The following is a 72,089-nucleotide window of genomic DNA, read 5'->3' as shown; positions in this document are numbered from 1 at the left end:
ATAATAGAAATGATGGCAAAAATAGTCACAGGCACAAAGCAGATATTTAATTGCATGTTCTAAAGAGTTGCTGCTGCTCTCAGTAGAATTGAAATTGCCATTCATTAAGACATCAAAAAAAGTCCACAGTTACAAAAAAAGAAACATCCAAAATAACTAAAATCACAGCCAAATGCAGTAATATCCAGTTTATCATCAAAGCGGTAGTAGTTCAATCTACTCAAAAAGTGTGAATAAACTTTGTCAGCTCCTGCACTCATGATGGAAATCAGGGATAAAAATCTTATTTAAATCAGAAAATGAAGCATATTGACTAGTTTAACTGTCTTGAAAGATTAAGACCCTGAAGTAGCTTCCAGGCTTAAACAGAGAAGCATTGCTATGTACCAACAGTGATCTCTTTGCAAAGAATAAAGAATTTGTAAAGAAAAAAGGAGACAAACGTCTGGTCATTTCCAGTGGCCATGCTGAAGCAGAATAACACCTTCCCATTCATTTTTAGGGATGAATTTGCATTAACCTTCCCTTTCGTCCTCAGTGCTCTGTGATATTTAGATGCTCTCTTCTAAAGTTACATGAAAAAGGACTCAAATGAATAAAAATCTGTTTAGATCTTAAACCTTTCTGCCCACAGCTAGTGGAGTGAGACAGCCAAGTCAGTTTATTCTGATAAACCTATGATGTTCTGATAGATATTAGCAAATTGAATTAACAAGAAAAAAGCAGCTTTAACCTAGGACTTATTCAGCCATTAAACTAGAAAAGAAGAGTAATTCAGATAATTTCACTCTGAAATTGAGCTATTTTAATAGAACACTTTCATGCTTTACAGGGTACTGGTACATACAAAAAGTAGACTAAAAAATAAATGTGTGTAACTTGTCCTGGTAATGAGAACAACTCACAAATTACTGCCATAACTGCAAGTATAGATTTAGCTGTCTAAAATTTGCAGTGGGATTATGTTAATTTAGCAACAACCACTTACAAAACCCATTTTCTGGAATGCTTTTCTCCAGACAGAAGTTTTATTTAATTCATCAATGCTGAGCACGTCAAACTTGAAGACCTTTATCACCTATGCAGAATTCCATAAATGACCTCGAAAACAATGTTGGTTTTACTGCTAATGTAATTTCTACAAATATCTTATAACTTGTTCACAAGGAATAAGACAGTAGTTGAAAAACTATGGAAAACTGCCAAAAATGTTTTATTCCTTTCATAATTTGAAGCATGACATTCTTATTAATAAGAAAAAATTACAGTAGGGAAAAATATCTATCTATTAACTTCAGATCACAGCAGACAACATGTAAATATCAAGTCTTGTTCAGAAGAGTGATAGTAATAAAATTATAAGTAGTTTATGATCACAATTTGCAATTTGGATCAGATACAATAATCTTTTTTGTAGAATACACAGTTTACAATGCAATGCTACCTTTCAGAGAGCAAGACTCTATTCTATCCCTCGTCTTTCTTCAATTAATTGCAAAATTCAATGTGTCTGGCCTTTTCCCTTCTACAGCTGTGCGCTCCCACTTGCAGGAGTGGTTAATTTGAAAAGGCATTTATGTTTAGTGTTTAACACAATTTTATGAACTGAGGACATGGGACTTAGGTAATGACTTACTATGAGATTTACAGAGATCTTCCAGTGAGAAGACCTTTTTTTGTCTGAGCTTGAAGTATAACAAATTTCACCTAACTTTTTTATTAGATCTATAAAATAGATTTATTTTTTATTAGATAAGAGGTGATCCTGAAATGATAACATTTCTGTTATATTCAAAGTTACCTACGTACAAATATGCATTAAAAAAAAAGTCTTACTTTTTTATTTTGTGTACAGGTGTATGTTAAATTCAAAGTTGCCTGTATCACATAGTCTTGAAAGACCATGTAACATGGAGTAGCTGTGCTAATAATCTTTGAATAAAAAGTGCCCTTCTGTTTTTTCAAAATGGTTTACTTTTTCCTGTAAAAACCAAGCAAAATCTATAAAACATCACATTGCAAGAGTTTGGATGTGACACCTTGAAAAAATATATTCTGTGTCATAGGTTCACAGAATGCAAGGCCAGAAAATTTAATTTCAAACATCTAGTCTGTCTGCATAAAGACCTAGGTTGAATTAAATGAACTTCAAAATAACTTGAAAGCTTACAGTTTATTATGGGTAAACTGTTTCTAATATTTTTAGAGATAGCAAATCCCAAAAGATGCCCACAACTTCTTATTAAAGCCACTTTAAAAATAAAGAGTAAAAACATGCTGACTAGTTTGTTTTATGTGGATATTAATATTTACAAAATACAGACACATATTAAACAAGTATTTCTCTCCCATACTGATGATGGAAAAGAGTATAAAGAGAAGGTTGGTAAAATTATGAAGAAATCTTTTAAGAGAATTCAAGGTTGCTGCCTCAGTTAACAATTTTTCTATTGTATCACTAATTTCAGATTTTGAGAAGATTTAGCTACCAAACTTAGCTCATATTTTCTTACTGAGAATAATAATTGCAAAAACTTATTTTTTTCATATAAAAATAGTCATATTCTTGTTATGTGAACAATTAATAAGTTCTGATTTAAGAGAAAAATGAACAAACTTTTGTAGATTTGTAAGAGAATAGGAATGGGAGCGACTGAGATTGAAGTAATATGTTTTGTAATGAAAAAATACATGAGTTCAAAAAAAACAACAGCCTTGGCTTGGTCATAATTTCATTGTTGTAAGGAGAACTGGTGATGGGGTCTTCAGCCTGCAGAGATATGACAGGATTCAGTGGTAAACATAAAAACAACAGCAGTGCAGCATAATGTTAAAGGAAATCATATCATTTCTAAAGTGTCATATTTCATCTTGCAACACTAAAAATGTTAAAATTAAGTCTGGGTGCTTTCTCTAGAAAACATAGGTCAGTTCATAATATTTCTTCTTTATGCCAGATTTAATTTCATGAGCAGCACAATTTTGGCCTCTTGCATTTGTCTTCATTCAACTGGGATTCAATGGTAAAAAAAAACCCCAAAAATAATGACTGCCAATTATGAATATTTTAATATTAAGGAAAGGAAAATAGAACTCAGAAACACAACTAAAAGAGGAGTACACCAGCAATTATTTACTTTCTTTAAATTATAAAATTAAAAAAAACCCAAAACAAAACCAAAAAACAGACACGACTCTGTTTTGCTTGTTGCTTTACCTCTAGACAAGGCTCTCACCTCATGTTGTGGTCAACCCTGGTAGGCAGCTAAAGCACGGCACAACCACTTGCTTATTCCCCCTCCAGTGGGACTGGGAGAGAGTTGGAAGGGGAAAAGCTAGAAAACTCATGGTCTGAGGTAAAGACAGTCTAATAGGGAAAGCAAAATCACATGTTGCAATTATTTGGGAAGAAAAATGCAGTTAGTCCAAACTGGTCCTCTTCCTCCCTCTTTTCCCCAGCTGTTCTTGCTGAGCATTACGCAGGAGACGTGGGATAGTTGGGGTCAGCTGCCCCAGCTGTGTCCCCTCATGACTCCTTGTGCATCCCAGACTATCACTGGTGGCATAGTGTTAGAAATAGAAAAGATTTTGACTGTATAAACCCTGCTCTGCAACAGCTGAAAAATCCCAGTGTTGGCAACACTCTTTTAGTCCCAAATCCAAAACACAACACCATACAAGCTACCAAGCAGAAAATTAACTCTATCCCAGCACAAGCCAGCACATCTTATTTCTGCAAGCTGTACATAACTTTTCAGTCTATTCCTGATAATTATGAATATTCACAAATGGGAAAGATATTAATTGACAAGATTGTCATTGTAAGTTACTTTCATCATTTTGATAAACATTTCCCTAACTTTTCTAAATTAGAAATAAGCAAGCCAATTCTCAAAAGAATTATTGTCATGGGAGTGAAAAATGCATGAGACGTGAATTTAATTTCACTTCTTTTATTTTGACTTGACTTCTACATCTTTTCCAAAAATAACCAGTCTAAATGACTTCATGTTTAAGTAAAGAAGCTGTTAGTCCTTCACCATATAAAATCATCTAAGTAGCCCATTCAAAATCCTTGGGAGAAAAGTCTTTTTAAGTAGCCTCTTACAACTCCCTCTCATTTCTTTTGATTGTCTCTGTAAAATCAAATGGTGGAGGTATTCTGACCTGAAAACTTGCTGTACAGATTCAGACTGGTGACACGGGGAGGAAGGAGATAATTGTTCTTAGCTTCTGCTTTCTTGGAGTAACAAGACTGCTCTTGGAACAGTGGTCTTGGGTTGAGAAGAAAGTAAGAGAAATAACCTGGATCACCTCCAAAAGCTTTTAAAAATATCCTTTAAATAAATGGGAGAGGGAGGACACTCTCATTCATTGTTTTCTGGATCCATAATGAGCTGTTGTTGTTCTCTGTTTGGCCTCGTTTCTTCCTGAGATTTTTTATTACATGTTTTAGCTGATGAATAGCCAATCTGCTACTTTGTATGCAGCACATGATAGGTATAGTACTAATATCATAGGTAGATAGTATCACAGATATAAAAAGAGACAAAATGTTTGTTCAAATAAATCCAAACACTCCATTACATATAAAACTTCTCAGCTCTTAATTTTTTTGTTAAAACTCTACTGTTAAAAGTAACTTTCTTTTGAATAGTTTTTTGGTCATGTCATTTTATTGAGAATAATTACATTGCTTCTCAGCATTCTTGAGGGTAGAGGCCATTGACTATTCAATAGATACATAAAAGAAATTTCTTAACTATTGTCAGAAAATGAATTACTCTGTTAGTATATGGGGGCTTTATGCTTATAGGGCTTTTTTTCTAGCTGGCAGCCTAAGTGGTCTTGTTTTATTGTACATAAAAGGTTTCATTACTCAACAATACGAGTTATTATAACCTATCATTTCATGAAGTTTGTCATCTCAATTATCTGAGGAACAAGAAACATGTGCTCTGTTTGGAAGGAGATGTTATTTGTAAGTATTGTTAGTGCCAAAAAAATTCACCATTGAAAGTGCAGTGATGATATTTCTCTCTACCATAAATATCTACACAGGACAGAAATCATAATAATGCACAGAATTCAGTGACTCAAAATATTTCACTTAAATTAGCAAATATGTTAGTGTTTTTAAAAAGAAGAAAGATTTTTTTGGAAAAGTTCTAATTTTTATTTTTTTTACAAAGAGGGCTACAATCATTTGTTCATATCTCTGTGCATTTATGAATAATCACAAGTATAATCTTGTAAATTTTGAGTACCTTTTTTAAGAAACAAATTTTTTATATGTTTAAGATGTGTCTCAGAAGGACAATCTGCTTTTCAAGGAGATATTCTTACTCTCCACTTAGTTATTAAACAAAAGTTTAATAGTTATGAAATCTGCTATGCACTGTATAATTTTTTCACAGATTCATAAAAACCACAAATACTACAAATAAATGTTTTGGGTTTTTTAAATAGCTTGAATTAGATGAGAGAGACTTAAAGCCAGACATTATAATATCTGCTTTATTGTCAGTGATAATATTGCCACTGATTAAGCAGGCTTTTTCTTCAGTTAAAAAGTATACAGATTTATTGAAAAATATTTTTAAATGAGACAGCTTATTTATAAAAATATATATAAAATAAAATAGATAACAAAATGTGTGTGAATGGATTTCTATATACTTTAGTCTTGGATATAAATCACAGAGAGCATTATTTAATGTTTTGTAATAGCCTAATGTTTAAAGAGAGAAGCCTAACAGTCCAATTCAAAAAAATGATGAATTAATATTGAAGCTCTTCTCCCTTCATCTACTTGCCAAGTTTTACCATGTGATATTTATAGGCAGGTTTCATTTCTTCAGACCTTCTGAAGAAATTTCTTCATTTCTTCTTTTAATGGCAGTTTTCATTCTTATTTTCTCATGACTTATTCTTCTTGTCAATTGTGCTACACTTGCTGTGATCTGAAACAGCTTTGTACTAAACAGGAAAAGGTAATTATTTTCTCCTTCTTTAATTTGGTAATTCTGAATGAGATATAAAAGTACTGCACAGCTCTCAATGCTTTTTGTTCTTTGAAAATATTTGTTTGGGTTCTAACAAGAATATTTTTTCCTTGTTTGAAAAGAAAGAGCACATGAAATTTACTTAAGAGACTGAGATTGTAATAATCATATTTATTCTAAGTGTTCTTCAAAAGTTAGAATATTTACTACAGAAATTAATTTCTATAAATATTACTTGTATAAGCAAGAAAATTTCCATTTGGATATATACAAAGAAGGATGAATGATATTTTAAAGAAAAAAAGTGGTCCTAAGAACTTTTATTGTACAATGAAATTTGTGGTTACATTTCTAGGTACATTGACAACACTGGCTGATTACAATATTATAACTCAAGATTAGTTAGCATTTCTTAGACAATTACAAAAGAAAGTGAAAAGGAACTCTGATTTCCTCTGTAAAACTCTCATTTTCAGTTATAGAAATGTTTTCAGAGTTAAGTTCAATGTCATACAAAAATTCTGATGCCAAATATTTTGCAATTGTCAGCAGCATGATCTCAGTTCAAGTTAACAATTAAAATAAGCTTAGCTTTAAGGATACAAATAATCTTTTAAAGCCATATAATTTCAGCTCCTATGGGATAGTTCACATGATGAAAGCTCTGCATACAGTTATATATATTCCTGAGAGAATACAATTAAGAAAAGCAGCTTATTGTGCTTTTTGGAGACGGTATATATAGACTATTATGTTATACAGGAGTGTAACATATTTATAATTTATTTTACAAATTAGAACTGAAAAATTTCATCCTACACTTTTCATCCCATGTCATGAATGGGAGGTCATGCTCTCTTCAGAACTGCCTTATGTTTTGTTGATCACTAAGAATTTCTCAAATATCATTCAGCTAGAGAATAACAGAACTTAATGAACTTAGTTAAATGTATCTTTTTTTCCTTATATCTCACTTATTCAAGCTTTTTTAGATTGAAAGAGACATTAATTAATAAAACTTAAGAAAAACTTATAAGAGATAAACACAGTTTTCCCTTTCTTCCACAAAACTGTTATTAAAGAAACATTCACAATTAAGTTACCTGGAATATTTGAAGTTAAGGCTGTATTTGTATACCTTGTATATACACACCAGTATAATAGACAGGTGCTTGAGTGGCTGCCTGAGAAGCAAAACTATGACTTGCATGGGAAGACAATTTTGTTTAGAGGAAAAGTCTGTGGATTTCAGCAGTTTTGCCTTCTAGAGGGAGAATTAAATTATTCACTGAGCTCTCTAGGGGCTGCTGAGCTGGGATTACTGAAGTTAAAAAAAACAGAGTACAGTGTTGCTGTTGCTTGTCTCTTGAATAGACTTACAGATGCAAAATTTAGGTGTAGAAGTAAATTGCTTAAAAGATTATTGCTTCTCTGCTTCCACATTTTCCACTGGTTAATGTCAAAAATAATACTAACGTAGCAGAACATTTTTGTTCGGTGGCTTCCATCTATAACATATATTCCATTTCTCCTAGCTTTTTCAGTCATATTTTTTGCAAAATAAGAAGAGGACCAGAAAATATAAATTTCTTGTTTCAGTCACTAGTTCCAAACTGCCCCCTTTTAGGGCCAACGCTGTTCAATATTTCCATCAAGGACTCAGACACAGGACTTGAAGGTAGACTGGGTAAGTTTGCCAATGAAATTAAACTGGGAAGAGCTGATGGCTCTCTCAAAGGCAAGAGAGACCCTGCAGAGAGACCTCGGCAAATTGGTCAGCTGGGTAATCAGCAGCTCCATGAAGTTCAACAAGAGCAAGTGTTGGATTCTGTTTCCTACCCAAAAAGCAGTTGGCACGAGAATAGACTCCCCAGGGAAGGGGTCATGGCACCAAGCCTGCCAAATATTCAAGAAACATTTGGACAATGTTCTAAGGGAAATGGGATTCTTGGGGGAATCCTGTGCAGAGCCAGGAGTTTGTTTTAATAATCCTTGTGGGAGTCTTTCATCTCAGGATATGCTATGACTGTATGCTTCTGTATTTTACATGAGCTTACAATCCCATTTGTAAAATACAGAAAGTTTTAAAAACATGAAAACCCTGGAAGAGAAAAGCCTGAAAGTATTGTTCAGAGTCAATGGAGGTGTGAGACTCAGGCAATCATTCTAATTTGTGCTTACCCAGTCTGAATGCAGTGGGCATATTTCACTTCCCTGTCATGCTTTGATCCACTGTTGCTAGGGAGAGAGGATACGGTGCTAAAATGATTTTATGTACTAAAATTGATTTAAATTACAACAGTCATTCTCACAATAATCCTTTTAATTGCTCTTAGGAATTATGAAATTAATTAAGAAATATCTTGTGGCATCCTCTCAATTTAAAAAATAAAATATTGGTTTAACTCATTGAATGATTACTACCTTGTGAAAAGTAATCATCTTAGCATTTTATTTCTATGAAGGAAAAAAAAAAATATCAAAAAGGAAATGAAAGTTGAATGTGCCTGATAAAGAAAGATTCCTCTTTTGAATCCATTTCACCATCTTGGTGCCTACCTTATCAGCTAAACCAGATGAGATTAGTGGTGTCTTGAGTCCCATTAAGAGGAAGAAAGCCTTTGTTTTTTACTTGGTAACACTCAATTTCCTGTCATTTTCTCTCTTTCTAAGCCTTTGTGTTCAACTTAAACTGCTGGGAAAATACATTAACCTTTAAAGGGAAGTGGCAAAATAATCTATTATATGAAATATAAAAACATTTCCTTCAAGCTATAGTATTTATTTTCTTTCTGTACTCATTAAGTGTTTATGCAGTGTTTACAGTTGCACACTCTTAGCCAGATTTAATTAGGTGACAAAGGACATAGAAATATATTAAGAGATCCCTGCCACAGCCAAAGATCAGGAATCAGATGGTGACAGGAATTGCAAGGGTGGCATTAAACTTATATCTGCATTTCCCAGCTCTTGGTTCTTTGAATTCTGGAGTTCTTTCTCTGTAACATTTTAGAGTATTCTCAGTCTAATTGCTAATCACACTGCTTGTCAATGGCTACAAGGTGAGAAAGGGTAGAAAACTCTTGCTCCTGCTCTCATTTCTTTACACCTTCTGTAGCAATAATACAATGACAAGGTAGAAATCATTATTTTTTGTTCAAAGCACTGGAAAAGCCCTTATTCTGGGACTGGTATTTTCATATCAAATAATTCCAGTAGGGTTTGACCAGATGTGTGACACAAAATCTGTTATTCTATACCTAGAATCTAGACAACTGCTTGTTTTGTTCCAAACCATACATTTTACTCATCTGCAATTCTGGTATTGAAGACAATGCATTCTGCATTTATATCAAATGCTTCTCTTTAATGAATAGAAATGAACAAAGAAAAAATTACATTAAAAACACAAAAGTAGAGACAGCTGGGGTGGGGGAGAAATTCAGGCTGTTCAATGTAGGCAAGATTCTGAATAAGGGTCATGAATACTACTTAAGCAATGGGCCATTAGGGCAGCGTGGTTATCATGAAATAATCTCACCCCTGGAGAGATAACCATGGACCAGATGCAGCCATGTGCTTCTAAGCACCCAGGGGTGTAGTTATCATGATAATCACACCTGCTGATTTTGCTTTATTGCCACTATAAAATTTCCTGTATTTCGTCTCAGTACAAACACAACACAGTGTTTAAGTATATTTTTCTGACCACAGAAAATTGCCAATTAATGCAAGAAGAGTTAAGTAATTTAAGCTGCAATGCTGCTGCAATGCCATATTATGTGGTGGAGAGAGTAGTAAGTAATTGTTGTAGGGTAAGCTTGAAGGAAATAGATCTTTGTTTCAGAGCAGAAAGGGTACGTTATCAGATGTTTAAGATATTTGAGAGACAAGACCCTATGTTCCCATGCAAGAGGACAAAGCCAGAGCTCCTGTCTTTTCTTCCCCACTTGCCAAATATTTGACCTCTTAATGCTAAAATAGATACAAAGGATTCAGTACCTGTAGCAAAAAGCTTTAGGTAACTTTTTTTCCCCCAAAAACCAGGCTTCATCAAACCCCTTTGGTACCTATCTCCTGAGAAATCCCAAAGATTTGAATTCATAGTGTATGCATCAAAGACCCCACTTTCTTTTGTCTGGAGACAATAGTTGGGATGGCTGTTGGCAAAATATTCACAGTCCCCTCAGGGAGACGAGCTGTCAAGTAATAATAAGGCAGCAAAGAGCATCAGGGAACAGGGTCTGGGCTTCTGTGGAAATACCTCTGAATCTGTCTTGTTTTAGAGGCTAGGGGCTCTATCTAAAGAGTATATGGTCCTGTCTCTTCACTGAAGCAGAGTTACCTGACACAAAAGCATACATTAGGAAAAAAGCTAAACAGATGGAGTTTCATCTTCACAGCTTTAACCAAATGAAAGGAAAGGAGGGGCTTTGTTTTCTTTCCATAATTAAATCTGATTCTCTTTGAAGTAAATTTCTGTTGTCTGGAAGAGGCCTACATAAAAAAAAAGCCCATGTAGACAAAATTAAATTATATGTTTTCACTTTGCTGAGATTTTAAGACACAGGATGATGCTTGAAATATGCCTGAAATTTTGAAATGCCTCGTGACCTAGTAGAATTAGGTCTGTAGGTTTATCAGTGTTTATGAGTGTCCTGTAACTCATCAAGGGTGCATATTTCAGTAGGCATATAACACAGACAGAAATTAAATGTAAATTTTATGGTAAATATTGCTGATAAACAATACTTGCTAATAATTTCACCAGAGAGAAAAGCTAAATAAAACATTTGTTACATGCACATCATCTAATTTCAAGTTTTTTAATTAGTTTAAGCTTTTGTGGCTGGCTTTCTAAAGGTAACATTATGGACTCTAAAATCATAATGTTATAGAAAGTACTGTCAATCACATAAGGGCAGCATGATCAGAAGCTGTTAGTCTAGCTGGGGCACTTTTTGTTTTTGTTTTTGTTTGCTTGTTCAGTCTATTGCTTGGATATTTTTAATTCAGATTCCTGAATGAACAACAAGACAGAGCGGACAGAATTTAAGATAAAACTTAGCAACACAGTTGGAAATAAAGCTATGTAAGAGAAAATATCACTCTAAATATTTTTAATATCGTATTTTCGTCGTTTCTTGGTAGTCAGGGGTTCACGAGGGAAAAAAATAACAAAGAAAACACAATAACTGAAACATAGTCAGACAAGTGGAAGAGGAAAGAAATTATGAGACAAAAGACAATAAGCAACAAATAACTGAGTAAATTGTATCAAAAATGTTAAAAAGGCAAGAGAAAAATAATTCCTTTTAACATGGTTTTCGTATTTAGATATTATTTGCTCAAAAAAAAATTTCCTCTATACACTTTAAAGTATTTTTGTCTTTATTTGTGCTTGTGTGTCTGAATTTTGTGGAGACTTTTTGTGCTGTGTTGCTTTTCATTATTTTGTTGTGTTTCTCAAGAAAAATGTATGATATTTTTTCAAGAGAACACATACTGGAGCTGATATTCTCAGATACTATTAACATAAACCAAAAGTGACTTCATTATAATTTTTCTAAGAAGAGTTTAGAAGAAAAAAAATTATGTCTGGTGAGGGGAAATTGAAGCTAAGTACTGTATGAAAGTATGTAAGGGATTATTTTGCCATGTAAGAGGTAATTAATAATAAACCATTGTTCAAGAGAATGGAAGAGGAAAAGGAAAGTAAGGAGATAATTTGTCAGACGGTCAAACTCTGGGAAATAATTCCTGTAAGCCTGTGGACTTGAGCTTTTAAGCTCATCCTCATTTCACCACTAAATTTGAAATAAATAGCTGCAAATGGGTCGCTAAAGGCTCTGGTAAACTATCCCCCAAACGCCACAATATATAATTTTCAAAGTCCCGCTATGAGTCTTTTGCTTTTTGAACAGGAAAGGGGAAAGAGAAAGCATTCAAAAACTTTATGGCTGAGCTGAGTTTAGTCTTTAGTAAAAAGAACAGGATATTGGAAATGTTTCTTCTTTGTCTGTGTTTCTAGTCAAAAAGCAAAATATATTGAGCATATCTCATGCAGAAGCAGATTTTTAATGGCTTTTTTTAGAATTTATTTAAGAGTCTTTGAGCAGTAGCTCCATTTAGCCTGATCAGATATTTTTCAGGATGCTTAGCACCAGGTAAACTTCTCTGAACGTAAAAACCTTTAAGAGTTAGTTTATCTTTTCTCCTCCACATTGCTCTCCTTGAAGTATTCTGGGATAAGGAAGAAGAGTCTTGTAAAGTAATTTCCTTAAGAAAACAGGCAGATGTAAGATTTTCTAATTAACTCCTCTCGCCTATTTTAACTTATGGAGATGTAAGTTATCTAATTGCTGCTTTATTGGCTCTGAATAGATTGGCTGTGTTTTAACGGCATCTGTATGTTTTTTGCTTCACTGGCATTATAGGAGCCATTGCTGTGATCTGTATAGGAAAGCAGTATTGACTGAGTTTGAGATAGCAGAAAATTACGTACTAAAAGCTCAACACCCAATTTCTTATTTTTTTTGCTATTTAGTATAAGAAGTAGAACATTCACAAATCTAACAGACCGATTTCTCTATCTGCCTATTTGCTCAATGTCTATAGTGTGGGAACATATAATTGCTTTATTTTGTACTAAGAAATAGTATGTACAAATAATCTGATTAATGCAAATATTCCACAACTCAGAATATTCTACTGCTTTGATAATGGCATTAGTAACTACCTTACTTTTCTTTGTCTCATTACAGCTTCTCCTCCTATTACAGGTCAAAATGCAAACACCATGAATAGCTTTTCCAGACATAACAGGAAAATAATAGTAGAGAACACAAAAGTACATGTCTGAAAAGGTGGAGAGAAAGCAGGCATCTCAGAAAGAGGATAAAACAGAATAACCCTATCGGAGAGAAGAGGCAAGAGGGGGAGAATAGAGAGAAAGACAAGGCTTAACATTAACAGGAATGGGAAAACACTGTATTTCAGCAATAAAACATGCTGAAATGGAAGGTATTTTCAGCTACTGGTAAGATGGGAGATAAAATAAAAGCACCGTTGCATTTGATACAGTGTAAAGAATTTATAAGACCAAAAATCTTGGAAATCTTGCAATGACAGGAGAAGAAAAAAATTGTTGAACACAGGCCCTTTGATAAGGAGGAAACTTGAAAGACCCTTCCAAAAAGAGAAAAAAGTCTGTATAAAAGAGTTATGTGAAGAGACAGAATGGAAGAGTGGGGATAGGAAACTTGAATATAAATAAGGAGCAATAAGTAGACACCTAGAGCTGTGGCAGTGAGGAATTGGGCTTTAAGAAATCCATGAAAGAAAGCTGAAATCATTGGGAATAATGGGGTTCTGAGAGAGTCTCCTGTCATGTTATGGGCAGTGTGACACTGTCAGAACATGTAGCATTGCCAAAACATCTTTCAAAGAATTTGAATAGCACAATTTTCCATTTATAGTGATTGGTTCACTTTACATTGGGGATGTGTTGGTTTTTAAAGGCTTGTGTTTAAAACAGACTGTTCTCTGAAAAAGCAATCTGTTGAGGTTCAATTTTTTAGTTCATTGATTTATATTATTCTAGTAAACCTGACACTTCCAGTCTATAATAACCACTTGAAAAACAAGATGCTTTTAAAGTTGTGTTTTACTTTACTGTTTTTAATGCATTTCTATCTTTTCTCTGTTGTTAATTTTACCTGGTCCGTTTTTAAAATTCATTTCCTAACTTTTATCAGCATTCAAACCTGCTATCAGAATTGAGACTGAGTGGTTTTCTCAAAAGAAAATTATAATCTGAACGACTAATGTTCAAGGACAAATAGTACTCAATGAAGATTGCTTTTGTAAGTGACTGAATAATGAAGTGAAGCTGAAGTCTCTGGCAGTCACAGAAACAACTTTTGAAAACTATATTCTATTGTTACAGAAGATCATAGCTCTTTTCTTAGAGTTCAATGAGTTTCCTAGAGTTGAAATTTATAAAATTTAAAAAAATAACATTTATAAACTTTTATAAAGAGAAAATAAAGGTGAAAATCACTGCACTGAAGTAAATTTCGCATCCCAAATGTAAATAACAGATATCAGTGCTCTAGAAATCCTCAAGCATCTTAGTTTGGACATGTGAGAAAAGTGTCTTGCATAAACGAGAGAAACTCAGCTCCAGCTTGTGTACAAGAAAATGTTGTTCAGTGTTGATGAGCTATCTGCTGCCAAATCATTGCTCTTCCTTTCTATGTTTAAGTTAGACCTCACTCAGCCTGACAGCTGTGAACAGTCTCTCATCTAAGACAGGATAAGTAAGAGCATGGTTAAACCATAAAGTTATTCCACCCTAAGAGTACAGTTCTGTCCAAAGAAGAGCTTCTTCAGGGAAGAAGATGCTTTTTGGGCCAGCATTTGTCCTGAAGACAAAAAAATCAGGAAATATTGGTTAAATGGCAAAGGTCAAATCAATAGTTGTCTGTCCTCATTCATGGCTCATTGCCCTCCTTAGTCATACTTTTGGCACTGTGTGCTGTCACTGCTGGACACGAAATGATTTACACAGACACCGCTCGATGTGTGGCAGAGGAAGAAGCAGCTCTATTCTGTCATTTCAGTATTTATAGATTCTTGACAATGAGCAGGGATTGGATAGTCAGGTTAACACCTTCCCAAGCACACTGGCTGTGACAGATGTCCATCAAAAGGCATATCTTTAATGGAATGTATAAACATCCAAGTTTATAGTTACTTTCCTGGGAAAGTGTTTAGAAACTATGAAAACAATGTCAGAAAGTTTGATTTTCAGGGTGACAGTGTGCGAAATCAAATCCCAATAATAATAAACAATTAAACAGTATTTTTTACTTGCAATATACCACAAAACTTGTAGCTAGGCAGAAAGAAAAACCACCTGGAAAGTAGGAATGTAAAGATTACAGGCTGAGTGGGTGTAACTTGCTGAGAAATATGTATATAATAATAAAAAAAAGATAACTCTACCCTGAGCTAGAAAGGAATCTAAAAGAATTTTTAGGTGCACACTATTTAAAAAAGTCTCAGAGCACTGAACAAAAGTAGTTTGCTTTATTGTTTGGTTTCTGTTGTGTTCAGGGAATGAAAACTATTTGTAAAAAAGATTTCATCAAGAGAGTAATACCTTTCTCTCATCCTGAATAGATAGCTCACAAAAAGCTGAATTTTTCAAGCTCCACAAAAGATAAGATATAATATCAGCTGCAACATTATGAGCTTCAGCCTCTTATGACTTTTGAGATTCAGATTGGTTCCCACTTTCATGTGATTTCTGACTGTGCTGATGGAAACCCTCACTGATACTGCAGATCTTCCTGGAAGAAAATATTATACCAGTTTACATACTTCAGTAATCTTCAGGAAAAAGATAATAATTGGGCATAAAACAGTAAGTTCTCTAAAATATCTACATGTTGTGCTTCCCATTTATCTTATTAATGAAAGAAGCACTTATTATTAACAGCTTGATGACGTGATGACAGTAACTTGCTCACACTGAGGTTTCATTACACCAGGTAGCACAATGAGAAAAAACCACTTGATTTTATGAATTTCAGTCCTGTTTCAAGAAGCAGCAAAGACTCAATAGATACATCCAAAGCAGTACTAAGCATCTTCCAGGATCGTGTAGAGATCCCACACTATGCTAAATACATAACTTTCAGCTCTTTAGACACCTCAGAGCAGCGTCTCAGTGCTATGCTCATCCTCACCGTGTCCTTCTACAAGTTCAGTGCCTGCCACCAAGACACAGCCACTATCATGTGCCTTCCCCAGCTGCTCTGGGCCCTTAACATGAAGCTCTGCATGCATGTGCTTTGCTGGGTGCATGAATGCTCTCCCCTTCTCTCTCTAGACAGAGCAGTCACCATGAGAATGCATTTACAGAATTCCAGACAGGGATAGAAGTCACCAGAAAAGCACCATGGCTCTCAAAGTTAGGCTGCAGTAGTCTCTTCATGTCCATTAAAAGATAATTCCCTGTTATGTATAGATTAAGCCTACCCAGCTGTACTAGTTGCCACCCACATAAACCTTTCTTTGCTCAGTCTGGTCTATTCTGCAGGTGTGAATTTCATGCTAAATAAAACCACTGTTGCTGTCTTCATGCCTGGGAGAACAACAGAAAGATAGCAAAAGCATTGTCAAACTGAGGGAAAAAAGGCACTGGTTTGTGAAGTCATTCGTGGTCAGATTTGACTTTTAATTTCAATTTTAAAAATGGCTTTCTGCTTGCGAAAATGGAATATAATTCTCAATTGCTTTTATAAAGTCAACAATTTAGCAGCAACAACAGAAAGATAGTGTGATACGTTTTGGGAATAACTCTGCTCATAGCTGGGTTTGGATAACCAGTGTATGTAGAGAAAGAAAACAGGGAAATATACTTAAATATTTATTGAATTTCAGGAAATTACAACTATATAATATCATGAAGATACTAAAACATCGCAATTACTTGAAGAGTAAAAACTTATTCTGATTTCTCTTAACAAATGTAAGCTGTGAATCACATTTTGCCCACAAGTATGACTGAGAAAATAGCGTTTTCACCTTGGGAATGCACACATGCATGCACAGCAGCTACCCTTGAAAATACTCACAGTTGTTCTGGAACCTCTGCTGCTTGGGATTCACACAGAGCAAGTCCAGGAATAATGCTATCTATCTCAGCTGACCAACCAAGATAACATTGATGGTGAATGTACCCAATTATATTTGTCTTATTCTAATAGGGACATATTCATAATTTTTGCACATAAAAAAGAAAAAAAAATGCATTACTGGGTAGAAAATAAGTAATCTTCAAAATGAGCACTATGGAGAAAAATATTTTACTTTTAAAAAATAAACACTGTATATAAAATTCTGACTTGCTTTGGTTTTATATTCCTCCTCAAAATGCTTAAATAAACATATTAATTTTTAGCAATTACAAGTTATTTAGCTCCTCTTCTGTACATTACATATTCTGCAAATTGTGTGCACATAATTGAATACAGATTTTATATTATTCTTCTAATTTCTTTCTTTTGTATATTATTTGGTTAATAATCTTTTGTTGTAGCATTGTGATACCCAAGAAAAAACACTCCTAACACATGCTGAAGTAGCATTTGAAAATACCAAAACCATAAATTAGTCTTTAATTTTCAGTGTACAGAGAAATCAAAAGCAGCTTTCTGCAGAATAAGAGATTTATTGAAATATGGTTTATTTTGCTTATTCTATCATTGTTCTTAACAGTCTTCCATTTGGGAGCCATTTTTATAGGCACTTTACAAATGAATAGGGAGAGAAGATTAAATTATAATATCAATTTTGTATGGTGAATAACCTGCATAATTCAGATGGAAGATAAGTCTAAATTCACATAGTTGACACCAGAAAAATATTGAGTTGAAAATAAAAGGGGCTATGTACTGCCTTAGTCCAAATCTTTTTTTAACCTTGTTTATTGTGAAACATGAGTGCTCTGCTTGCTCATTAGTATTCATATCAATGTTTATCCAAAGAAGAAATGGAAATGTACTCTACCATCTGATGTCCTGTTTTATATTCTTTTGCTTTGTTTTAGTTTATTCATCAAACACTGAGGATAATAGGCAGTGAGCTGGGGTGAGCCAGCTATGTCACACGTTCTCTTGCACTGAAGCTGTAAAATTATGTGACACAAAGTATTGATAAACTTCATTATAGTCATAATTTTGCCACAACATTCATGGTAAATTGTATTAAATTGTCCTACCTCAGAAAACCTAGTCTTCAAGGATTCCCCCCTGCTAAATAAAATACTATTTTAGGTTCTGTCAAACAATTTTTTTAAGAACAAGGTATGAAAGAATCTTATTTCTTGGTGACAACCAATTCCAAGCTTTTGTGAGATTACAGAAAAGAGAAAATAAAATTGATCTTCTGTGGTGAAATCAGAGACCAAATCATTTTTTAAAATAACCAAATTGAAAATTTATTAACAAAATATTCAAGGTTAAATTAATTTTCATTAATAATAGCTCTAAGAGATAAGATTTCTTTTCACTATCTGTACCACTTTTAATATCTTTAAGAAGACTTTTTTGCCATAAATTCTTTCAGTAATATGTTTAGGATTTATGTTTTTCAGCTCTGAAAGTCTAACCCTATCTTTCCAAAAACTAAAAACATTTTCACAAAGTGAGATAAACTCCTGCATTTTAGCATTATTGGAGAACAGCTTGCAAGGATACTTTTCATATATATATATATATACATGTATATATATATATATATATATATATATACACACATTCTTGCAATGCCCCTGACTGGTTTTTTCCCAATATTTAAATCATAACATATCGTGAGACAGTACTAAAAGAGCAACAATAATTACTGTAACTCCACATATTTTTGTATGAGAGAACAGTGAAATCTAGCTAAGTGCACTGAAAGTAAAAAAGTATCTGTTTTCCTTCCTCTGTTTTCTCTTTCCTGTGCAATTCTAAAATTAATAATTTGACTAAAAATCTTTGCATATTTTGGCATTTTAAGTCTATTTTATCAGATACAGACTGACAAAGTCAGTCGGCTTTTGAGTTGTAACACCAACAGTATTCTTATTAGTATTTCTTATTGAGTCAGTAACATAAGAAACACAATTAAGTCTGAAAAATGATGAGGAAAAAAATATCTCTATCTCCCTCTTCTTACACTATTGCACATAAACATATACATACTGTGAAATAATCAAATACTGCAGAGCTAGAAAGGAAAACAGATAGGAAATAGTACATGTGCACTTGTTTCTCACTAACTTATTCTTCAGAAATTGTTCTAGAAACTGCTGCTGGGGTTGTCAGGCCATTCTGAGAGAGATGTAATCACACATTTCCTGAGCCTGAGAGGGTAAGAAAATCTAACACTACCTCAGAGCTTCAATTCTTATTCATATATTCATTGTGTTGTACTTGTTCATTTCTGCCAGCTGTTGACTTTAGGATTGCATTGGTTTGTTTGTCATTAAAAATGTTATTTTCTAATCAATAATAAATATCATCTGGGGAAAGAAATAAACAAAAGAACAAACAGACAGACAGAGGCCAGAACTCAGTATCTACAGAAATACGCCTCTCTATTAAAAAAAAATCACAACAAATAAATCAGTTGTAAATAGAAGACCCTCATTCATCATCCATTTAATAATGCCTGCACCCAGCATCAAATAATTTGGGACTGTTTATTTTTCTAATTCCTTTTCCTGGCTGAAGCTTTTGACAAGTCTATTTCTAAAGCCATACTGTTCTTACCAGCTACTGAAATTCTAGCCCTTCTGCAGAGCTTGGAGTGAGAGACTGAGAAGGAATCTTTGGTGAAAAGAGATTTAATGAGTGGAACTGAGATGGTGAAGCTGATGCAAAAGAAAAATTCTAGATTTTGATCTGATCTTCTTTCTGGTTTTTCACATTTAGAATATAAACTCTACAGGTCAGCACAGAAGAAAAATATTGAAGCAGTTTCTGCAAACAGCTTTTTAAAATATATCTCCCTGAGAGACAGTAATTTTGGAAATTAGTGACCAAGATATGCAGTTAATATTCTTGCTTTAGTTTTTTTTTTGTGTTATTAGAGGTGATTATTTAGTCATTCCTTTCTTTCTCATTGCTCTATACAGAGCTGTTCTTACAGTGTTGAATATTTGCTCATACTCTTTCCAATAAATGACTCATGAGAGCTTGTGTTTACCAGTAGAAGAGTTTCTACTCTAACTTAATATATTAGTGCTTGTACAATGAGTAGGTTTTTCCATAAGTGCTAATGCTTTCTGTGTGTCAGCATGCCTTTCTCTCTTGTGGCTGACCCACAAAGCTTTAAGTCTGCTTCTCTTCCAGCTGTCAATTCAAGTTTTATCATTGCAGATGAGAGATGCAACTGTGGAACCGGCTTTTATTCCAACATTAAACTTCCCACTAGGCTGTATCAAGCCTGAGACCTTGACCATCAGACTCAAATTTAAATAATTACATACATTGCTGACTCTGCTCTCTGGCCTGAATTTAGTTTTATTTTAACAATCAGTCAGCATAGGATGTAATGTAAAGTTTAAGCCTTTCCTAAGAACAATTCTGGAACATATTTTAAAAAATAACACCAGTCTAGGATACTTTTTTTTTCTTTTCAGAAACAGGATGAGAGATTGATATAGGATATTACACAGTAAATATAAAATATATAAAAAAAGAAATGTACAAGAAGCTCTGAGACTTCTGAAGATAAACCAAATGTTTTACCTCCTCAGTGTCACTGAAAACTGAGAAATAAAATTTCCAACCAGTTTGTTGGCTTAGAAAGACAGCATTAGTTTATTTAGCACACTGACTACATGGGGGAATCTTTCCACCTGACATGACACCCAGAAGTTTAACAGACCTGGCTATATTAATGAAATCAATACATATTCACTACATCCCTATTACATATTCATTACATTTCCTGTGTACATGCATATATGCTACTTATTTCAGTGGACTTATTTGGGTGTGGTTCTGGATCATTTAAAGAATCTTTTATCCCTGAGACCATCTCAAATATATGGTCAGGTCATAATGTTCTTCTCTTACTAGTCTTTGCTGTGATGCACAACTCTTTTCTCAAAACAAAGACATCTGCTAGTATGCAATAATCACTGATATAGGTAAATAAGGAAGCAATAGCTGGCACAAGACTGTTAGTCACAGATATAGGGAATTAGCACAAAGCTACATTAATGTCTGGCATTTGTACTAAGTACTATGTAGTACAAAAACCAAACACTAAACCTAGATATTGGAATCAAAATATTGTGCTAAAATTAAAAGAAGTTTTCAACATTTTCCCCCACTACTGCATAGATTTTTAAATAAATACAGCTTGGTTATTAACATTGGGTCTATCATGAATTCAGTACAGAAGCTTAAAGGTTAAAAATGAGTAAGAATATTTCTAGGAAGTAGTTTTACTCAGAAATGGATGGCAAAATGAATATACGATTCAGGAGAAATTTTGAAGGTGAAAGCAATAGAGTATTTTCTTCCCTCATCTTTCTGAAGATTGATTTTACTCTGTAATGATTCAAATCCTTTTGCATTCTAATATGTTTCTCACATTTCTGCATCTTCCTCCATTCCATTCTATTTAAAGAACATCCAGATGCTCCTTTAAATTGTTTTGGGGAACAGTAATCATTAGTTGAATCAAAGTGTTTTTATAAAGCTGTCCAGGATGAGATGAGATCAAAGGCTAGAGGATCCTTAAAGCAGTCACTGTGGTTACTACAGTCTCAGCAGGGTCTGTTATTTTATACAAACTTAAGAAAAGTTGCTTTTACTTGCCTTCAAAAGGTATAAAGCTTATTTGATTGTGAGGGGGGTTATTTTTTGCTAAAACTTCAAAGAACTGTTGTCAGTGCATACTTACTTTTTAGGTCCTCTACATATTTAGAAACATTTTTCCATGTGGCTGACCTCATCTGGGCCTCTTTCCCAAACCTCACTCTACTTACTAATTAGTTTTAATGCCAGAAGTCTAGGTTTTTGTTTTATTATGCTAGTCTGGTATAGCAAAGTTGTACCACACAATAGATTTATAAAACCTTAAGTAGATCTTAGCAGATGCTTTTGCTGCCAGGCGTCAAATTTATTCCTGTCAGTGTGCAGCCAATACTTTGTTAAGGAAAAATTTATCCTCTCTTGAGTTATTAAAGAAGAATTAGAACACTCCTTCCCACACCTGCAAAATATACTCCCTAAAGTTTAATTTCTTTTTATTTCCTTCTTTGACTGTTACTGTGAAAGTCAAATTTCCTCCTAATCTACTTTTTTAATATATATATTTTTAAGGTACCTAGTAGTTCGTATTTACTTTTTGTACATTTCCTTAGTCACTTCTAAGCCCTGTAAAAATTTCTTTATCTGTTCTCTGATTTCAGTGTTTGTGGAGGTTGAGGTTTTCTAGACACCACATGATACAAAATTACAAGGAACACTGTATATAAGCTTCTAATTTAAATTACATGATCTGCAAGGGAAAACACATAAGCTTTTCTAATTCACATTATTGTTGTTATATCCTCATATTGAATCTTCTTATCTTGCAGAATAAACTTGTGTGCATATTTTTTCTTCCTGTTTTGCATCTCAGGCTTTCTTTTTGTTTTTCTTTTAAAAAAGAGTCCATAAGATTTTTTTCATTTGTTGTGACAGACTTGCACTAACGATGCCTTTTAAATACTGTACTAGCAGAAAGAAAATATTAGTGTCTGCTGTAGAGTACAAGTCTATTGCACTTTTCTATTTTACATCATGTTTGAAGAGGTCATGAAATAAGCGTTTCTAATTTGTATTGGGCTATGTAAAATTAATTATCTGGCTGAAGCAGGAAATTCTTTTGAAATAATGGTTTTAATAGAAATGTTCTTTGCTTTAGTATTTTAACTGTGCAAAAAAAAGTAGTTTTCTGTCTTATATATACTGTAAACTCTAAAGACACGTCTCCTGGCATAGGGACCCAAGGAAACCAGAATTGACAAGAAAAGTGAAAAAATTACGTGAATTTTTGTGTCTTCCTGGAAGAACAAGGGACCATGAAATGGATAGGGAAGAGAAAAACAAATAGGAAAAAAATGAATAAAATGTACAGAGTAAAGGATAATGCAGAAAAAGTTATCAATGTGAAGTTTTTCCTAAAGAAGCAAAGAGCCCAGAAACAATAAAGACAAGAATTCACAGTGAACATGGGCTAGAATCATAGAATGAGTTGAATTGGAAGTGACCTTTAAATATCATCTAATCCTACACCTCTGGAATGAGCAGAGACCTTTTTTTCAACTAGACAGGTTGCTCAGAGCCACAGCTTGCCTAATCATAGATGTTTCCCAAGATGGGACATCTTTCACCTCTCTGAGCAGCCCATTCCCACAGTTCAACCCCCTCATCATAAGTTTCTTACTTATATCTAGTCAGAATCTACCCTCTTTTCAGTTTTAAGTCATTACTCCTTGTCCTATCCCAGCCCTACTAAATAGTTTGCCCCCATCTTTCTTGTAAATTTCTTCCAAGTAGTGAGAGGCTGCAACAAGGCTCTCCTGAGCCTTCTCTGGAATGAACAACCCCTGCTCACTCAGTCCATCTTCACGATTGTGAAAGGTGTTCTGTCTCCCTGATCATCTTCATGGGCTCTTCTCTGGACTTGCTCCGTGTCCTTCTTATGTCAGGGATGCCAGAGCTGGATGCAGCACTCCAGGTGGGGTGTCACCAGGGCAGAGCAGAGGGACAAAATCCCCTCCCTCAACCTGCTGGACACAAATGAATTAGTGCATCTCAGCTGCAGCCAAAGCTTGATCTGGAAGTTTAAGAAATGCTTCCTAGATTTTCCCAGACAATTTTTTGTCCATTTCTGAAAACCCAAATGACTGTATTAATTATTTATGACTAAACATCTGGACAGTTAATGATTTTTGGAAGCCAACTAAAGCTTTGCCTAGTTGTTTTATTCTGCTACTAATTTTGTTTGGCCTAGAATTTCTGGCTTTAATAATGTAGTTCATTACAGTGAAGGGCGTATCTAATGAGAAAGGCAGAATATTTGAATATAATTGGTCTCAAACCAAAAATCTCCACCCACAACACAAAGCATGAGTCAGGACAGGATGCAGAACATGATGCATCTAGAAATTATTTGTTCTCTTTTTTCTTTTTTTTCTGAGCACAGTGCAACAAGGCCACGTGTTATGGTCATAACTTGAGCTATATTCTATGCATATAACTCCCATGGAAATCTGGACAAGTTTTGTTTTTGTCAGAGCACATCAGCTACTGAGGCATTATACACTTGAATGAGAAAAAGTGGAGGATGTGGGGAGAAAAGAGATAAAAAACAATTGTGGATGGGCTGTATAACTCTTGGAACATCTGTTTTGAAGCTATGTAGTGCCTGCCAATGTGCCAAGCTTTAATTTGGGGATCTGGCCAGTCTAAAAGTACTAATTGGTGTGCAGTTTTTCACTGAGCATTAGGCACGGTAAGAGGCATGATTAAGATGCTAACTTGCATGAGCAGTTTCTCCACTGTTTTATTGGATCATATTCAGCTGTTTTCCCTAGAAAAAGAATTTACTAGGTACCTCATTCTGGATATAGATATTTATATAAATGAGTTGCTTCAAAGTTGAAGCAGACCTCAGTTTTAGTTTCTTTGAGATGCATTATGAAGGCCATTTAGCCACATGTGTGAAATGATGAGATACCTTTTCCTAGAAAGATCTATGTATTTGTACAGAAAGGTGTGCTGTTACAGTCTGTAATACGTGGATCACAACTCCCTCACCACCAGCCTTCTTTAACAATAGGTAGATGATCCCAGATCACATTTAATTAATTACTTTTTTTAAATTTTCCAAAATAAAGGTGTGTCTCAGGATACAAAATTCCATAAGCAATAAAAATACCACTAAATAACTGTACAGTTGCTGTTTCTAAGGGCCAGATTTCTAAAGACATGTAGGTGCCTGGATCTAAATTTTGTCTTTCTTTTAGTTTCTAAGTAACTCAAACACTGAAAATTTCATGCCTCTGGATAAAAAGAAGAGATTGAAGACAGGAAGAAGCACAAAATAATCCCTATGAACTGCCAATAAAACTGCTGTAAATTGCCATGTGAAAGATTGCTAAATAAAGGTAAGAATAAAAAATTGTCTATATTGCTATGGTGTATCATTCTTTAGGCCAGCTGCTGCTCCCAATACACTTATCAGATTGTTTCAACTGATTTAGCTACATCTCCTCTGCTACTGTCTTTAATAAATATTTTTTAATATTTTCTCTCCTGCTGTCTCCTATATTGCAACCTGACATCTAAAAAATCCATGGCATTCTGTTATACCTGTGTTGATGTTGTTCAGAGAGGATACAGCACTGTATGCAGGGGTAATAGTACATTAAATTTTAAGGGTGCAATTGTTAGTCATCTCCCTTCCTTTCTTACCTTATATATGTCCTCAATATATTTTCTAGCTTCACCTACTAACAGTTTGTTTTCCATTCAGCATGAAATATGGCTATTCAATTCCTTTCCTCAAAAGTGCTGTTCCTGGGTAAATACATTGTAATTTTGCCATTTTTTTTAATACATTTGAATCTTTCCTTATAATTTCCTTATTTTTAATGATTTTTACGCATTTTCTTAGGATTTTTCTCAAACTGCTGTAATGTTGTGTTGTACTGTTAGCTTGTATGTCCCACCTCCCAAGTCCAGCTACCAGTAGCAGATTTCGTGTTACAATATTCGTCATTTTCATCTATCACATTTTTGCCCGTTTCCATACCAGAGATCATTCTGCACTTTCATCTCACAGTTCTTCCCCAAGGATCTTCTGTGATGCCAAAAAGAAATCAGCCAGCTAATAATGACAGCAGCAACAATTTTCTACAAGGCTTGTGCTTGTTTTCTTTTTGTTTTTTTTTAAAAGCTCATCCTTTTACCTTTTGGAGGATGGCTTTTTTGTAATGTTTTTTTATTTATATTTGTTATTGTTTACCTTATGTCTAGAAAATGCGGTTTCCAGAACCTGATGCATGTTAAAACATAAAACAGAAAGAGGGACTGACATTCAAGTATTCTTTCAATGGAATGAGGCCTTTTCTCCTTAGATAAATTTTTCTCAGACCTGAAACCTCTTCCATCTCTCTCTTCCATCCACAGCTAGAATTCACTGGAAAATGCCATAAAGCATTCAGAAACTAACTTCTAAACATCTGTGTAACTTTCAAATGAAAGCATCACTTTCTGACTATCAAATATCTTTCAGTTTTAGGTTGAATCTCAAAGGATGAAAATGATTTCTTGAAACAAATCGAGAAGGTAATTCTTAAGTATCTAAATAACAGTGATGAAAATAGTTGCTTGTACAGTGACTCTGAAGCTGCTATCCTAAATAAATGCCAACTATATAATTGTTTTCCCTTCCAGCTGGCAGGGGAGCCACAGGGATATTGCCAGAAATAATGGCTGATTATTATAGACAAAGATACATTTTATAGAAAAAAAAACAAAAAAACAAAAGCAACTGAACCTTTTGTTCTCTAGAAAATTATTGTCATCATTAGGGAGTATAAGTATTTATTTCTATGTGATAATATAATTCAACTAATATAGATTGTAATTGTTTGGAAAAAAAAGGAGAAAAATAATCTCAAGTCAGCTTTGTTGGTGGGTGGGGAAATATAAACCCTGAATCAAACTTAATTGTTATTACAGATGAATGATATGGGACTCATTTGTATGTGATTTGTTTTCTTCTGTTAGCTATGTCTTACCCTGCATTATACATTTGAGCCCAGGTGTTATGACTTAATTTTCATGCTGCCCATACTCTCTGTATTGCCATTAAATAGATAGTCACCAAGTGCCCATGTAACTAACAAGTTCTAGATTTAAAACTGGCTTAGCTTTAATATTCACCCACTTTTCCTGTGCTTCTCTTTTGTTTTTTGGATAGTCTACCTGGAAGCAGTACTTTTATAAGTGTATCCAAGGAGTATAACTCCCCACCTTTTCAATCCCTTTATTTTTCTTTGAATGGGTAAAAGTTTCTTTTCCACTTTTTCTCTGGGATTTTGAAATGGATTGTAAAGAATAATGTCCTAGAAAAATAATTCTGGTTCTGATTTTTCAAAGTCTTTCCCAATGTCACCTTACTTTTAAGAGTAACTCTTGGGCTTGCTGGACCACTTTGGTTTAATAGAAATCAAGATTTGTGTGTGTGAGATATTTAAGATTTACTTCTGGAAGATCAATTCGCTTGTTACAGAGACTTTTGAGTGCTGAGCACAGCAGAAGAGCCAAACATACTGGGAGAGCTGGTTTCTACTCTATTAAGACTTAAATTAAATCGATGATGAAGATTGAAATACTCTTCCATACAATTTGCCTTTTGTGTGTAGAAGACTATGCTGCTCATTTTAGGCATTTCTGAGCTGGTAAGGACTCAATCACATTCAGAGAATAATTCCTATGATTTTAATATAATCCACTGTACTTTTATTTGCCGCAGTTATTAAAATCCACCCCCAACAAAAGCAAAAGTGTATCTTTCAGGAGCATATATGCATAGATCATAAAGTTTTTTACATTTTTCTAGTATCATAGTTCTTGTGTCAAATTCCTGGAGCTATACAGCTCATCTGCAAATGAATTTCTCTTTGTGTATAAGTACGATATACACACTGAATGGAACTGGAACAAATTAGCACTTCATTCCACAGTGGGAATAAAATACTTTTCCTGATCACATCTTTTCCCAAGATCTAAGCAAATTAGAGAAATAAAGGGCATTAAGTAAAATTAGATTTTATGCTATTTAACAGGTGTTTTGGTCTATTTTACCCTAAGGGTAAATCACAATGCAGTCCAAAAAGTTAATTGTTTGATAATTTTACAGTTTGTACATTTATTTCCAGCAGTTTAGCCTATAGTATAGTTCTGTTAAACTTCTGTCATCTGTCTTTGGACCTATTCTTTCTTTAATGAACCAAAGAATTATAAAGAACAATAGCTCAACTTTATTTTGAGAGCATTTGCATTTGATATTGTTGGAAACACTGAATAAACCACCTAAGAGAGAACTGAAATCAGGAGCTATTGTAACAAATTTATATTTCTTAGGGTGCTAAAAAAAAGGAATCCCTGCTCATTTTCAGTATAAATTTTCCTGAAAGATTGAGAATCAAAAACAGAATAAGTTTTTTCATGCAGCAGAATATCTCCTGAGGATCCTGCTCAAGGAAAGAAAGCAGAAGATGGACCTGTTAGAGTGGAACTATATGTTTAGCCCTCAAACATTTGCAGATATCTTCTACAATGCAATGATCTGATCTGAAAAAATATCACAAAAAACCCTGACAACCATCACCCAAATGAAACACAAAAAGAACCACCCCACTGACAAAATGTCAAAATGCCATACAGTGGTCTATAGGTGAGGACCTAGCTCTCCATCCATAAAATATGTGCCCTAAATATATAATAAATATAATATTTGAAGAGAATAAAAACCAAAACAACAAACTAAAACCAGTGCAGTAATACATATGTATATTCTTTCTTAGCAACTTGGAAACCCACATACGTAACTAAAAATAGGTTTTTATTTCTTTTACTTTCTGAAATGGGGTCACTGAAAATTTCTCTGTAGCATTAGCAGTTAATCAGCTAACTACTGTATAAATATCCACACCATAAATCTCTTGGATTTCTGTTTCTCATATAAGAGTAATAAGCAAATCTGTCCAGAAATTGAAATAATCCATAACCTGGTACCCCAAGATCTGAACATTTATGCTGTTCTTTCAAATTCATCCTGAGTTCTGATCTCTTCTTTCCTGGCAAAAGCCTTTGAAGGGACTCCTTTCTCCTGCCCCATCCTTTCACAAAAGTTTTGAGTCAGAATTGCCTGCTTGTCTCAGTCAATGCCTCCCTAAGGAAAAAGTTCTAAAAATGTTAAGGGAAGGCACTAACATTTAAAAGGGAAGTTCTGTTCCTGAGAATATTCCTGGGTTTAGATACTTTCTGAATAATTTTATAAATCTTCAGTTGTTGAGCATTTATAGCTGAAAGAACATAAAAACCAAATTTCAGATTGAATAGGAAGTAACCTACTAATTCTCATAAGTACAATGCAAGACTAATGTGAAAAACTAAAACATTTAATTTCTGATAAAACTTCAAGTTAGTCCTTCAAATTCTGAAAATGGAAAGTATTAATTCAATTTTTTGCTTTGGCTTGTTTTTTTTGGTTTGTTTTTTGGGAATTTGTTTTGTTTTGTTTTGTTTTACTTTGTAAGAACTCATAGCTTAATCTGTTTCGTTTAATTGTTATCTATGTATTGCATATATGTTGCACAACAAATATGCCACTATGCACACAAGAAGGTAAAGTGAATGTCGATGTATGAAGCAGTGGCATTTATTTTCCTTTAAAAACAGCAGTAAGTCCCTTTCTGATTAGAATCTTATTCAATTCACTGAATTGATTTGTTTTATGAGCTAATTGACAGTTTAATTTTAATGAATTACTTGGGAAACTATCTAATAATGTTTATTCTAATTATATCTAGGTACTATTATTGTTGCAGGTAATAGTTTTCCAGTCTTTGCTTTTACTTAATAAATGGATCTTTGCAGTTTTGCAGCAATTTTAAACCCTTACAGAGTTATTTCAGACAGCCTTCACATCCTTCCTTTCTGATACTTATTTTTCTTCCTGTCTAATGTATGTTTTGCAAAATGGAATAGAGTCTATGCTAATAAATATATGGATATAAACTCTTATTCTAATTTGTAATATAATGTATATTATGTATGAAATTTTGAGTACTTATTTAATCTCTTATGTGACTGCAGTCCCAAGGTCTTTGACCTAAACCTCAGAATTCAAGTGTAATTTGCAATCCCCAGAAATGCCCTGTCCATTATATAGTCTCAGTGATAATGACACAGTACCTGATCTCATAATCTGTACTTGTGCTGTAAAATCAACAAAATGTTCCTTGCCCTTTGTGGAACAGATGGGGCAATTTCATGTCTCTCATTTCATCAAACTTTGGACTTCAATTATTGATACCATCAGCTAATACTAAAATGCAAAAGAAGTGTATTAGAAGTGACAGCTCTTTACTACTGGCAGGCAGTTGTGACCAACAGAACTCCTTTGTGACAGTCAACAGCATGCAACTCAAGCTTTGTGGGTACTGATGCTTCAGGAGTTATATACACTTTCATATTCACTAATATAGTTTTTCTGTCCCCAGTTTATGTTGGGTCTTTTAAACAGTGCCAGTCTACAATTAGATTATGGAATTAAACAGGTCTCAGTAACATTGCTGTGGTCATTTTTTCCAATGGAAAATATGCATATTCATTGAGAAAATAAAGTAATGTGAAAGGATGAAAACAATATCCATTCTACCCAGGCATGCAGTAGAAATAAATACAGTAGACAGAATGTCAGATCATAGAACTTTAGCCTGATCTATGATGGCATTTGCATTTTATAGATCTCAGTTTGTGCTAAATGTGGCCAATTAAGAAAATTTAACTGTAACTTTATTCTCTTCTCCTCAGCAGTTCTAATTTTAAAGTAATTGTTGTAACTTAAATAGGAAAAAATGCAGAGCTTTGTGCTTTTCAGTTAATTTCAATTTCTTTAAGGTACCCCTAAAGAATTAAGTATCTTCATTTAGAAAAGAAGCAGAACTGAAAATCTATGTTTTGTCATAGGCTTCTACCCAAAGTTGAGCTTGTGAAGATTTAAAAATCACCACAGTGATTCCTTCTTCATTGGCATAGTGCCAACATAAGCACCCTATTTTAAATGAGATCACTAAGCATGAGTAAACCTGCAATACCAAATATCCCACGTTTACTTTTTGAAGCGCATTCAGAAAGACCTAAAGCAACTGAAGGGGATAAATAGTGGGAAAAGAAGAAACTGTAGCAGAAGAAAGGGTTGAAGTATGTAGCTATCCTCTCAGCATTTAGTAGCTAGAGTTCAGAAAACCTTGTACTATTCTAACTTTGATGAAAGTAGCAACAACTTTATCTTAAAATTCTTAATTCTCTATCAGTAGCATCACCTATATAGACATAGCAAATGAGACTGAAACATAGATTTATAAATTTTAAAGCTGTAATTTTAGGTCAGGTTAAAAGCAAATTAGTGGATGGGCAAGTGTTCTTTAGCAATTCATGAGCTGCTTGGAAGGTCCACTCAACCATAACATACCCTTTGGAAATCTTTCTAAATAAAAATGAATAAAAGGTGCTATACAATTAATTATTTTTGATTCACTGTAGGTAGCATGTACAGTATGTGAATGGTGTTGCATTCCCATAATTTAATTTTGTTACATGCTATTTTTTTCTACTGCTGTTTTTCATATTAAAAACATTGATTTACTATTTCATCTTGGCAATCTGTTAAGACTCATGTCCTCTTTTGTTGGAATATTCCCATAAACTATTTAAAGTGTTTCTTTCAAATGGTTATCTAGTAGTTTTTAAAAAAAAATATTTGGGTTGGCTATGAAATCTCAGATAACAGGGAGTGCTATTTTTAGAATATAATATTTGGATAATGAAAGCAATCATTTATTTCACAGACTGGATTTTTTATTCTCTGGTTGCATGCTCTAAAAGGGACGGTCCATGAACCAAGAAATTATTATACTGAATCTCTTATGAAAAGTACAACTCATTTGAGGATCTAAAAAATAAAACACAAAGTAAACAACTCTGCAATCCATGACAGCTTTACCAAGACTTATACCTTGTTCCTTCCACAAACAAGAAAGTAGAAGTATGGCTGAGACAGTTTCTGCAGAAGCCTTCACTGGATTCACAAGGCTTCAGGGTGCCTTTTAATTAGTTTTTTCCTACATTTGCTGGTATATATATATTTATTAAATCTTTCCTCTTGTTCTCTAAGTCCACTTTTGCAGTGGAAGGAAACACTTTCTGCCTGTTCTGATAGAGGAAGAAAATTACAGACTTCATCAGATGCAAGCTACAGCAGATGAGCACTCAATGTTTGTAGCAGAAAAGCATTTGTGTGTAGTGATCATCCACACCTATAACTTATCTCAACACACATGCTGCCCTTGCTCAGATAGGATTCCATCCATCTTTCGGACAAAATAGAGAAATTACTGTTGCTTGACTTCAGTAAATTCTTCTAAGCTGGCACCCTTGTTTACACTTGCTCTGGGCAGACTTCAGTGAGAAGAAATTCAGTGAGAAGAAATTCAGTGATTTCAGACTCAGGAAGCCAAGTTTGATTAGTCTGATTAGTCTGAACCAAGAAGTATTCACCAAGTGAAGAATATCTAGGCTCATCTCATTTCCTCACATAATTGCTGACAACATCTTTACTAAGTCTGTTCAGATCCCCTTGTTCTGAGCAAGGAAACCCTGGAAAAACTAAAATACAAAAGGTAAGCATAGAGAGGATGGAAGTGAGAACAGGAAGCTTGGGAGAAATACGACAAAACTGTCTAAGCAGCTAGGAATCAGGTTAGGAGAATAAAGCCCTGATAGAATTAAATCTGTCCAGGGAAGACAAAGCCAAAAAGAAAAGTATACCATAAAAGAGGTATGTCAGTGAAAAAAGAGTAAAGCTAGGGAGCTACTTTTGTATGCACTCTGGAAGGAAATGGGAGATCAGGTTTCCTGGGACACAAAGAAATGAGACCTGGTTAGCCAGGACATACAGACATGGTACTCAATGACACTTTTCTCCTCAATCTTCATGGGCAAACGGATCAAGTTGCTGGGGGCAGAGGGAGAGCTCTTTCAGGCACTGGAAGAGCAAAGATCTCCACACAGTAGAAGATTGGGTTCCGGACCACCTAGGGTACCCGGAGGTGTACAAGTCCGTGGGACCTCATGAAATGCATCCATGGCTTCTGAGGGAATTAGTGGTTGAAGTGGATAAGCCACTAACCACCACATTTGAGGGGCTATGGCAGACCAGTGAAGTTCCCACTGACTATAAAAAGAGAATCAGTTCCCCAGAACTAGCAGCATTATCAGTCTATGGCACACAGCAACTTCTCTGCTGTCTCTTGACTCTCCTTTACTCTATTTACTTTATTCATGGAAGTGACAAAGCTTCAAAAGTGACACTACCATTTATTTGCACTAGTGCAGCATTTGAAACTGGGGAGAGCTGATATGTGCAGCTGAAAGAAAACACCAGATTTTACTGGTGTTTACTGGAGGCAACGTCTGGCCTCAGGCTGATCAACGTTGTTTGATTTACTGGCCAGTATGACTAGAGAATCTGATGATAGTAGTTTCTGTCCTATAAAAAACTGTTTTGAACATTTCAGTAAGAGTAAATATAATCACTTGGAGTATCACACTGTGCTTTTCATTTCAGGCAGGCATTTATCGAGACTAACTGCTCATTGTCTGGTGACTTGTGTAATTGCTTTTACTTGGACAAATGAATTATGAAATACTGCCATTTTCATTTGGCAATTTTTGCACAGCTATATATGACAGCATAACATAAAAAAAAAGGCATTGAAATGTCAAGCATGCTTATAAAACAAAGGAACAGCCTCTGAGTGGAGGGTGTATGATAGGAACAATTCCTAAGTGGTACTTTAAGGGAAATAGTTTTTAAACGCAGATATACATTTTCCAGGTCTGACATAGTTCCCTCTGTGCTCTTAAAATTTTTGCAACCTTAAAATCTTGATATACTAATACATCATGTAAGATTTCAAGGCCCTTCTTTTTTTTTAAGAAATGAAAACATTTCCTTACATCAGGTATTGGGATATTAGCAGTAGTTTAGAAATTACTTTATGCCAGCTACTGAACATGTATTTCTAGTTATATGGCAGATTGGTTAGTTCAAATGTATGGGTAAACACACTTTATTTAAAATCCTAATTCCTGCTAGAATCAAGCTCTTAAGGTCTTAAGCTTGGCACAAACAATAAATGCAGCAAAATGCAGAGAGTCATGAATGTGCATGTGTGCATATATCAGCATTCTTCAGGTGCAACCACAAGTAAAGTCTACCATACCAATAATAATAATTGGCACCTCCATTACTTATTTCACTGCCTTCTACGAGATTCTTTGCAGTTGCAATTTTTTTTCTGGACAATGGACAGTTGTCAAAGAAAGAGAATTGCCCAGTGGCACTGCAGTGTATCTCTGAAGCCTGTAAGACAGCAGAAGGTATGTAAATTCGATCCACTTGTAAACAGATTAAACGCTGTTGTCTTTGGTTCAGGTCACTGTACTTAACACTTTTTCAAGAATGCTGTTATTGAGCTGGGTTCATCAAATGAGACATATGCACAACACAGCTGGGACTGACTGACTGAGCACAGATGTGTATCTACTAAATTGTTTGTGACAGCGACTATAGTTAATTGTGATGGGTGACAGGTACGTTGGAGGCCAGTCAACTCAGTGAACTGTTGATGACTGTGGTATGAGGCATGGTATATATTAACAGCAAGTGGAAAATTTATGTCACCCATGACTGAAAATTCAAATCAAGTGCAGACAAATAAAGCAGACTGGAGGTGTTCATAATCCTTTCTTCTGCTTTCTTGCTGTCCTTAATATTAGAATAATGTGAGAATGTTTATTTCTCATAAGCATAGAATAGTTTGGTAAAATAGTTGTAACTTTTTCCTCTGGAACCATCATTATTATTCCTGGTGCTATTATTATTATCTGTAGGAAAAAAAAAAAACAAAACAAAAAACCAGTGCTTTGGTTCAACCCACTCGATTTCTTCCCAGAGTTTCATTTGTGAACTCAATCAAAGCGCAGTTTTGTTTACACTTTATCTGTGTCTGTTCCCTTACACTAAGTCTTTGTGCCTTTTTTTCTCTTCCTTGCTACCAATTCTCCCTTATTAATATAGTGAAACATCAAATTAACTTTTTCTTTCCTGTTGTGAAGTAATAGCTGTGCAACAATCACATTTCTTTTTCCAAAACTGAATTTGGAGACCTTGAGATAGAATAGTAGTCATAGATGATTCAGTGAGAACCAGACATGATAGATTTGGAGAAGCTCTGAAAGAAGCCCTGTTAAACATTATTATCAGCAACAGAAGTTCATGTTAACTGTGCTTAAGACTTAGACACTGGATGAAGCAGGGCTGTCAGACCCATTTTGGGGGACAGAAACATTTTTATTCAGGGTTCTTTCCTTTTTGTATAAGCTGAGTGGCACAGAAGTCACTTTGAGGTTTCCAAACTAAATGCTCTACAGATCTCATAGCATGCCCTCTGTTAGTCTACCATACCATTGAAATTTAGCTTTATTCTATCATTATCTGATGTTAGTCCTCCAGTTCAATGCCAGAGTTTTATAAATGAATGTCTCTAATGTCAAAAAAACTGTAGCTAACTAGATAGGAGGGCTATGAATGTGAAATGCTCATCAGAAAAGATGGGCACAAATAGAAAAAAAAATTGTCTCTATTTAGTTACATGAAAGACTCTAAAACTATTTTCTTCTTTCTTCTAAGCCCCTATAATTCCTGAAAACAAACTGGGTATCCTACCAGGAGAATGTGGGATTATAACAGACTCCATGATTTTTATGTAAGCTAGATATTCATATCGCTTATGCATGTTTCCTTCCTTCATTTGATTCCTTCATAAATAGATGATGTGAAAGTCTTCTTGGGACTCCAACTCTTATTTCCATTTAAGGTAACAGGAAACTCACATTGCTTTTTCTCAGTTCCTAGACACACACCGTGAGCAGCATCCCTTTCTCCTCTTCTTGTACCAGAACTTTTAAAGCCTCCTACGGCTACTGGTTCTTCAATAGTTCATTGGGATTCATGATTAACATGGCATTTTAGTGGGGTGAATTTCTTTTTACAGTATTCCTCTGTGTCAGCTCACATCATTCAATAACAATCATTATTTATGTGCTGTTCTTAATCTGAAAAGTACAGCAGGGAGGTGGAGCCTACCTACATCTTAATCTTCTACTAGAAAAACAGCTCTGATGAGATGTGCTTCTCTGATATTCAGTCATAATGGATTTGTATAGAAAGCATAGAACATGCATCTTACACCTTTTGCAGCACGGTCTCACAAACTGGAGAGCTGTAGCAGGATTGCCATATGTGCAGTTATTTATCAGATGAAGTTTACCTACAGAGGCCACTTTCTGCAAGATGTAATTTTAGCAGAAGATGCTGAGTTAGAGGAAAGTCTTCCCCAAAGAGTCATGGGGGTCGCAGTGTCAGTATAAAATTGGCATAAATTTCCAGCCAAAGGAAATAATGTTTCCACTGCTCCTTCTCTATCCACACTTCTCTGTGGTCTAGAAATGCAATATCTGGGACAGCAGGTAGATACTGTAAAGAACTGAACTCCATGCCAATAATATCTGAGCACTGGAACATTAGAGAGTTTCTAAAAATTGTGAGGAAAAGCAGATTCTGCACTACTGACATTATTTGCCTGCTGTTCCAGCTAGCTCATACTCACTACGCTCTGAAAGATGCTCCAAGGTTTGGAGGCTTCTAAAATTCTGAGGACTTCCAGAAAATTGTACTCTCTCAGTACAATGCCAGATATATTGTAAAAGGTCAGAATGGGTGAAAACAAGGATAACTTTCCCATCTGCATTTTCATATGATTTGGTTTCAAAAATCAGAATTGGACTGAAAGGTCTATTTACATCTAAATTATATGTGCCAGAATCACATTTACATTAGGCTACATGATTAGAATAAACTGAAATTAAGTACTCTTATACAGGTCTATAGGCTCATGTCTACCTGGGTGTTCAGGTGAGAAACTTATTACCCATAAAGCAAGACTCAAAATGAGACTGTACGGAAGTTTTGAAGAATTATATGAGTTGTTCACTGTCAATGGACAGAAAAACATCATCAAACTGCTCTCTTTTATAGATTAGCTGAGGGGAGAGGAGGTTTTTGTTGCTACTATCTGGTATGATAACTTTGTGGCACAACTCTCCACATTTCCTTATCCTTTTGTCCAGGCAGAGCTGTTCTTCTCTATCAATCTGCATCTGGTCCAGGTGGTGCAGCTGCAGAGAAGTGATTGCACAGAAGAGCACCAGGATGGCAAAGATAAACGTACTTGCACAGTGAAGCTTGCAAGGTGGCATGCCCTTCTGAGTACATTATATAGGAAGCTCAGTAGGGGATAATTAAACATCAAATCTGTGTTTCTTTGAGGTGTGAAAACAGTGGTTTGAGACGGTGAAAGAGAGGACAGTGGCCACACGCAGAGCAGAGTGAGTCTTTCTCCTATTAAAGCCAGAGGGAAAAGGATTCCTCAGAGAGAATGAAACACAAATGCTTTTACATGAGGTTGAATTTTTAAGGAAAAGGGCAGGAGTGCCCAGCCAGGGCCAGGTTGCTGTCTGTTGTTATGGCAACAGAGGGAGAATCTCCTATGAATGAAGAAAGAGTGGAGGGAGTGGAAGGGCAGAGAAGAACATGGCTTCAGAAGGAAGGCAAGGGGGTAGGAGCTTGCAAATGGAAAGAGAACAAAGCTAAGTGTCAAGGTCAGGCAGAAATGCATCTGTGTCCATGATGACTGAAATGCCCTTAGAGACCTTGTGCACAGCCATTGCCTTTGTGGGTGGGCAGATTTGCTGGGGTCACTTCCACAGTCGTCATCTGGCTGGCAGAATGCTGCCGTGGTGCCCTGTCCTCTGCAGCCGCTCCAGCTGAGGGCTTACATCTACCTTTGTTCACCACCTCAGTGTGCATAATACTTGCAAAAAAACTCTTTTCATTGCCAAAGACCCCTGCATCTGCCATCTTTTTAATACAGTGAACTGATCTCAAACAGTGAATTTTATTTACTTCTTGAGGTATGTTAGGGGATGTGATCCTTCAACATGGGAAACTCCTTTTTTTGCAAGGAAAAGGTGTTCTAGACAGAATACTACTTCCAAGGTGCACTCCAAAAATTCTGACTACTGAGATGTGCAGATATTTTTGTCAGAAATAATGTCTTGATATATGATGGGTCCAGTAGAGAGAATTACTTTCTGTCATAGCAAAGCAACCCAGTAAGAAAGAATGGAAGTGCAGTATGAACCAGACAACCAGCTGGCCAGGGATGCAACTTAATACTTTGCTAAACAGATTCAAAATGAAATCTCTGTGCCCAGTGCACCAGAAGGAAGCATTATAAATCAGGACTAAGCAACACAAAACTAAGACTTTTCTTTCAGTCTTCATAATAAAAATCAAAGAAAAATAATGAACAAAGTAGTGAAACTTCCCCAAAAGGGACTTCTGTTTTCGTTATTTTTTTCTCCCTTTCTTTCCTGAATAAAAAGTTCATGCTAGTCAGGCTGTCCATGAGTCAGTGCCATTGTGAGAGCATTGTGAGAGCATGGCATCCCTGCTCCTCCAGCACTTTTGAACTGGCTAGCCCATTTCTATCAAATATGACAGAGAGATAGGGTTTTCAGATGTTGCACTCTTACAAGTTCTGTGAAAATTGCCAGCTAGGGGCAAGAAAAAGGCTACAGTGATACCTACACTGAGGGAAAGACCCGAGTATGCACTGCACCATTACTGAATACACAATTCTTGTGTTGGAGAGTGTAGATAGGAGGGAGAGGTTATAAATGTTTTAATTCTTGGAAAAGCTTCAATCAAAGTTTGAACTTTATTAGACACCATCTAGCTTTCATTTTCCTTCTCTCTTTCCCTCCACATACGAGTTCTCTAGTGTTTAATAAGGACAGGAAACATGCTGCAGGCTTAGTTTACTTCATTTAAAAAGCCATTTGATGAAACACAAATCATTTGAAAACACAACTCTATTAGTTTCAGTGTTTGTGGAACTATTTATTATTTAAAGCAAATGATAGCTGCATTACACCGTCTCAAAAAAGTTCTCAAGACCTGTCCATTGTCTTCTTATTACTCTTCATTTATTTTCTCCCTCTTTTCTGAAATATTCCTGTTTTCCAGATTTTTCTCTTAACTGAAGTTTCAAATCACTTCCCTGGAAGATAGTGTGAATATCCTTCTCTTCCTCCCCACAAATATTCAAGTTTGAAATATAATTTCAGTATGAAGGCAAATAGAATTCTAAAGACAATGTCTGGGATCTTATCTCACCAAGTCATTTCAAATTCTTTTAATTTAAAATAAAATGTCCCTTCTTCTCTTATAGCTCCTAAAGATCTCTTAAGCCTCTGTAGTCCCAGTTTAGTCTCCTGGTCCATTATCATCAAACCCTTTTTTGGGGGGAGAAGTCATATAATTCAGTGTCCTTCTTGTATCACTTTATAATTTCCTCACTTTACTTTCCAAAACCACACTAATCTTGATTTTATGTAGTTTTTTAATTTCATCAATAGATGTGCCTACATCTGCCATCTACTGGCTTTTACTTTCTTGAATCTTATAATCAAAATAAAGATTGATAGAGTATTTGGACCGGTTGGACTAAAGTAAAAAATTGTAAAGGGATTTGAAGATTTACAGCTGGGTTGTCAAACATTGAGGACTGAATCAGTTAGAAGTGATGGTTTGATGAAGACTGGCTTTCACCTTCAGAAGAGATAACACTGCTCAGGATGCAGTATCCCTGATGAACTACAATTTATTATGCTGTTAATTGGACAGCAAGAAATTAAACATAAATCATTCAACAGAATACAGTGATATAAAATCAATTAAGTCATTGCACAGAAAAGAAAATATGAAGTGCTCTACGTTAGGGAACACTATGAAAAAGAGCATCAATTTTAATAAAACTTTTGTTTGATGCTTGATACAGTTATTCACACAGATTTCAGATGATTTTAATTGGGTTAAGGTCTTTGATTTTGAATCAGGAAAAACACTTCTAATATCAGCTAGTAGGGGCAAATAACCAAGCATCTACTGACCATTGAGTTACATGAGTTAAGAACCAAATTCAGAAATAATTAACAGATATCTAACTGTGATAATTTTCATCATATTTCACCCATGCAAGAAGTGCAAGAAACTAAAGCCTGGTTTTTGAAGACATAAACTGTAATTTTTCCCTTCCTCATCTGCAGTGAGATAATCCATTATGTTTTCCAGACTCATATTAGATGCGGTCTAAATTGTGTTATTATGCAAGACCTGAAAAACGAGTGAGTTTTCTGTAATTGCTGTAAATTGTCTGTTTCACGCTCACTCCGAATGACAGTGGGGTCCTGTCAAAGTTCCCTATTTCCTCCATCTCCAGTTAGCTAGCTTATTCATTTTAACTAACCCTTCCAAAACAGAGCACTATATAGGTTTTCCTTTTTGTTTTAGCAAGATTTTGGATATAGTATCTAGGTGAACCTCCTTTGGAAGCAGACTTTAGGAAAGAGAGAGAAACCCATATCCTTTGCGCAGTCAGTAGAAAAACACAGATGAGCTGCAACTTCTAAACAACCTAGATCTCTTTCAGGAAGACCTCATCATGTTGCTTCAGGACTGATCTAGAAGTGTTTAGGTTTATTTAATAAGTTCTTCATTTTACTTTCCAGAAGCATCTCAGTTAGCACTTACCGAGTGTTTTTGTCATATGTCATAACTTGCAGCTCAAAATCAACACCCAGAAATATGTCTTTCATCATGACACTCAAGCCACTAGTTAACCAGACATGCATGATAAATTAATTTTGCTTATAACATCTATTGGGATTTTGCTTATAAATGTACATCTGCTGCCCCACACACATACAGGTCTCCCTCTCTAATATTGCCTGTGTAAAATACTGCACCTAAGGTCAATTTTTAAGTTTCTTTGCATTCAATTTTCTGCCAGTGCCCTCAAATTAAAATCTACAATTGTTGATGCCTTTAAATCTTAAAATTTATTTAAATGTTTCCTAAATCATTCATTATTGTGGTTTTTATTAGCAAATATGCTGAAAACAACCTGTCATTAGATTTAATGAGGATTCCCTATGCCAGCTCAGTATACAAAAACAAATTAAGTCTATAATTAACTTATTAATTCAATGCAGCACTAATTCTTAGAATTTTATCATTGCTTTCTGTAAATGGAAGTTTTAAATTCACAGCCTATCTTTAGTACTTGGGAATAGCTCCTGGAAACACGACAGCTGCTTCCCCCTCCCAGTCTCCCCAGTTATACTGAAAACCAAACCATTAATGCACTCAGGAGTAGTAAGGAAATTATATGTTTTAGTAGGTTCATTAAGAGCTCTGAAAACATATTTCACTACAAAATAATTTCTGTTCTCTTCAAATTGTCTAAAACATGAAGAATTTTTGGTAAGAAAAGGCTAAGGTGCTGTGTTTCTTTACTTTAGACAACAACCTCTTACAAATCAGTACTAAATGATGCACAAAAATCCCTTGGTATCTTAAAGAGGGAAAAATTACATAGGTAAACAGATAAATCTTTAGTACATTTGTCTTTATGGGAGCAGCTCCTGCTGTTGGTCTCTAACCTGGAGGGCATTATTCTTTTCTAAATTGCCAGTAGTGTCTCACAGCACAGTGATAAATAGAAACCACTGAAAGAAATAACGTTCATTCTAACACACAAGAACTTTCCAGACAGACATTGGCCTCTGAGAACAAACACTTAGATGAAATAGATTAGTTGCAGTTGCAGAATATATCACTCTGCTTCCATATAAACCAGCATTATCCCAGCTGTGCAAATAAATGCCTTTATGCCAATCATTAAGTAATAAATACATTTAAGAAAGAGTCTAAAACTTTAAGGAAAACATGGGAAAAGGCCTTTCTATATCAGTTATTTTTTGTATGAAGCCAGTGATGTATTTCCAGCACTACTTTAAAAAGTTTCTAATAATGTAGATGTTTATGTGTTATTTTGTGGCAGAAAGTTCCCTTTGTCACACTATTAATGAAACCTAAAAGAAACAATTGCTACAGAAATGCAATTAAAAGTACTAATTTAATAATAAGACAGAAAACTCCCTGGCAGTTTTTTCTGTTATTTAACATTTCACCTGAAGCACATATGCTACGGCAGAATTTTGTTTGTTTCTGGTTATGCTGTAATAATATTCAGCTATGCTGTTTGTGGTTTTCCTCATTATTTCAAAAGTCTGACAAAATGGAAAACTGTCTTGGAAAGTACAGTTATTTTGCTTTGTATGCTAGACATATGTCATATGGAATGCTTTATGAATTGATGTGACTAATAATTTGGGTTTTGTTTCATGCAGTGGGAACCCTAGGAAGGTATTGGGACACTACCAGCCATTTTCCCCGTCGCTTTTACTCTGGCCACAAAACTAGGAATTCAAGTGCCTGGGATGGGTTCAGCTATCCAGCACAAACAGACAACCCCACCCTAACCACTTATCCTGTCTAAAAATTTTCTTGCTTCTTTTCTTTAGGTACCAGAAGAAGTTAGGCAGACAGACCCTTCCTTGCTCCTGGGGCAAGGTGTGCTGGGAGGGATGGGATGTGAATGGGGGCAGGTGCAGCAGGCAGTGAGTCCAGGCAAGGACATAGAAGGGTGGGGAAAAAGGGTGGTCCTCTGGGCAGTGCCAGGAAAAGAGATGGATGCTGGATGTATCAAAGATCAAGTAGCATGCTAGGAAGTCCTTGAATGGGCATAGATGTAGCTGAGAAAATTGTACATCTGCATTTCATCTTCTTTCACAATAGAAGTTGTGTTTTCTGTCATCATTAGACTCTAAGATCAACCCTTTATTTTAAACACATTTTTTATTTTGTTTCAATATATACAGAATTCAGTGCAAAATCTGTACTTCTATTGATATTTGGATTGAATTAATGAGATTTATTTTGTCTAGGACTACATGTTTGAAAAGCTCTATTTTTTCTCTATGGATGCAGTTCAGCCAAAGGATGTGCTGAAAATAAAAATGTCCTTTTTTTGTTTCTGGTACTTTAATTTTTCTATTCAATCGTATTTTTCTAACAACTGCTCTGTATGCATGCTATACCTTCTATTTCATTTGATTACAACATTAAAAATTATACTTTTATAGTAAGTTGGATAACTTACTAATTCAATATGATTATTTCCTATGTTTGACAGTTAGTTTAGGGCAGTATAAATAAGTATTGACTTCCAAAACGGTCAGTGGTCTTGCTTCCTTCCTACATCTTTCTGTAGATCTCAAAACAAAGAGCATATTGAACAAGCTTAAAACTTACCCTTAAGCACTCCAACAGAAAATTCATAAAAGATATTGAAGAGGCTTGAGGGGGATCAGAAGCCACTGGACATCAATGGGAAGGTAAGATTCCTTTCTGTCTTCAATTTATGTTGGTGCAAATTTTAATTAGATGAAATGGATTATTAAACCTGCATGTTAGATCCAGGTCCAAAATGTAGAACAGAGGAAATGTCTGTTTGAGTTCCACAGGCTTCTGAAGCAGCCTGCAACCTTCCCTGACCCGGTTTCATGAATGTTTCTCCAACAAAGTAAATATGACAACTGTGCTGACTGGGGCTTTTTCATTTTCAGGGTGCTGTAGATTTCTTAAAATTCTATTTGTTCTGTCTTCATCACCTTTGATCAGCTTTTCTCATTTTTGTTTTACATTTTTTTGCCCTTCCTTTCATGTTCGTTTTCTTGTTATCTTTTCCATCCATCTGCTCTGGAGTACAGAATCAAAGTCTTTTCTCTTATTCACTTTTTTCTAGATTTTTTCGTATTCACTTTTCTCTAGGATTATCAATCATTTCAAAGAGTACAGTAAAAGTTTTATAATTCTCTGTAACTATATACATCTGCTAATCATACTTTCAAAATAACACACAGGACACTTCTCTTCCCAACTGTGTAGTACTGATTCATATTCATTTACTCCATGTCTGATTGTAATTAATTTAGAAATAGCTGAGCTGGCAAGAAACAAGCTAGTTTGAAAATTGTGCCTTCACAGACTTCCAAAGTCACCTGTGAAATTATGGAAATATTTCTTTTCACTGAAGCCTAAGTTACCACACTGATGCTGCTGCATGTGCTGCTATCTGGTCCTACTCTTATAAATAGGGCAGCTAACAATTTCAAAGGAAGCATCAATGTAACTTGCACTTGAACTTTGGACTGTGGTATAAACTGACCTCTAATGATGTGGGTAGGGTGTGTTTTTGAATTTTGTTGTGATTGGGATTTTAAATCAGGAACTCCATGGATAGCTGAAACTGCATCAGCTATATATAGAGTGTTCTCTGATTTATAAGCAGTAAAGTATGAACCATAGAGAGTGGTAGAAAAAGTGTTTATATGTGTTTGTATTGACAGAATTTCCGTATTTCTTGGAGTAATTTTTTTTCCTATTATTTTTTATATTTCAAGTCTCTAGAGTTGCATTAATATTTGCCTTGAAAAAAAGAGAGATGTAAAAACCATAGGACTAAGATTTGTGTAAAATTCACATTTTGTATACTCATCCTTGAGGGAGACAGAAATTCCTCAGTAGCTTCCACTGTCCATATAATTTCATAATTCAACAGTGAATCTGCACAGTAGGGCACAGGATTAACTGCACAGTAAAAACTCCATCTCTACACATAGGAGGACCTGGTCTGAAAATAATGGTTTCCAGTCATTAAAATTTTGTGTAAAACTCATATGATCTAAGAACACACAAGTAATTCTTTCTTGTATTTTAGTAATCGAAGTGCATATTGTGTGTGCATTCCTACCTTGTCCATTTGTTCTTTCAAATGCTATTTTAAAATCTGTTAGCAATGAATGCAGTTTTCATCTTGAGAAAAAAAAAAAAAGCAGACTGACCTGATTACTTTTCATTTTCAAAAAAATAGTGATGCTTACCAAAATCATTACCAGTATGCTGATTGTTTCAGTACTCACACAATATGAAGGAAAACAAGAAAAATTCCAGAAACCTATGCAGCAAGAAGGAGGGTCAAGAAAAATGGGTACGTGAAAATGATAGACACTAGTGTTACAAAAATCAAATAATTTCATAGTAGTAAGTAATCTAGGAGGACAATGAAATGGTTAATGAGTAGCTAAATCTATTTTGATCAACTATATTGTTGAATTTATAGTTATGAATGTATTGAAACCCTGATACTATTTTCTAAACAAAAATCTTCCTAAAACTCGGATAATGCAAGAAAACAACAAAGTATAAAACCACTTGATTTAAAATGATGTACATAAGTAAAGAATTAGTGTATCATGATATACTAAGATAGAGTGCTGAGCATAAAAAAGCAATGTGAAAATGAAATTAACTTGCTTTAAACATATGTTGGGAGTATGGCTCCTGGTAATGAAGCAGTAGTCGGACATATTGACTAAAAAAAAATCACTTCAAGGTGTTTAGAGGAAAAAATAACCCTACCTACTCCTTCTCAGTTCATGCAACTTTAGAACAGAAATCTGATGAGCAAAGACAAGGGTTTGAGAAATAAGGTGACAGTGATGTGTGGATTCTAGAGAGATTTTTACTGAATTGTAAAAAGAATTATGAATTACTCTCTATGCAAGAAACTGTGGAATTACCAAACTATAAGGACAAATAGGAAATTCTCTGCCTCAGTGAATTTTATTGAGCATAGATCAAATCTAAATTAGATCCAGCAAAATTTAAAGACTAAAGATTGTCTGGTCTATGTGGAGTTCTGTCACCAGTTCTTCACTTGCAAAACAAGTGAACACAAATTGGTCTAGCAGACACAGAACCAGAAAAACTCTCACACACTAAACCCAAGGGAGTAAATACTGACTAGATTATGCTTGAAATCCATTCTCCTGGATAACCCATTAACCTAGGCATTTATTTTCACATATCAGCACCATTACATAACGGTAAAGGAGATAATTCTGTAGTTTCAAAAGCAGGTTTATTAAAGATGTGATAGAATCACTTCTATTTCTACTAAAATCCTGAAGACCCAAGGGAAAACTCACATGACATAACTCAATAGTTTCAAAGACAAGTTTATTAAAGTTGTGATAGTAGCTCTTCTGTATCCACAGAAGCCCTGAAGACCAAAGGGAATATTCCTGTGAAAATCACATTTCACCACCAAGTAGTTTGGCATAAGTCTCTTCTCAATCCAATAAAACAGAGAGTGACTGAAAATGCAAGAGGACATGGGGGTTTGCAGCTGAAGAAAGGGAGCTTAATGGACTTTGCAAAGTAAGGGAGGCCATTCAATGTATTAAAGATAATTGGCTTAAAATATCGGCTTTCTGAAGCTTTCACAGATGTGAAGAGAGGAGATGGGAAAACTAACACAGGTAGAAAAAAAATTCTCTCACCTAATCTGGGTTTTCTTCAGGTTATCATGTTAAATAAAGAACACAAAGGAGGACAACAGAGAAGAAAGATTTGGCAACAGATTTATTAAATTGCATCAGAGAGAACCAGACTGTGTCTGGTTTCCATTAAACTGAAGTCAATATGAAGATGGGGAGAGTAAACACAATTTGATTTCTATCCTGAAATAAGTTGATATTTTAAGGCAAAATTTAACCTGATCATTTTAAGTCAAATAAATGCATTACATAAATAAATAAGCAAAGAAAGAAAGAATGAAATAAGGGGATTTGTACCTTCTTGTCAATACATTTTCTTGACTCTAATTGCATGGATTATTACATGCTACTGTATATAACATACTGCTAGATGCAATAGCACAACCAAGACCAAACTGTTTCAAACAAAAAAATCTTGAAGATTGGAAGAACAAAAACTTGAAGTTTGTTGGTTAGGGTATTACTAGTGCAAATTCAAGAGCAGGTTTGCTAATTACCATGAATTTCTGTTTCTAAATGAAGGTACTGATGCATTACCTTTTGGAATATAGCTCTAGTTGAACAGAGAGAGCAAGAGAGAATGAGAATGAGAGAAAAATGCACCATTTTCTAGGGAGACAATTATGTTTCCATAAGTTTCTGAGATACACAGATACACAACAGGACAGTACTGCTGAAGTTGGGGAGAGAATTTGATAAACAATACTCCAGCTGCTGCAGCTTTTCTGCACACAAATAGATTTTAATAAGGCTCTTTTGATTAGTACCTTCAGCATTAACAGGACTGAACTTATTAAGTAAGCACTATTTTTATTGAAACTAGGTTTTAAAGTCCAAACTTCTAACATGTACAGATTTTCAATCTCCAGAAATTTGACATTCTAATTTTATATTCAAGTTCACTAAATTCTATTTGCTAAAAACCTTATGAAATATTCATTTTCTAAAAACATATGGTAATGTTATCAAAATATTATCAAACTAAATTAGAGTTGGTCTCAAGTAAATAATAGTGATTTATAAAGTGTATTGTCAAGTTTACAGCTTCTTAAAGGTTTTCCTTAGCATAATAAACTTTATGAGAAGGGTAAATGGGACCCTACCAAATTAATGTCATATGCAACTACTAAGCTGTTTCATCAAAACTGAATGTTGTGACAAATCTAATATGGTCTAGTAAAACTTTGTAAAGCAGGTTTTTCAATTTTCTTTGGAACCCATGCAGCCCTTGAAAATAATCAATTCTCAGATGATTTCAGAAAAATTAATTGATTTACTAAAAGACATTTCTTCAGAAAAGTAGATGTGAAAACAGTGAATTTTTTTGTTTAGAAAGATGTTGACTTCATCTGTATCCTGAGGTTTTGAAAGCTCAGTTTACCTCCTTTCCATGCAAACTGCAAGCAACAGAAAAGAGTAATCCTGGGCTAGAATTAGTGAAGAGTTAGGAAACACATCTCCAGTCATCTAGCTCATCTTCAGTACAAAGGTGTTTCCAGATGACTAAAATTACAGATAAAAGTGTGAGAAGATCATCCTCAACATAATTTATGTATTCCCTTGAGTGCACTTATTAATTCAAAAATAGACCTGGCCTAACTTGGTAAGAGGGCTTTTGTACCAAAGCTGGCATGTGCATTTGTAACTGCCTGTCTGGATTTGTAACATTATCCTACTTTAAAATTTTTAACATTTTCTAAATAAAAAATAATTATTTTTATTAAGTAAAAAAGTAACACTTTCTACAGTCAATGAAATCATACAAAGATCATAAAAATGTTTATCTCTTTCCATTAGGGGAGTTACAAAGGGAAAGGAAATGCAAGGTAAAGCCCAAACTATTCATGGTACAGGACAAAGTCATCATAAACTGTATCAGTGTCATCAGTGTCATCATAAACTGTGACCTGGTGTGTGATGCACTACAGGTTGTGTGCAGAGACAGGAACACGGGCCTGACTTACTACTGTGAGAGTGCTGTGAGTAAAATAGTCTTGCCTAACAAACAGTTAGGACTGTTAGAACTCAGGTGGTCAATCACAGGTATGACACCACTGACTTGATAATGAAAGGTCCTCAAATGTAATTAATTTTTATTGGTTTTTGTTTCTTTTTCTCTTCATGGTGGTCAAGACTGTGTAAGATAGAAAAATGAAAATTCTATTAATATATAGTATATAATATATAGTATATACTATATAGTATATACTATATACTATATATTATATAATGTATAATGTATAATGTATAATGTATAATATATAATATATAGTAGATAATATATAATATACAGTAGATAATAGATAATAGATAATAGATAATTAAATAATATATAATTAGATAATACATAACTGAATATGATTTCTAAGTGCCTTTTATTGTAGCTGTCTCTACAGCTACAATAAAACTCCTTTACATGCTTTTTCATTTGCCATAATGTTTTTCTAAGGAATATTTCAAAATTTTGAATGAGAAGTTGCATAGAAACACTAATTAATTTTAGAATCATAAAAGCAGACAATCTTCAAGGTTGGAAGAGATCTTTAAGATCGTCAGGTCCAGCTGTCAGTGCAGCACTACTGCTGGAACCCATAATTTACTAAACCACATCACCCAGCTGCACCATTCCAGGTCAGCTGCAGGTTTAGGGAGCTGTAGATTTCAGGAAAACAAACCCCCAGTGCTAATACTGATATTTTAAGAAGGATGCTGATAACACTCCTGACAATCAGGTCTTGTACTATTTACATATTTTGATTTTAATGACACTGCTACAGCAGGCTAAAAAGGCCTCAGAGAGCTAGAGTGGTGGATACTTCTTATCTGTAATATCCCTGTGGTCAGATTTTCTAGAATTGTGCCTTGAAAATCTCTGTAGCTAAATTTAGAAACTTTCAAATAGGTATTTTGTTCCATAAACATGTTTTGTTCCAAACCTAGAATTTCTCTCCTGCATTTACCCTCTCTGTATGTTCATTAAACTGTAGATATTCCCTAAGTTGTACAAGAAAGTATTGATCAATCTATTTCTTCATTAATTTACCCATATCCTTACCAGTTTGAAACTAGTTTGTTAGTACAATAAATAGAATCCATGAAAAGCAGTCTATTTTGGAGAATGATTATTTTACTCATCCTGGATTTTCTTAAACATTTCAAAATAGGAAGAAAAATCAAGAACCTTCTCAACTGTACCTCTTTTTTTCCTTACACATGTGAATGACTCCCAGTTCCACCCTACTCTGACAAAGAATATTACATTTGAAAATAACTTTTCAAAACTAATAGTATGCATCATATAGAGTCATATACATTAAAGCTTTCCAACTAGAGTCTCCCAATCACTTTTCCATTCAATTTTATATATTCTTTAGACCTTTTCCAAGACCAACAATAATCTGAAAAGCACAGGCCATGAAACTTACTAGGGAAGAGCCACATTAAAGGTGGTCAACAATAAGGCAGGGGAAAAAAACCCCAACATATAATTGTTCAATTCCTTTTCAGGAACATAACTTTAAATGAAAAAGTCTGAAAGTACATTTAAGTTCACTCAAACTGATGTAATTCCAAGCTCCCTGGTCACAAAGGCTGCTTATTCTCAGAGCTGATCCTGCATATGCTAATTACGTTATCCAGAGATCATGAAGAAAAGACAAGTTCTTTGCTTCATGCAGCTATACCCCTTTCAATCAACCTCATGCTGAGAACCATTTATTACCATAACATATGACACAGAAAATCTTAAGAGGCAGTAAGGGGCAAATTTTCAGATTATCACATGCCATTCTAGCTGTGACTTTCTCATTAACTTTAAAAGAATCATGTGGCTTAGACCAGCTCAAAGCTCTGAAATATACCCCTACACATGCCCCAGAATAAACCTTTACAAACATAATAATTTTCCATATTTGACTTAATTTCAATAAAATAACAGAAGTCAGCAACTAAGCAGACTGTTCACAAATAGTCTTCAAACTGCAGACAGCCTTGCAGTGTGTTTGAGGTGACCTTGTGATATGCATGGGGACAAGCCTCAGCTCTTCAGCAATTCCAAGTCAGGAAGGGAGATAAAAGATAAGAAACTTCTGGCCATAAGGCACCATTAATGATCCTACACTACAGTTAGCCATGCTAGTTTATTTCCTTTGACTTAGGCTTGCAAAATGCAGTTAATGAGAAAAGATTCTTTTTAAAAAAATACAGAAATCTAACTGAAGTAACGTGCACATAAAGGAACAAAGCTTTATTAGACAGGCACCCTGAGACAGTGTACAGCTTTATGCACTCAAAATGAGACTGTAACAATGATACGCCACCTTTTTTATCCTTTCTCCTCAAATGGAAAGTTTTTTACTCCACTCTACCCAAATCTTTCTGTCTATTACATGCTCAAAGGCCATAATTATTTCAAAAATAGACTTTTGAGAAAAGCACATAATTAGACCAGTGCAGCTGGTATAAAAATTACTGGCAGGAGTAGTAGTATCATTAAAAAATTGGAACTAAAGTACACCAACTATACTCCAGGGCAAGTTAAACACACAGAAACTCTAGTAAATATTTTAGCATCCAGAATAGTACACACTCAGGGCACCCAATTTTTTTTTAACACCACTGATCCAGACTCAACAGAAAGTCATTTCTGCCAAAATGGAACTATAGTGCATTCTGGTTTACATAGATTTAGTAAGGTGATTTTCTTTGACTCTTTCATAGGATTAGACTGCAGTAGAAAAAAAATGCAGGTGCGTCCCAGAGTCACGCAATATTAGAATTCCAATTTTTATTTCAACTATTTTCCTCTCTATGAGAAAAGTTTTCAAAATTATGAACTGGAATACAAACTGTTTTGTAATGGCTGTGTGACTCTAAAGGGAAACTAATATAGAACTTTCTCAGATAAGACATATCCCCTTTTGTTGTGACTTAGAATTATTCAAGAGCTTAGCCTGGGATGCTCTTAGAACTGAGATACCTACAACCAAAATTATGCTTATTGATATGTCTACTTACATGCCTAAAAAATTGTGTTTCTAGAACCGTTAGCTTCTTATGTTTAATTTTCAAACAGCTTGAGGTCAAATCCTAGCCATGTGTGCACCATTTTATTTAAGGTCAAGCACTTTCTGACTGCTAGAGACAAAATGGAATCTCTGTACCTGAAAGGTCTGAAGGTATTAATCTGGCAATTATATTTTGGATTTAGCTGTCTGGTCTAATACCAGTTTGACACCAAAATCCCACAGAGTGCCAGTTTATACAATAGCCTAACCACAAAAAAAAACAAACCAAAACTTGAGCTTGGGTTAAATGATCTTCATGGTCTTCCAGTATTCAGTTGTATACTTTACCTCCACAGTGATGAGAACCACTTAAGTGAAAGGATATATTCCTGATTGAATTTCTGTATAGTACTTCAAAAATCTGGAGATTCGCTAGGTGAGAGGGAAAGAGTTTCAGGAATCTCCAGGGCTAGATACAGAATTTGGTTGCTTCATTATTATGCTAAGAGAAGGAGCAGCAGCCTAGGTGGGAGAGAGGACAAGGAACCACAGTGCAACAAAAAATAATGGTTGGTCCACTGGTCAGTCAGGAGACACTGAAATGAGCAGCCCTTGATTTCAACCACACGGTACACTTGTGTTGTAGAGAGGCTACATATTGCAGTAGACACAAAATACCTTTTTGTTTAGAGCTGGCTTGGGAAATATGAGCCAAAGATGTATTTTAGAAGTTTTATCCTTTCTGAATCAATTTTGAACTTCAACTTTGCTTCCCTTTATTTGACTCTTTATTCTACTGGCTTTCTGATCCTTTCTTCTCCTTTCCCCCATACCTTTTTTTATGTTTGTATCTATTTTTCTCCCCCATCATTGTCTTTTGTGTGTGAACATTATTATCCTTATCACTGTATTTTTACTACTCATGAAAAAAAAACACTTGAGAAATAATCACTGCACAGTGGCCAAACAGAAGGCAATCCTTCCTGTAAATACTACTTTTGTGTAATGGGAATGGTCAGATCAGTGCTAGAAATGTAGTGAGAACAATTCATCTACATCATTTTTTTTCCTCTACAGAAACATTGCTGTGGTTTTTTCATTCTTTAAACTTCGTGTAGAATTTATCTTTTTTTCCTCTCTTATTTTTTTAGGTCTTGCTCTTTCATACTTCTACTTTATGAAAAACAGGCTTCTGTCATACAGACTCTCTCAAAGTCATCATTCATCCATGTGTTAAGACGTTTGTGAGCTTTCTTTTCCGACATCAATGACACACAGTTTTCTTTTGACTCTAACACTTTTTGTTCTTCCTATTTTATAATGCATGCACAGTTGTGTTATAAAGACTCATCAAAGTCACCACTGTTCTACATTTATCTGCATTGAACTGGCTTTGTCATTTATTAGTCTTTTAAATGTTCTTTATATTTTCTATCTAGTTACATTCTCCTTCATTATTTACTGTTCCTCTATCATCTCTTTCTGATTCACATTACTCTGCTCTTTGACTTTAATATTCTGGGCCTAAAATACTTGCCACTAAATCTTCAAAGTCAAAAGTCTTAGCATTGATTTTATTCTAAGTTAGTAATGTAACTTACATATTAACATTATTTGAATAAACACACCCATTCCAGCTTTGGGAAGCTAAGAACAGGGTTTTGAAACACTGTGTGAGGGTATATTAATGAATTCCCCATTGATTTTTATGGAAATGGTATTACTTTAATCCTGGGGTATGCTTTGGCACTTTAAATTGAGGATCTAACACACATTTAGTAAAATGACTGCCCACTCTAGAAGCTGAATGCTAAATTCTGCCCTTGAGCCATCATACCACTTCCATTTCTTCAGAGTGTGGCATGCTAAAGCAAAGGGGAAAGTTTTGCCCACAGCATACACAATCAGACTTCAAATAGCAGACATTTTAACTTGGGATTGTTTAACGGCCATTAGAATTAATCACAAGCATGGATCAAGAGAGTAAATCTCCTAAATGCTTCATATTTTTTATGCATCTCCTATGATGGTAGCAAGCTCTGCTCAGTGTGCTCATCAATTCCTTTATCCTGGGAATAGAAAAATTGTTCTGTCTGACTTATTCTATGCTCTGTCTTTTAGTCAGTAGTAGAAGACTCTAGAAAAAGTAGCTCCACCGGGTAAGGTGGCTGTGGGAAAGATCTGTGCCATTACACTTAATTAATGTAAACTCTATGAGGCAAAGAAACAGGTTAGAAAATGTATTTACACAGAAAGTACACTTGAGAAGATTTCCATCCATACTGGATTTTTTTGCTCAGTTGTGACTTTTAATGCAAACACTGCCAAAACCACAGTCTCGTGCTGTAGTCCTAAAGAGCACTAAAAACTGACCAGTAAAACAACTTTCTCATAAGCCCTGCAGACACAATAGATATTTGAGACTCTTCCTCTCTTTCTCTAGCTGCTTTTTCCTTTTCTCTCTAGCTGCTTCTCTTTTTGAGTATATGTTCATACTTGCATAGTCTACACAGTCTGAGAGTTCATCAGCCAAACCAGTGAAAAAGACAACTATATTATCAACACTATTTTTTCATCCCGGACATTTTTTGAATGTTCATGTTTCTCCGTGTTGGGGTTTTTATGTTTTATTTTGTATCGTCCTGTGGTCCTAAAGAATTTTTATAAACATAGAAGCCATCTCTCACTTCCTTTTCTGTGTCTCCTTGCAACAATTTCTTCTCTCAGAATTTCTTATCTATTTATTTGTCGGGTTGCTGTAACCAGGTGTCATGGTTACACCTGACAACAGCTAAGCACCATGTAGCCCCTTGCTCACTCCCCCACCAGTAGGCTCAGGCAGAGAACTGGAATGGTAAAAGTGAGGAAACTCGTGGGTTGAGATATTTTAACAGGCAAAGCAAAGTAAAACACTCTGTATGCAAGCAAGGTAAAAGAAATTTTACTCTGTAAATTCACCACTTCCCATTGACAGGCAGGTGTTCATCCATCCCCAGGAAAGCTGGGTTCCATCACGTATTAACAGTGACTTTGGAAGACAAAAGGTATAACTCCTAACATCCTTCTGCTTCCTTCCTCCTCACCTCACTTCATATAGTGATCATGATGTCCTATGCTATGGACTGTCCCTCTGGTCAGGGGGTCAGCTGTCCCTGCTGGAAGATTTTCCTTTAATAACTGTTGGCATTAGTATCATCTAGAAGAAAAAAGTGTGCATCTAAGTATTCAGGCTTCACTAAAAGTTATTGAAAAACTTTATTATAATTTTTGGTTATGCAATTTTCTACCCACCATCAATATTTACTAATAAAGTAGTAAATTTTATTGACATTTAATTCTTACTTTTTTGCTGCAGCTATAAATTTAGAAGTTGTATGATAAACTATCTATTTCAAAAGTACTGAAGCCATTGTAGAAATAGTTTACAAAGACATCAATTCATTCTTTTCCTCGGGCCTTTGGTGAGAATTCCTGCAGTTCAAAAAGGGATTTAATGCTCTTCCATGCTAGCAGGAAGTGGATGCTGTGACCAACAGCGAGGCATCGCTGCAGATTTAGGATCGGAGATATGTGCCTTCACTAGCTTTGCAACTCTCTTCTCAGTGGAGAAATTATGAACTGCAGATGTAGAGTGCAGTATGTGTCATGAGGAATATTTGCTGCTACTTTGATTCCTCTTGACCTCACTTCCTTTGTTTGGAACTTAGTTATTTTCAAAGATCAGTTAGTTACATTTATTGTGTGCACTCTCTATAGTTTGTGCACATGATTAATCTGCCATTTGTATTGATTCTTCATGCTTGGAGGCCAACAAACCCAAGGATTTCCTTGTACCCTCCAATAATATCACTCTTCATTTTCTGGACTGAGCACAGAACATTTGCAGAGAACAATCTAATAGTTCATTCGAAATTAATTTAGATATTGAGCCCTAACTTCATAGCTTTACACTTTCCATCTTATGGAGTTATACAAATGCATTGTAATGACAGAATCAAAGAATCATAGAATGTCCTGACATAGAAAGGATCCACAAGGATTATTGAGTTCCTGGCCCCACCTTTCCTCCTCTCCCAAAATAATGGACAACAACCAGGGCAATTTTTTTTTAATGTAATGAAAAAAAAAGCATAGTTGTTAACAATGTTTTACAGATAATAGTGTCTACCAACACATCTGCAAATATCATTGAGGATATTTTCTCAGTAAATGTCTGCATTGTGGCTCATCTTTCTGTCTCTCCATACCAAAGTTTGGCAATAAACATGGGCTTGTGACATTTAAAGTTGTACCTACTTTGTAGTTTTACAAAGATGGAAACTCTCAGCAGAGAGTTATTAAAGATGTTTTTCTGTCACCATTTCACTAAGACATCAAATTGCATGTTACTTTTAACTTGAATGGAATGAAAGATTAAAGCATTTGCCTTGAATCAGGCATATTTAACTAGACGGCAAATGAACACCATAAGAGAAAGATATTTAACCACAGAGAGCTGTAAGTTGATTAAAGTATATTTTTCTTTTTCTTAATTTATTAGAAGAAGCTGATAATTATTAGTACATATTTTGCATAGTGAAAAGTGAAAGAAACCTAATTATAAACTCATACTAAGCAAAAGAAATAGACATCAAGAACTAGCTAATTTAGCACATGATGCATCTGTGCATTTGTGCATGCAGAGTGAAGGGACAAATGAAAATTTTGAAAAATCTCAACTTTCTATGTACCAAATATTTCCATGTAAATTAGTCAGAAATGAGCACCTGTAATAACTGTTAGTGCGAATTGTCCTATTGCACCGGGTGATTGTGAAAAGGAGAAATGGAGGAAGAATATGTTTATTCTTCACAAGATTCTTCCTAACTTCCCTCATAGAAATGTAGGAACTATGTGGATCAGCTGGCCCTGCATCTGCTTTGCAAAGCAGTTGCTGAACTTGTGAGAGTTCTCATGAAAGCAAATGTGCAGGTGCATATTTTGTGGCAGTCACAGAGTATAAGGTTTTAGAAATTTGTACTTGTCCTAAGGGAAAATCTAAAATATTCCCTTTTATGTCCAAACAACCTACTTCTTAAGAATTGTTATATATTTTTCCCTTTATAATTATAAATTACAAAAAATTCCATAAATTCCTTTTATCACACTTAAAACATGGCAAATGAAGCAATTTTTCAAAAGAGAAATCAAAAGTCTGTATTTTTTTGCTTCAATTGGAAGAACATTTATCATCTTAAGGAAGGAAAAAAAAACAACTCCTGGGTTGTTAGCATTTCTGGTATTCTAATTCCATTGTTTTTCCCTGAGTTTCAGTATATGTTCTATTTTATAAGACTTTCCATTCTGGTCATTTCTGTCAGGCCTGTAATGCAAAGTCATTCCATTCTAGATTTTCTTCAGATATCCTTTGTTTCTGACTGACAAATAAAGACAGCTTTATTTTTATTATGGTGTATCCATAAGGACTGACTATTGAAAGTATTTATAGTTTCCAAACTTCACAGAGTTTTTCAGAAAAATAATCCAAAAGAAAAAGAAAAACTAAAGAAATTCAGAAGTTTCTAAGAGACCAAAAATAGACTAAAATCTGTGCAGGACTGCTGGCATTCTATTATTGCTACAGGTAAAACATACAAACCATAGTGCCTATTGTTACAGAACAATGCGAAACAATTGTCCTGAAAATCTCATTTTAAAAATCAGAGATTAATAAAAAATATGCAGGGTTTTTTTTCACCTTCATAGCTGGAAAAATTCTTGCATCTGTGCAATCTTTCTTCCTACAGTTAGATTTTGCAAACAGGAAAAAAGATAAAAAAAATATACCTTAATGCATTAAAAATATGACACATAAGTGTCCATTTTAGGCAGTCTGGAAATGCACATTTGTGATCCATGGAAATGAACTGCCATATGGTACACACAAATCAGGAAAGAAGTATCACAAATGTGTAAATTTGTTTCAATACAGATGCAATTGTCTGAAGTAATGTAAAATATGTCCTGCAATAGATTATGAAAAGTAAACTCTTTTCTGTCACCTGGCATTATGAATTTGTGAATAATTCCTAGACATAACACAGAACTTTATCTATTTCATTCTGTTGTGATTTATTTTCCTGAAATTTCTGTATTAAAGGAAATGAAAGACAGTTCTTTTTACTTTAATTTTTCTTCTTATATCCAGATATGTTATTATGAGTGTGATGATCACTATAATCTAGAAATATGGGTCCCACATACAGGTCATATGAAACAATAATTTTGGTCAAAAAATATTTTAAACATAAATTATGTTACTTCAATTTTTGTAAAAAGTTTCTAGAATCTGCCAGTTTCCTTAATGATGAGTTAAGGAGTCACTTCATCATATCTAAATTTTTTAATCTCATTTGAAGGAATGCATTATGGATCTTGGTCAGAGAGTGTCTTTTTTATTATTACTTACTCATCAAAACACAATTTTAAGAAGTTAATAATTGCTATGAGTGATCTAGTATAAATGATTGTATCTTATATCAGTTTCTATTAATTAATGAAAAAATGCATATTTTGCCACCATGATTAACTCTTTACATTTCTCTCATCAGTTTAATGTAAGATGTGACAAACTGATCTCTTGCTTTAATTACCATACCAATAACATTTACATGACAATTATTTCATATTTTGCAGGTCCCCCCTAACAAAAACAGTAAATAATAACATTGTTCTAAGATAGTGGGAAAAAAGCAAAATTGTGAGCATGAGAAAGCAAGGAGAATAATACCCTAAAGGTAGAGTTCTTAAATGCCAGGTGCCCCTTCTCAGCCTCAACCATTCATTCTGAAAATGGCCTATCAAAAAGGCTTAGAGGGAGCAGTTTAATTACTGTTCCTTTGACAAATGTGATATATTTTCAGAAACAGGCCCATGCATTTATTTAGGGCCAAATATTGTACAACAAAACTGTCCTTAGAGGTATTTCATTCTACCACCCTATTTTTTAACACCCAGCTTGCACTGCTTTTTCTTTTTTCTAATGACTATGTTATTCCTAGAGACATTTTAAAATGAGTCTTAAATTATGTTTTCCTTTAGCAGAACATAAGCTACATGAGCAGGGTGGGAGAAAGAGAAAAATAGTGTAAATAATCACAAAGTTTTTATAACGCTTTCATAAGAAAAGAATGACCAACAGCCCTAGAACAGTACCTATATATCTTGTCCTGAACTCAGCTGAGAAAAACACTTAAGTGCTCTCCTGGGTCCTTACAAATATGAAAGGAAGTCCAACATACTTCCACACGTATATTTTTTCCTCCCCACTCTCAGGAATACAGTAAAACATTTCCTGTTTCTTTATCTATCTAAGGCTAAAAAGAAACCTAAAGCAGTCTGGAAGGCAGTTTTTGCAAGCAGTCAACTCAGGCGAAAGTCCAGAAGGCGATGAACACTCCTGGAGAGTATCCAGTTTCAGGAGTAACAGTTTACAGATGTGCAGCAGGAATATACTGAAAAGTCTTTCTGCTCTTGGCACATACTGAACATAGTACTGAATGTTCAATTATACAAGTACAAGAAGTAAGCAAGGCACTTGTTACTGCCTGTTGTGGCAAAACCAGAGTAAAATGAGTATTTGGGAAATTTATACAAAGGCCAAAAAAAAAAAAAAAAAAAAATTTAGATAAATTTGTCCTCCTCTCCCCACTTCATGAACCTAGTAACTATCAAGTAATCCTAAATAAATCTGGTGTATTGTTCCCAGCTGACTCGCAGATGCTTCTATGACCTAATCCTCACAGCTATTTCTGCAGAATTATTTTTTTATACTAATAGGTTCTATTTATCATATGGCACTGCAAACATATTTGTTTTATCGGCCTCCATGTGAAGGTGAAATTTGTCTCCAAAGCTGAAAAATTCACCAGCTAGTTCCTAAGCACTATAGTGCGGTCTCAGTATTCTGTGCATGTGGAAAAAAAAGTCTAAATAGACTTTTCATTTTATCTTATCCTGTGTAGCCAAAGAGAGTCATGTTCCCAGTAATTAGAATTGCATTCAGTGATACTTACATCTGAATAAGTTTTAGACTGTAATTGCAAAATCCATGAAAAGGAAAAAATACCAAATAATCCCTGTATAGCATCTCTTTCCTGTATTCAAATTTGCTAAATTTAATTAAATTGTTTTTTTGCTAAATTAAACTCAATATAATTATTTAATATGTTTTTAAAGTTGAAATGAATCTTTGAAAAAGAAACAGCTATAGTTATGTACTGAGTTTATAAATTAGTTATGGTATTGTTTCTAAATAATAAAAGATATAGCTGAAAGACACATTTTCAGATTGGTGCAAATGGAGAACAGTTAATATCTGTTTCATCTTTTCCTTCATCCACGGAGAACATAATATATATTTTTTTTCTTTCTAAACTGTCTAGACAAAGAAGAAAAAAAATCCTTTCTTCTTGTGCTTTTCTTTTCCAGATGTGTGTGATGATTAATCACAGTATGTGTCTAGACCCCATGGTAATCTCTGTCCCTGTTTCTGTCTCTACATTCATCTTTGACATCGTGGGTTTAGTTTTAATACAGTCCGATTGATTTGTTTGCGGCTACAACACTGTTTTCATTCTTTTCCTCTCTGAAACGTCTTCATAGCACAAATACAAACTTGCCCATATTCTCAAGCTGTGTAAAATTGATTTGTGAGAACAGATTGAAAAACTTAAGTGTATGGTAATGTACATGCTAGATTGCAATGCCTGCATTAAAGATGCTACAGTGGAGTTAAGAAGGACATGATTTTTTAGGATTTTGCAAAGATTTCCATCTCCTTTATTAATTTTTTCATCTCAACTGTCATGAAAGAAATGGGAATCAAAATAGCTTTTTATGGTGTAAATAAAAATGTCTGTATTGATTCCCACATCTCTGTCATTTCTCTTTATTTGTATGACTACAAAACCCCTCATCCTCCAGGAAAGTGAGGAAAATTAGAACCAGAGGTGGATGCTCCAACAGTTCACACTGGGAAAAATAACAGTTTTGTGAGATCAAAATAGTTATATGAAAGCTCCACACTTTTCATTTTGAATTGGCATTGAGTGATCTTTTAATTAACTTGGGACATTTCTATAGCATACGTAGGGCAGAGAAAATCCATTTTGGATGGATTTTTTTGTTGTTCTTGATCACAACAAAGTGTTCCTATCTTTGCTTCCTTTCTGGATTGCAAACTGGAAGATTCTGACTCCTGGTCAATTTAGTGCCTAAAAAGCCTTACAAGAGTAGCTACGTTAATGAGTTGGCTACTCTTAAATGAAAATAATCTTAGAGAAACTGGAAAATCATACACAATTTCATTCTTATATGCATTTGATAAAACTGAAGAATCACACAATATTTTGACCAACTTTTCCTGTATGCCCTAGGATTATTATGTGAAACAGATTTCAAGACAAATCCAGCCTAAAATTTGTCTCATACCTAAACTTTTAATGACAAATAAGTACAGAAAAGGCAGTGTCTAAGAATCCTGGGATTCAGGGACCAATCTTCTCTCCATTCTCTTCTAATAATGTACAGACTAGAAAACTTTTCCTAATAAGTATTTCCACCTTCTTCAGTATTTAGGCTCTTTTTTATTATTCATGAGTTCAGTACTGTCTTCTTTTGAAGAAAGAACAAAATTTTTCCATGGCTTTCAGAGGAGAAAACATGAGTAAAAAACCCATAATAATCATGGTCAGGCCTGTGGTAAATTCTGGGACTGAAAACTAGAACACTTGTCTTAGTTTCAGCTTCTACATTTTTGAATGCAGCAAGTACTGCACTTTTGATTTAATGTGATCTGTCTATAATCTCTTCAGCACCTACTGTCCCCTTTTTAAACATTCATGTTTTCTGTGAGTGACTTATTTTTTGATTGTTTGTTAATGAAAATATTGCAATAATTTAGAATTTTTTTTTGTCTTGTAAATTATTTTACAGTACCAGACAGTATTGTAAAAAAAAATTCAGATACAGTTTTTCAAAAATAATTTATATGTGCTCAACAATATTAGAAAAAAAAATCCACAAAATTATTCTGCAGAAATGATGAGGAGAGTAGTTCCTACCTGAGTTTGGTATATGCAAGATATTGAATAATATCTGAACTTACTACAGGTACCAAATCTGTAAGTAGAACTGAATATCTGAGCAACATACCTGGAATAGCTTGATTGACAGTGCTACTCACAGTCAATTTGTGTTGTAAACTACTTTTAATGTAATATTTTCTTAGAAACTTGGATGCTGTTATTAAGAATCTTAGTGTATATATATATATATATTTATATTTATATAAATATGTATATATCATTGCATGAAAGCAACATTTTTTCTATTTAACTTATTTCCTGAGTTCCAATTTTAAGTCAAACGGATGAAAATAAATTTTGAGTCCTGTAGAATAAAAATAAAGGTAAGACCAATTAGATCCTGGTGAGCTTGGTTGGACAGATTTGAAATAAACACCAGACTGCTGAATCTCACATTTATTCTACTGTAGTCAAAAATGTAACGACTTTTGTTGGTTAGCTAATTTTTACAAGTATTTTTGAACAACTAACCTAAGCATTATTTTCATTTTTAGAAATACTAAGATGTCCTAGAAAGACCTCTATTCCAAAGTAGGTTTTCCTGAAAAAAAAACCACAAAAAAACAGAGACAGCAAGCTGCCTGACTACTGAATGTGGTAATTGTGCTTAAAAATATGCGACTGAAAATGCACTTTGGTATTTAGGAATATCAAAGGCTTAGTTTCAGCAGTAAAAGTTCCAAAGAAATTCTGGAAATAAACTTATTTTCCTAAGAATAAAAGAAATTCTGAAGCGACTTGAGTTTTATAAATTATGAAAGCCATTCCTGCAGCTAATCTCTAGCAATCTCTGAACATAGAGACAGAAGTCAAAAAAGATAATTTCCATATTTAAAACGAGAAAAATATGAACTAATTAAGAAAATTTTCTTGGCCCAGCTAAAAAGTAGAATTTGTAGCTGTATCATTCTCCTCTTTTGTGGAAGGTCAAGCCAGTCTTTAAAACTCCCAAAGTTTTATGTCAAAAGCCCTGCGCAAAAAGACCCCAGATGGGGTTTGAGGGTGGAGAGAGATACACAGAGACAGAAATAGGATTGGTTTTCCTGTGCTTGAAATTGTCCATTTTTTAATCTTTTATCAAAAGGAAAAGCCATGTTCATTTCTTTCCCCACTAATTATAGTCATCATTATGGGCCAGATTAATCACACAAATCCTACTAAAGAGGTATTAAAGGGTAATTTATAAGAATAAAGACTATAAGGAGGTTTGTCCTTCATGACATCTATAAACCAGCAAATGGAAGTACAAAGACTGTCTTTGAAGACTGTCAGAAGAGAGTATAGCTATCAAAATATCTGTTTAACAACCAAAAATACTGTAAAAAGTCCAGGCCCTCTCAGGTTGGCTTTGTATTTTTATGATTGTAATTGGGATTTGGAATTTGCATCCAAGTGTTCTGTCCCATCTCACCCTGTCATAGCAGTTGTCATTTCATTCTAATGCACAGCAAAATTTTGCCTCAAATGTATTCAGCAAATTCAATGTATTAAAACATGCTAAACATTATGAATTTTTTGCAGGCTAGGAATTCATCATAACCAAATTTGTATCAAAGTTTGACAGACATCAAAAATGAGAATTTAAAGGCAAATTAGGAGAACAAATCCTGCTCTATCGAAGGTATTGGTTCAGTTGTCTCTTTGTGACAGAGTCCAGGGTAATTTCCACAGGTATCCCTCTTTCAGGGCTCTCTATATCTTGAATATAACTACCATTTAATACAATTAATAAATTAATAATTGCTAGGTGATCAGTGAGCATCATCCCCAACATAATACTTTTCTCAGAACCCAGGGAGGATGATCACACTTTTTGTTTCTGTCTATGGCAATTCATTATTGTAGATATGGATATGCAAACACAGACCTAATGGAATTATTCCAATATATGAAAAAAATACATTAAATCCCTACATAGGAAAATATATTTCTTTTCAATACTGGCAATTCTCAAGTGGTATTATTTAATTCACACAATTAAAATCAGCAAACATTCTCATCATCATTCTTTTCATTAAAACTATGCTTTTTTATTAAAAACACAAACAAGAAATAGTCCTTAATTTATTCATTAAGGGCAATGCAGTATAAAAATTGATTTTTTTTAGTCCACTTCAAGTAAGAGTCTGCAAAGCATAGGACCCTTCCACATAATAGTCAAGATAAAAATCATCATTTGAAATAAACAGAGTGACTATGGAAAATGTACCCACTTGTAATTTCTGAAGTACTTATTCCTTATAATAAGGTTTCTAAATACTCTTTATTTCAGGTCAGATTTTTATCAACGTAAGAATGTGCTCAATGGATTAGAACATACTTATGTGTAAAGAGCTCTGAAGTTACATCTTTGCTGCTATACAAAATTAGGACATGAAGGAAAAAGTATAGTTAGTGATAGGTCATTAGCTAAAAGAAAAATCTGTCCAATTTAATGATATCTTAATAAAAAATTAGTGTATTACTTTTCTCCTATTGTCTTAAAACATGGCTGGTATTGCTTAAAGTTTCAGTTCTGATAATTTAGAGCGTTTTATATATTCTAAAAAGAATGATTTGATTTAAATATCAGACTGAAAGTATTTTCTTTTATTAGAAAATAATTAAAAACCAACCCTACTTTGGATGTCCAAAAGCATTGGAACTGTTTAAAATATAGTATTACTAGATCAATATATTATTGAGGCTACTTCCTTAAAACAACTGTATTTTAACAGCCCTTTGTATTTTAATGGAACATATCTGTATTGAGCTGTCTCCAACCTTACCTCAAATATACATTCTTTTACTGTACCAGCTAGAGAAATTGAAAAAAGAGTTTTGAATCATTCAGTACTGAGGCATCTGTTTTTTGCCCTATTCCTTCTCCTGATCTTCACCTACCTGCTTGAATACAAGCTATGAAGATGCACGACTACAGTAAATATATGTTTCTTTATGCTCTAAAAAAAAAATTCTTATCAGCTGCATGCTGGCTTTCTCATCTTTTGGGCTAGTGGCCAGTAGTACCTCTTGCTTGAGAGGAAAGAGAAAAAATAAATATTCATTTTTGCCTTTTCAAGATACTGATGAAATAAAATTGAATGAAATTAAATGAAAGTGATTATCAATTACTAAATTATGAGGCTTACCCACAAAATAAAGGCAATTATTAAACAAATCTAATCATATTTACACAAAGCTGTCAAAAATGTTAAAATGTTTTCTAAATAAGTGTTTCTTTTTGCCAGATATGCATCTCCTTATAGCAATAACTTAAAAGTTTATTGCAAAATATGTTACATAGTCCTCCTGACTTCGAAATTTTTGGACTTTTGGGGGTTTTTTAGGGTTTTTTTGGGGTTTTTTTCCTTTAAAAGTATCAGAAGTATGAATTTAAAGTTAATAAGTTTCTTAGACTCACACTCTTATAATATCTCTGTGATACTGACTTCTATGAAATCTTCCTTAAAAAATTATCATGTGCAATTTGTGAGTGGTCATATGGTGCTGAGATTCAACAGTGTTTTCTTCCCTTATACCAGTTAAGAACCACTCCTTGTGCCTGTGTAATATCAAATATTGACAATGATAACCAATGTCTTCACTGAAGATTTATAAATTAAAATCTTATAATAGTGAGCTGAAAAATCAATGCTTATTTCATTATTGTTTAGACGTATTAACATTTACATTTACAATAATTGATCATTTTTAAAAAAACAAAATGACAAAGTAGAATTATCTATTTTTTGCTAGCTTTTTTCATGAGTTGATGTAAAGTATACACTAGTTTAATTTGGTAGGCATCCCTTGTAGTCCATTAGACCACTCTGATACTAAGAAATGAGAATTTACCAATGATGTTCAGGTTCTGGCAATAAGAAAAGAGTTGTGGGAACTTTATATATGGAAAACATGCAAAAGTCAGTCTGAAAGACAATATCCTCTGAATATCATGTTGCAGTATCTTTTCAGTTTGCTAGAATCAAATCAGCTATTCAATCTCTAAAAATGCTCCCCTGAAGAGACGATTCTACAGTGGGAACTTCAGAGTATGAAAGCCTGAAAGGAACACAGAAAATGGGAATATTCTAATGGGTTCCTAGACTTCCTAAAATTCACACTAATTACTTTTGATCTTTTATATCAAAAGAGTAACAGGTGGTTGTTTTCTAAAATCAAAGGCTAAGGTGACTTTGAACATTCACAGAAATTTTCAAGGAGGGGAAATTTATTAGCTAGTCAACATTTTCCTTGAGGTTTCACTTCAAACATTTCCTCATAGTATGGAAACCAGGAAACCAGACACTTCTAAGCATTTAAAGTCAGAGGTAATCTATTTAGTCTATCACTTAGAGGATGGTTGCACTTTGCTGTACAAAATAAGAAGTAAAATCATGAGGTGATTTTAAATGTACAGACCAGTCATAGTTACGTGCCAATGTAAAGGTTAGACAGAATCTCTACTATGGGATAATTTTTACACATGGAGTGTAAGTGAGGCTTGATATTCCAAAAAATTAATAGCATCTAACCTATATTTTTTAATATAATTTTTTTTAATTTTATTTTGTGGTGATGATGGTGTCACATAAATTCATAATGCCGTATTAATAAAAAAAAAAATGGTTGCAGTTCAGGTGCTATTCTTCTCATTAGAGCATGAATATCCATGGAAATACCACATGTCATCAATTTTTTCTGTTCTTCTTCCTTCAGGCAAAATTTTGCATTATCATCCAGATGATTGTTTGGAAAGTTGTAATATGGATTTCATCTCACTCTGATTGACTAAACCCCAGCTCATATGGCACTATTTCCTAGAGCCAGGATTTAATCAGAGTGACTTGATAAATGTCTGCCTCAGAATTTTTTTCCCATGAGAAATGTTTTGCACTGATAACTAGACCATTTCATATGTATTTGCACAACCAAATGAATTGTATTGATTAGCAACACTTAGTATCTATTCAAGCACCTATTTCAGTGGATGTTTAAATTTTCTTATTTAATTTTTTTTTTATATTTGAATACTCAAGTCAATATTCAAGCTTATTGGTAATGCATATCATTTTTGGCTACAGCTTAGAATACTGAACTATTTAAAGAGGTAATATCTCTCAGGATTGAGATCAGTATCACCAACTTTCTAATAAATATTCAGTCATGGAGAGACAGAGCATTTTCTGAAACCTGCTGGGCTCCTGTAGTGCTGAATGTTTCACATAAACATGGCTGAATGAACTAAAACTTTGTCATGCAGAATATTATCAAGAAATTAAATTTCTGAACTATAACTTGTTCTTTTCCAGCTTCTTTGGTTCATTTACTCCATCAATTAGCAAAAATATTTGAATATGTCAGTTTCAGTAATTTCAATGCATATGACAAATGTAAATTAAATTAAACACGGCACTGAGACTCTAAACCTAGGGCTTCAATATCTGTGTCCATTTGATTGGTGACTCTAAGCCATGCATAGACAGGTTCAAAAACTGAAACCAAACTAATATGAATCAAATGTAATCATTTTTGCTGTCATGAAACAATACACTTTTGGGGGAAATTTACAAAAGCAACAAATGAAACAGAATTTACAGAGCTTCAAACATTTGTGTTTACCTACAAAATTGCTGATAATAAATTAAATTCTAGATTAAATAAATAAAGCAAATTCTATAACTGCATGAAAGCTGGTCAGAAAATTTTAATGTAACTTAATGCACAAGTTACAATAATTACATTGCTACTTAACTTACATTGTGTTTATTCATTCTCTACAAAATGCCGCACATCAAGATTTTATTAATGAGCTCACTTTTCTGTTAGTAAAATTTGAGTACTTTGATGCTTCAAGATGAATCTCCATCCTTCAGAACAGATCCTATCCTAGGTGCCTTTGGCCTTTACATGTGTATAGAGAACAACAGTGAAAAAAGCATGCTGGTCATCTAAAATCTGTCCCTGCAACTGATAAATAACAATGGGAAAAAGATTTATTTTATCCATTCTTTCACCTACTTAACTGAAAACTCCATGGAAAGCAGCTCCAATCCTTAAGCTGAAGTCTCTCTGAATGTGTGGCATCTTTGTCTTTGCTTTCATAAGTGGAGCAGAGTTCATCCTCTTCTTCCAAAACATAGCAGGTCACAGTGCTTGTAACACCTTGTTACAAAGTGATTGTACCATTTCTGTACATACTCACTCACTTCACTGGGCAAATAGGACACAAACTTCAAACCTTCACCTCCCAGAGGATATTATAATAGAGAAACTACTCTGGGGTGTTCTGGATGCAGAAATAAAAGACACTCACAAGCACTTTAGTAGAAATTTTATCACCATGTAGCAAACAAAGAATTCTGACTTCACTGAAGAAAAAGGAAGTAAAGGAAGAAATGCCAGTAACTGGTCAGGGCACTTGGATGGGACAGAAGAGATTTTGCCTCTGAAATTACTTTTCTCTTCTTGCACGAAACTATGACCGCACCACAAACGTCTAGTGGTGGCAGACACTTTGGAAAGGAGCCCAGTCCCTTCAGTGAACTTTGGTGCAGCTTATCCAACATGAGACTGCTTTTATTCCTCAGGGGACAGTTAAAGACAGGGACACATCACTCCCAGCTCAGAGCAGCGATGGTCTGAGCTAGCCCACTGCTCTTTCCATGCCTGTCAGAATGGATTCAGCTCTATTCTGCATGAGAACCAACAGAGGTCTGGGATGTTTTCAGGGTGAAAAGAGTCCCATGGTCTGCAAGGACCTTCAAACTGCATTTCAGCATAGCAGGATAACGTACACCATATGGAGCTTTACAAAAGCTTCTTCACAACTCATTCAATGTATGGATGTTTTTATACGCACTAAAATATACAGAGGAGAAATATTCTACCTTCTTGTGTGATCCTGGAGTGAGAACACAAAATCATACCGTCTTTATCTTGCAGGCATTTCTGTCAATTTTAATATAAATGTGTGGCACCTAGCCTATAATAGATTGTTTTACTATAGAAGAGACAAATTTTAGTCCTGTATCCTCTGCTGGGGAGGCTTTTCATTAAAATTAAGTGTCAAAAAGCAAACAGAAAATGAAAACAAGTGGATCTTGCCACGGCATAGGAAATTACTACTTCCTGCTGTTGGGCTACAACCCCAAAGCAGGTGCTTCTGTCTGTGTTGCCTGATTCAGACGAGTATGTCACCACTTTTGGATTTCATTATCATTTGGGTAATCTCTTGCATTTCTAGCTTGTTTCCATTTCTTCCATCATAATAAATTATTAAAAATCCCCTCTGTGTCTTCATTTAATGACTTCTATTCAAACTGGCCTCTGTAGGTTAATGAGGGCTCTAAATATGCTTCAAATGGACCTAGAGTTCATAGGTTGTTGGTTTATTATTTTCTTGTGACAGAACACAGCACTAAAAGCTATTTCCCTTCATTTATGTGATGTACTATGTTCATGATAATTATGCAAAATACAGCAAGATGTACTCTGTGAAATTAGAGATCTTTCTTCATTTCCAACTATTCATGAATGTGTACAATGTATTAAGAACACTATGGGATTCATTTTAAAGGTCTTAGAATCGTGAGGTATGGTGCTGAAACAGTTTGCAATCTCATAAGGTATCATTTCCATTGCAGATAATGGTTTATGACCATGGAAACTCTTGGGACAAGCCTGAATATGGAAGTGAAACTTAAATTGTGCCAGGATAGCTAAAGTTGTGCCTAGGTGTCTGCACATCTTTAGTATGGTACACAAAAAATTTATTAAGAAATCCAACAGTGAATAAAGTAGAAGACTACTAAACTTTTATCTGTATCAATTGTTTAAGGCAAAATCAATCAATTGCATATTCACATATTTTAATATTTTTGTTGGACTCATTCAGAAAATAGTGTGTGTGAAGCATTTCCTTACAAAAGTACGACACAATTCAGAAGCTGAGACTGAAGGAAAAGATTTCTGAAATCTTGAGTAGTTTAATTATATTATGTCATTGTTTTAATAGAATTTATCTGTATTTATCAACCCTACTCTTTAGAGGACATTTGGTTTTCCAATCATTAATCTTCCTGATCTTGAACAACCCTTGTATAATATGTGGCTCCATAAGTATAGCTTCTAGAGCCACTCGTCTTCCTTCCTTTCTAAATTCTTCTAGAAAATTTTCTTATGAAAAAAATCTGTATTTGTTTGCAGCAACTTCAAGATATTACGGACAGCCCTTGCTAAGGCTCTTCATGTCCTATATGGGTAGATTTGGGGTTTGTTGATTGTCTAACCTTTAGCTCTAGTTCTGTTGATGATCTCTATCTGTTCATACTGTCTTATACCCTTTCAGGAACCAAAGGGATGAGCATTCTGCCAAAACAAGTCAAAATTAGGTCATTGATAGGTCATTGATATAAAATGGAAATATTTTAAGTTTCTGATACATATTTTTAGGGGAATCAGTGTATTCTTGCATGTTTTAAGTATATCTAGAAGATGTTGATATCATAACTGTTGCTATGTGCTCACATTTTTGGCTACAATTATGTTTTTTTTTATTTGGGTGGAGGTGGTTAGTGTTTTAGCAGCTGCCAGAGTCACAGTCTCGGTGATTACTGTACTTAAAGCCACAGGATGAACTCTTTCTTCATGCGTATAATTTACCTCATATAAAATTTTTGCCAAAATCCATTCAAACAAATATAATTTGGTTTAGTGCTAAAGCAAAGGGTGCAAACAGATACATTTATTTTATGTGTTTATGTCTTATGTTTAACACATAAGCACACAAAAATTTACATCATTTAAGAACTTGGGCTGAATGCTGCCTCAATGTCTGAATTTCAAATAACGTTCTCTGAGTACTCTTTTTTTCCAATTTTTGGTGGAAAAAACCTAAAACTTTAAAAGAACAGCATAATCCTTTACAGGAGATATAGATGTCTTTAGATTAATTATAGCATAGGATTGAGATTTGCAAACTCTGAGAAGAAGGCAAAAGGATCTGTAGGCAGAGATCCTCTTCCTCTTTTTTCCCCTTTTTTTCTGCATTATCCTCTGTTAGTGGAACAGTCACCCAATCCCTCTGTACCACAACACTCTTTTAATTCTGGATCTCTCTTCTTTCCACTACATTTCTTTTCACTGATCTTACCTCAGTTTAAGTGGCATGGGCTTGAGTATTCTGTATGTCTCAATAAATGAATTCTTTACCAGAATTCATTTGTGTTACTGTAAATATTTTTCCAGAAAAGGAAAATGATGTTTTACTTGACAAATGAATAAGTAAATTAAAAAACAAAAAACAAAAAAACAGTGGAAATATATCAAGTAAAATAAGAAGTTGATGTGTAGCTCCTGTAAAATACCTAAAAACATTGATGCTACATAAAATAAATTATAAATGGAAAAGCATTAAAATATTCTTTATATTTGGATGTTACATATTATTTATAAAATATGTGAAAAAGTAACATATTGTGCAACCTATAATAATTTCTTATATTTAATAAGTAGTGTGATACCTGGAATTGAAGCTAACTTAAAAGGAGATAATACATTATAGTAATGTCATATACTTTTTCTTATTTAGGCTTATAAAATGAAAAGATATTTGCATATTCTCCATTACATTTAGACAGTTTGCAGAGCAAGATGCTGCTCTTTCTTGAATGGTATTAATTTGAAGTTTCTCGAAAAATAAATTGCAGGTGAAATGTATCAACCTTCTTAACCCCGGGCTCATTAGTAGATGAAAATATAAAGACCCTGGAAAACACTGTTATAATGCAGAAGAAATTCACATTTTGGAATAGAACTTGAATGAAAGAGTAGTCTTCAAGCAGATTAAAGGTTTCTATGGTTGCTGTAGATTCTTTATTCAGGACACCTCATATCGCAAAATATGAAAATTGTTTAGATTCCAACAGCTGTTTGGTCAGAATTTCCATCATTCATTTTTAATTTCCCTCCTTGGTTTAGCCAAAAGTGTTTGGAAAATCCTAGGAAGATTCATTAGCCCCCGCATTTCAGACATGGTAACACTTACTCCAGTGTCAAAAGGAGCTGTCGGCAAACAGTCAATGCTGTCTTATTAGCCTCAAGCTGAATTTTATCCAATTGTTGCTAATCTCCTAATTTGTATTTTGCTGAAAAGGAGATGATAAGGGTTTTGATTAATTGGTCTCATGCTTAAATAGGACATTGTTTTGTGCTCTTTGCTGTTTACAGATAATGGTATAGCTCCTGTAACTTCAGATAATTGTAATCCACTGACAAAATTCCCTTTTCCCCCACAGCTCTAAGACAATATGCTTATGGTAGTATTTCCTGCATGTTGCCATTTTAAAAAAATATTCCTCTCATCTAAAGAACTGTTTGTTCACCATGTGTTTAAAATTTCTGCATAATTTCTCTGTGTTGGAGTTCTCGGATTCTTAGTTAAAATAAGAATATGTTTATGGGGAAAAGAAGTTCATCTTATACATAAAAATAAAGCCAAGAATTTATTGTTAATTGTTATTGTTAATAATTAATTAATAATTAACACCTTAATAGTCTAGTTAAAAAATCCTCACTAGTCTAAATCTAATTATTACAGTAAGAATAGAATGATAATGCATTTAGACTATTTAGGTACATAAAAGGTTAAAATATAATCAGTAATACAATTAAAATTGTAACATATCTGCAGTCCTTAGCCAGGAGAAGTATTATGCTCTTGTTAATGATTTTTCCTCTTACTTTTTTCCCCATTTCAACTTTGGTTCATTTATATAATTTTGTTAACGTGTAAACTACGCTTTCTTCACTGGTCCACAGGTCTGGACTACATTGAAATTTACCATATATGGTACCCTTCTATGTATGTTAGACATTATTTCTTTGTTCTATTTCTCACTCCTAGAACCAGTTATGTCCAGACCTATTAATTTCTTCTGCAGGTTTTTTTTTTCACTTACTGCTAGTGAGTCCAGAGGTCTCCAGTGCCAAGCCTATGTCCCATCTCTTATCACCTCAGGCTTTACTCAAACATACCATGCCCTCAATCTTCCCAAGGCTCCCAGCATCATGCATCTCTACACTACATCACTGTGTGTGGTAAAGTTATCATTT

The sequence above is a fragment of the Cyanistes caeruleus genome, chromosome 5, assembly GCF_971803275.1.
Source record: "Cyanistes caeruleus chromosome 5, bCyaCae1.hap1.1, whole genome shotgun sequence".
Taxonomy (NCBI): domain Eukaryota; kingdom Metazoa; phylum Chordata; class Aves; order Passeriformes; family Paridae; genus Cyanistes; species Cyanistes caeruleus.
This window is presented reverse-complemented; position numbering follows the sequence as displayed.